Source organism: Chiloscyllium punctatum, chromosome 6, assembly GCF_047496795.1.
Source record: "Chiloscyllium punctatum isolate Juve2018m chromosome 6, sChiPun1.3, whole genome shotgun sequence".
Lineage (NCBI taxonomy): Eukaryota > Metazoa > Chordata > Chondrichthyes > Orectolobiformes > Hemiscylliidae > Chiloscyllium > Chiloscyllium punctatum.
In genome coordinates this window covers 98997904-99069992 of record NC_092744.1, presented here as the reverse complement: position 1 = coordinate 99069992, position 72089 = coordinate 98997904, and the positions used below count along the sequence as shown (strand labels likewise).

At 45.5% G+C, this 72089-nt stretch overlaps 1 long non-coding RNA gene across 1 annotated transcript; it reads left to right on the top strand.

Annotated features, from left to right (window-relative positions):
• The first annotated feature begins 23549 nt into the window (after window positions 1-23549).
• Window positions 23550-47663, top strand: LOC140478536 (uncharacterized). Its single transcript, XR_011960788.1, has 3 exons — window positions 23550-23605; window positions 43477-43613; window positions 47570-47663. It is a non-coding gene; the product is annotated as an uncharacterized lncRNA (long non-coding RNA).
• The last annotated feature ends 24426 nt before the right edge of the window (window positions 47664-72089 follow it).

The following is a 72089-nucleotide window of genomic DNA, read 5'->3' as shown; positions in this document are numbered from 1 at the left end:
ACACCCAGTCTTCATCAGACCCATACTCGGGCCAAACTACCGAGGAGGCGCGGATAGGTTCTTTGGTCCATATAAAACAACAATATTTTATCATGGTCTCTTTCTTTAAGTCCTTCGTTCTACTACTGTCCGTCCATAGACTTAACTTCCGACCTAATGGACTATCGGGGGGTATTTCTTTCCCATTTGCAGTCTTCCCTGACTTTTCCTTTGAAGTCTGATTTCCCATGGTTTATCTTCGGTCCTGGTCTTAAACGCCCAAAGCGTTTTCACAGATGACCGTCAAAACACAATTTCCCGTGGTCTATCTTCAGTCCTGGTCTTAAACACCCAAAGCGTTTTCACAGATGACCGTCAAAACCACGCGGCCAACAAGGAAGAACAAAAGAATCTCTTACCTTGATCCGTGCACGGAGTTGTCTGGCCTTTTTAAATGTGTGTACCCCCGTGTATAGTCACTAACCGGTCGTCCCAGCACTCGTCCGTGTGTTCCTTTTCCAGGATTCAAAATTATTTTTAAATGAGCCGGGTCACATCCTCTCTTGGCCGACGGCCGACGGACCAAGCTGATCAGTGAGAAGTATAAATATATACTAGACGCGTCTTTGTTGTAATCAGGCTTGATCCGTGAGCCAAAGAGACTGCCCTCCCCCGGCAATAATTATTTCATCCCGGACGAGCCCCCAATTGTGCGAGATAAGTGGCTATCCAGCCCCATCTACGGCACTTTTTATTCCCCTTCCCAGGAACAAAGACACGGAGGAGTCTGTCCAAAACTTTTTCATTCAACTTTGCAAAGTCGGGTGCTGTTCCCAAAGGTACACACACACAAGCATAGTAATCTCCACGCATTATATACATGTATATGTGGGCTGGGTCTACTACTGCTGCCTTGACCAACGAGTGCTCGGATTCCCCACTGTTTTCCTTATTTGGGTTCTGGTGCCTGCGATTATTTTGTTATTCACTTGACCAATCAGTGTTTGAGCTTCCCGTTCTTTCCTTATATGGATGATGTTGTACAACTGTGGTTAAGGGCGGTCTCTCAACTATCGAGGAAAGCTGTTACAACTGTTTCATTCATATAAACGTGGGGGAGGTCCGGCAACAGTTTCGAGTGTCTGCTTGTGTTTACTATGAGGTAGAAAAGACTAAAAGGCAGCTAACCGTTTAAAAATTACACTACCCCCTACAGTGTGAGCGTGGAATTCACTGTAGACCGAAGCGTTGTAATCCTCTGCAGCTTAGCTACTGAGGGTCTATCACAGTATGCCCTCTCGGCTGCCCTCAGCTGTGCCTCAAACCAGCGTTCCTGCTCCCCCTTCTGCTACATCCTAAGGAATAATTATTCCCTTGGCATAAGCCTGAACAATTTCCCATAGAATGGATGGTTTACTGGTTGAATCTGAATTAATGGCTAAGAAAGATCTGAATTCATTACAGAAATGCTCAATGAACTAACTAGTCTTAACAATAAAGGGATACATTCGCCAGTGTCTCGAATCTATTATATTATGGATAAATCTTTATCAATAAGTATGGTCAGAAATGGTAATATTCCCAATTTTGCAGGATGCCACCGAATCTAAGATTTTTGCAGGGATGGGGAAGAAATCGAACCTGGTGTGGCATTTCTGCGGGTAAAAGAAGATATTAAAAGCCCTACTTGTGAGGTAGAAGTGCCTCCAGACATCCACCAGCTCTAGTCCTGCACACAAATCCACCAATTACTTACATTATAACGAGGGTATTGAGGGACCTTCGGACATTCTGTCCACTGTGGGTTCCATAAGACAGTTGAAATCTCCTTCTACGATAATGTGCCATGATGCAAGAAAATGCATCTACCAGGATTTTAAGAGGGTACGCCGGAGTGGGGGTGGGGAGTCGCAATTACTATTCAAAATATTGGATTATTTACCATAGTTCAAGGCTTGGGGGATTATGATCCTTCCGTGAGTATCAAATACAATCTAGTAATTTAAATGGAACATTCTTCTTATCCAGTATGGCTTCTCCCCTACTCCTAGTATTAAAAGACGAAAATAAAAACCCATTCAAACCCGCCCTGCTGTAACGTCAAATATTTCTTGTCATCGAGGTGCATCTGCTGCAATAGGACAAGGTCAACCCTCTCCTTGTTAAGGCTAGAAAGTACCTTTTTTCCTCTTAACTGCCTCCCCTTAATGCTCAAGATACACCATTGAAGCATGACATTAGCCATAACACACTGGAACAACATTTGAACTCCAGAGAGGAAGAACCTGAATGACAAATCGCTGAGAATCAATGAAAAAAGACTCATCGAGCCTAAAAAACATACTAACTAAAACTACAACAACTAACACGCTTTCAAAATGTTCTACAACTCAATACATATAAAAACAAACAGAAAACAGGCTAAAAAGTGTCAATGATACTGAGGAGGGGCATTTACCCCTCCCCCTCCCACTGGGGGCAGTTGCACTTCACAAATCTTTATCTTCTGCCCCATTATCAATACTGCATCCCGGGCAATTAATCACAAACATCGGGATTGAACTGCCCTAATGTAGGCATTCAGTCTTCATGATCAGCTTCATAACTCCCTTCAGCTTGAGCCGAACTCGACACACAAACTAAGCACGAGAAAAACGAATAGTAATATTAATCAAGTTAAAATTGTGTACTCTACCCTGACTGTAATTTAACATTACTTAATACCAAGAAAGATTCAACAAACGTTCTTTAAAACGATAGAAACATGATTATCGATATCTATTAAAGCATCCAGCCTGCTTTATAGTGTCCACAATGTTTTCGCGTCCTCTGGAGCGTCAATGGATCTATTGAAAGATCCATCAGTGCATAGATCTATTGAAAGCATATGGAGCACCGCTGCGTTCATGAAGGAATACTGAATCTCAAGTTCCCTTAATCTTCTCTTGATATCATCAAAAGATTTTCTTTTCTGAATCTGCCGCTGAAAAGACCTGGAAGAACATCATCGTGGAGCCCTCGTCGGATCTTTTCCCTGTGTTCTGGAAGCTTCCATAAGTCTTTGATTGTCTCTGCAACTACGTAATCGCACAAGAACAGGGTGAGGGCGTTGGTCTGAGTCTGACCTACGCTCCATAACCCGATGAACTGTCTCACTCTTCACTCGTCCCTCTTCAGCTTCGAAGGGAAGGAACACGGCAGCCTGTTCTCGAAAAAAACTCACTGGCTGAACACCTTATGTCTCCAGCAGACCGATGATATGAACATTCTTCATTCTGCCCCTGTTTTCGAGCTTGTCAAATTGTTCATTTAAGGTACGGACCTGTTTTCCAAGGGGGAGGATCCGCTCCTTAGAGGAATCGACCACTGACTCTGCCCCTGTAGTTTGACGCTCGACCTCATCTGTTCTGTTTCCAAGACTTTCAATTTGCTGCTCATATTTTTTGGAGCATGGCTGAGAGTGGTTCTAGCCTCCTGCTGAACTTTTCTTCAATGATAGCTTCAATCATTTCATGTAACTTGGTGAATTTGATGACCAAGACCTGGTGAGTAACTTGGTCCATCGAACGAGCAGAGGGGGTTGCAGGTGCGGCCACAGGCATGCTGAAAGCTTCTGACGGGTGCCCTGTGTGTTGGGACTTAGTCAATCCTTTCCCTTGTTTTGTCATTTCCACTTGACAAATTGGCATTATTCAGTATTCTGTAGCTCTTTTAATGTTGACCTTTAAGTAAATGACTGTGGTGGGGTGGGATAGAGCATTACTTTCAGACCTTTCAGATCGCTGCAATCCTGATCCCCTTTAAAACTTTATCGATCTTATCCATTTTGTCTAATTCCTGGATTTTCTGGAGCCGTGTCATTCGGAACCACTGTCTACAATTTCCCCAACACTGCACATTGCTGCTCGATAATCCTTGACTCCTTTGTGATTCGTGAACATTGCCTCAAATGTATCCAATATCTCTGCCTCCCGTGTTCTGCGGGGAAGAGTGTTTATAAGACTCACTCCACTCTGAGAAAACAAAAATAAACTGATTCATCGGTGTGTGAGATTAGCTTTATTTTTGCATTCGTATCTGAGCAATGATATTGTAACACTGGAAGCAGTTCATAGATGTTTCACTTCATTTATTCCATGCATGAAGGGCTGATATTATGTCGACTTTAACAGGCTACCGTTGGAATGAGAGCTGATTTTATTGAAATATACAAAGCCTTGTGGCGAGTGGATCAGGTATATACCAACTGGGAGTTTGTATAGCCCAATCTTGACGCCGTTGTCATTGAAACCCTACAGGGTGGCAACAGGACATTCGATCCATCGAGTCCACACCAACCCACCGAACATTATCCTATCCAGACCTGTCTCCTTACCCTATCCATGTAACCCTGCATTTCCCATGACTAACCCACTTAACCTACACATTCCTGGTCACTCTGGGTAATTTAGCATGGTCAATCAAATTAAGCTGGATATCTTTGAACTGTGGGAGGAAACTGGAGAACTGGGAAGAAACTCACACAGACATAGGAAGAATGATCAAACTCCACATCGAGGGTCGGACGAGGTTGGAATTGAGTTCAGCTCCTTGTTGATATGAGGCAGCAGTACTGACCACAAATCTAACATTCTGCTCCATTAGCCCTATTTGTTACCTGCGGCTGATGAAAGAAATCTGCCTGACCTGTTCCTATCACTGAACCTGACCCATTCTGAGACCTTTATCATTGGTCATATCACCAACCTGGTTGCATTTAAAATTTGTTGTGAGCAGTGGAGGAGTGGAACTAGGAAAGGAAAAAGTGACACCCCCCAACCTCAGTCAGAACCGGAGTGAGGAAAAAATCACAAAGTGGGATTTCATTCAAGTGGGAATTCTCTTTCCCAGAAGTTTGAATCTTTATATTAATATTATATAATATTATATTATCTTTTTATGGCTTGTCTGATTTTCCGTAGACAGATGAATCAGGGATAACGCTGCATGGAGAGAAAAATGCAGCTGGGAGCACAATGAGAGGAGCCATGACCTTCTTTACTGGTGGAGTCGTGTCAAAGGGCCGATTGGCCCACTCCTGTCCCTCAGCCCTGTATTCTGATGTCCGATTCAGCCCTTCGGATCTGCTACACACAGACAGATCGAGGCCACGCCGATGGTTAGATGTAGTTACGGAAATACACTTGGAAATTCCAGGTTTGGTCAGGAAGTGACCCCCCAGCCGCAATCCCTTTTTCCAGGCTTCCCCACTCTGTAACTTCTGCTCTGGAATTGCTCAGAATACTGCCCGCATATCCCATCCAGTGTTAACTCAGGCATTTTTTCTCCTGTCACGAATGCAACATTGGACAACACGACTTCCAGGAAAATAACTCATTAATTTCCAAAATCATAACGTAAAAACTTAAGAAGTAGGAACATGACTCGGCTATTCGGTCCCTCAGGCCTGAACTCTCATTCAATAAGAACATGGCTGATCTACTTCCGGGTTCAACTCCAATTTCCTACCAAATTCCCTGTATCCCTCCACAACTCTCTAGTTTAGGGAATTCCAGACGTTCACTTCCTTATGAGAGAGTACATCATTTTTCACCTCAGATTGAAATCGATGTTTCTTATTCGTTACCTACCACCTCGAGTTCGAGACTCAGGTGAAACACCTTTTCAGCATCTACCTCGTCAAGCTCCCTCTGTATCTTGTACATTTCAGTAATATCACCCCCCCTTTCATTTCAACCACAATGAATAATCTCCTCACCATTTTAGATATATTCAATAATTCAACCCTTCCATCCCAGGAAGCTGCCTCATGAACCAACCTAGTTACTTGCTGCATCAGCATGCTGACGTTATGATTCATACACAGGAACACTCCAATCCCTTTGTACTGCTCCTTTTTTGGGAGTCCTCTTCATTAAAAACACAGCCAGCATTTTGGTTCTCAGTGTCATCCACAAACTCAGATGTATATTTGCACTCAGCTTTCACCTTCAGGCTATCAGTATAGATTGTAAATAACTGATGCCGTCAGACTTATATTTGTGGTAATCCAGTAGATACGTCTTTATCATAAAGATCAATTAATCCTGACTCTCTGATTTCTATGTGTTAAGCAACTGTCATCCCATGCTAATATATTTTTCATCATACTACGAGTCTCTGTCTTGTGACAGAGCGTTTATTTTGTGATACCTTGTGTAAAATCTCTGGAAAGCCTCATGTTGACCAGTTCCCTTTATCAAATCTGCCTGTCACATTCTCAGGTGTTCCTGATGAGGGGCTCCTGCCCGAAACATTTAATTTCCTGCTCCTTGGATTCTGCCTGCTATGCTTTTCCAGCATGACTCTAATCTTGATATACTCGATTTTACAGGACAAAAATAGTTTCCCCTTCATAAAACCATGCCAACTCTGCATTAAGCTTTTCTAAGTGCCCTGCAATTCCTTCCTTAATAACAGGCTCTAGCAGATTCCCAGCAATAATGGTTAGGCTAAATTGTTCCTGCATTCTGTCTCATTACTTTCTTGAAGACAGGCGCCACATTGGAAGTTCTCCAGTTTCACTGGAACACTCCTGTAATCCAAAGAGTTATGGAATATTTCACACAATGCCGCTAGTCACTCTGTGACCACTTCTTTTAAAATTAACTATGAATTACTGCTGACCTGCCTCCCCTTATTCTTATCTGTTAGTTAAAAACCTTGTTCCTTTTGTTAGAGACAGTTCAAGAACTGCCCTCCTATTACCATACTGTTTATACAATTGACATGCTTACAGTACTTTCCCCACGAACAGTGACTTAAAATACTAGTGTAAATTATCTGCCTGTTCGCTGTGGCCGGTTCTCCAGTCACACCCTCCTAATGGCCTCAATGTACTTTCCTCACTTCACTTCTGCTTCAGCTCACACACACATCTTCAAGCTTTTTTTATGGAGATACGAAAGCTCTTGATGCATGTTCTATATCTCTGTCCGATTTATTACATCATATCTTTTCGTACATTTTCCTCACTTACTAGATTCATACAGTCATATCGTGCACAAACAGACCATTTGATCCAACTTGTCCATGCTGACCAGGTTTTCTTATCTAAACTAATCTCATCTGCTTGCACTTGGCCCATATGCCTTCAAACGTTTCCCATTCATATGTTGGTCTAAATGCCTTTGAAATATTGTAGCTATACAAGCATCTACCACTGTTTCTCTGGCAGCTCATTCCATAGATACATCACCCTCTGTGTAAAAAATGTTGTCACTTTGTCCCTTTCAAGTTTCTCCCTTCCACCTTAAAGCTATGCATTTGTGTTTGAACTCCCCGATCCTACAGAAAAGACCTTCGGTATTCACTCTATCCATGCCTCCCATGATATTATAAACTTATAGAATGCCACCCCTCAAACTCGTACACTCCATCTGATACTAACTTCAAGATCAAACATTTAACGATAAGCTCGACAAATTGGAAAGAATATTAAAAATGACAGGTAAAGAAAACAGCCCAAATGTCATACTGTTAGTTTTGTTCTATGTTACAAAACTAAGGCAGCATGAAACTCTTACTCGTGCTAATAAGAGGTCAAGCACCTGACTTCCATAGTGTGAAGGCAGTGATGATGTATACTGTCAAAACGTATAGATCTAGATCTATTTAATACCACATGGTCAACATTCTCCCTCCTGTTCTTCCTATGACCTTGTGTGGTTGTGTCTTCTTCATCTTACGCTCAGTTCGAGAGAACCCCTTTCCCCCATTTACACCTGAATTGAAACCCATTTTGCATTATCTTCTCGTTTACCACTGCTAATATCCCGCTTATCTTTTGCCATGCCCTCTTTTCCAAGTCACCCATCCCCCATCTACGGCAAGGGATTACAAAGCCCAGTTTCCAACCTTTTTCAGTTCTGAACAAGTCACACTGGGCTTATAACGTCAACTCTGTTTCTGTGTTTCTGCAGATTCTGTCAGGCCTGCCGAGTTTCTCCAAAAACGAATAGGCACAGCAAAAAATTCAATTAAATAAATAACTATGGATACTGGAAATAAATACATAAATTGCTGGAGAAACTGTGAGCTTTGTAGAGGGTCACTGGATCCGAAAGATTAACTCTGCATTCACTACAGAAGATGCCGCCGGACGTGCTTTATTTCTTCAGCAATTTCTGTTTTTGAACAAGTTCCAATGACGTGTGTGAAAGCTGCTCAAACGCCCTGTCCAACACGGAGTGCCCAACACTGGGTACTGAACAATAACGCAAAGTGCTTATTTTCATTCGCTCAGAAACTGCATAAGGCTGGCATCACTGACAACAGAGAGCTCATAATCATGGTCAGGGAAAAAACCAGAGGGAAACACATTCAATTCAAATGCAGAAGATGGCATTACGAGAAAGGAACCGTTTCAGATGAATATGTTAAAGGGTTTGAGTAAGGTAAGAAATTTGAAGCATGACACTAAGGAGAACTCTCAGCAGAATGAGAATATTAAAGTGTTACTGCATCAGAAACCAGGTTCGTTCACTGAGTACAAGGCTGATGGGTGAATGGGTTTCGATGTGAACTGGGGAACAGTCAGTAGAATTGAATTGCAGATATTGCAGCTCAAACTAGGCAATCACGTGATGCTGTAGACAACAGCAGCAACAGAAGCAGGATTGTATTCAAACATAATCTGCCACATTTTCCCCAGGATATTCCATCAGTCTACTATTATCATCAAGCCGAGCGATGGTTCAGTGACGAGTGTGGGTGAACATGCCACGGTCAGAACCATGTTTAGCTAAAGCTGATGACAAACCATCAGCGCTACGGCGCTTGAGTGGTTTCATTCCAAACAGCAGAACTAACATCTGATAGAGAGGACGAAATGATCCCAAGACCAACAGATCAGATCTAAGCTCTGCAGTTCTGCCACATGCAGACATAAGTGTTGGTGTCCTCTTAAACAACTTACTGGAGGAGAGGACACCAGAAATATCCCCATCCTAAATAATGGAACAGCCCTGCACCTCAGTGAAAATGACAAGGATATAGTATCTGCACCATCCTCAGCCAGAGGTGTTGAATGATTCAACTCACCTTCGCCATGATGCCCACAGAATCACAGATGGTAGTGTTCAACAAATTCGATTCGCTGCATGTGACATGAGGAAACAGCTGAACACAGTAGATACGACAAAGGCAATGGGTCCTGACTCCATTCCTGCAATAGGACTGAAGACTTGTGCTGCACAACAAGCCGTGTTCCTGGGGAAGATGTTTCATTACAGCTCCAACTCTGACATCTCCCTGACAATGTGGAAAATTACTCAGCTATGTCCAGTCCCCTAATAGGTGAATAATTACATTCTGACCATTTCACACCCCCTCAGTCACTTCACGATAAACAAATTGGTGGGAGTTCATCTTGACAGAGTTGTGAAGCAGTACAGAAATAACCCGCTCAGTGTGGTTTCTAATAGGTTCCTATGTGGAGATGGTGCTGTTGTGGAAATGTCACTAGATTACTAATCCAACACAGGATAATGCTCTGGCAGCTGATGGAAGTTTAAAAAAATAAAATATCAAGATCTAGAATCTGGTGATGGTCACAGTGACCTTGCATCCAATGTTGATTGTAAACATCGATCTCCTTCCACAATGTATTTTCAGGAAGTGAATCTCCCCTGCTTTCCTGGCCTGGTCTAAAAGTGACTCCAGACACACAGACATGTGATAAAGTCTTCAATGGTCCCTGAAACAGCCAAGCAAGACTCTCAATTGAATCACACTGCTCCAAGGTCTTAAAGGATAAAACCAGTTAGAATAAACGGCACCAGCCACCATATCAGAAAAGGGAACGGGAATCACAGTCCTGTTGACCCTGCAGCAACCTCCTTCCTAACATCTCAGAGCTTGTGACAACATTTACAGTGCTTTCCCACAGACTGCACAGAAACATCGGGAAAGGAATAGGTCATACAACACATTGCGCCTTCACCATTCTAGTTCATGGAGAAAATCTCCACAATGCAGTTTTCCCGAAACAGTGTTCCTATCCATTAGTATGTTTAAACATTGTGAAATATAAAATAAGAACTGTTGTAGTCCCTTCAGTCCATCAATCTTGCTCCTCGATTCAATATACAGGCAGTTTTCTGATAACGCGGGTTTATTAAACGTGATTTGACAGCAATGCGATTCGTGAATTGTGCACCTTTTCTCTATAAAGTGAGCTCCCGCTCACTGTGGCGCGATTCCTTGCCAGGCACCAGCTGAACAACAAAACCCAGCTTCAGGATCCTCTGTCTGCAAAATGCACCCTCTGAGTGTTCAGCTAAAACAGGAATGCAATCCGCTCTGCAAAGCCTTAAACCTGAGCCTGAATCGGGAAAGTGTTCTCTCCAATTAGAAGGAACTTTATTTCAAACTGGGGGAGAATCTTGAGGAGAAATGGAATTCCATGTTGGCATCAGGTGGTCAGTCAGCCCTGCGCGCTTTCAGGTGAAGAATTTGGTGAAAGGTGCAGGGATGTAGCCAGTGACTGTATTGTGAAAGTGTTGTGTTTACAGCACTATTTCATTACAATATATGATTTAAAGGTTTAATTAGACTGTGCTAGGGTGTGTGTGTTAGACGAACTTTAATTTTGGTTTTTTACTGATATTTTGCGGTTTACCCATTATTCTGTTTTCCCCATAGGCCACATTATTAATATTACATGATTTTCTGCAACACATGTAATGTACAGGAACACAGCTACCACGTTATTGAAGAACAACCTGTAATGATATCTGATCCTCTATCTTCATACCATACCCTGCTCTCTCCCTATCCCTTTAGTTTCCAGAAATCCATTTTTATATTCAGTGCCTTGGTTTCCACAGTCTGATCTGGGAGATAATTCTCCAGGTTCACCAGTCTCTGAGTGCAGACACTTATTCTCATCTCAATGCAGAGTGGTCTGTCTGTACCTAATACTGTGGCCCCTTGTTTTGATGTCCCAGCAAGGGAAATTGTCACCCCTGCTTCCAATCTGTCTTGTCCTGACAGAGTTATATATATTTCACTGAGATCTCCACTCATTTTCCTAAAGCCCATGGAATTCAGGCCCAGCCACCCCAGATTCTGCTCCCACAACAGCGATCAGTCTGGTCATCTTCGCTGCTCTCCCTCAATGTCAGGTTTGTCCTTTATTAGGTAAGAAGACCAAAACTGTACATAATACTGCACAGTGTTCGAGATGAGGTCTCACCAACGCCCTGCAGTAAAACACCCTTACTCTTGTATTCAAATCCCCCTGAAATGAAGGTGAATACACGATTTATCTGCCTATCTGCTTTCTGCTCCTGCAATATTGCTTTCAGTGACTGGTGTACAGGGAGATCCAGATCCTTTTCAATGTTACAGCTCCCCACTTGTTGGGTCTGTGTACACTGGTCAGCGTGCCAATGCCATTCCCAGTACTGACTTCATGATTCAGATCTCATTGCCCTACACTGACCTCGGAGGGCTGCACAGAAGAAACAAAAATACAGTTTAAGTTCCTTTATAGATCAACATTTTTCAACCAATCCCTTTTCAAATGATAGGCTCCAGTTCTGTTTTTCCCATCAAAGGTCACAATATCACATATCCCCCGCCTCCCCTCCCCATTGCTCCTGATGTGCCACATATTTGCCCAGACACTCCACTTGTCTCAATCACCTTGGAGCATTTTGACATCCTGCTCACCCGCTCACAATCTGATATTGTTTAGTTCCATCTGCAAACTTGAAAATATTGTACTTGATCCACTCAATCATACATATGATGTGTATTAGGAATAGCTGGGGCCCAAACCCCAACCCTTGCTATATCATCCAAGCCTTCCATTCAAAAAATGCATTGTTTTATTTCTACTCACTGCTTCCTGACAGCTCTCCCATTCTAAAACCATATTAGTCCAAATCCCATAGGATTTGAATTTGCATAATAGGCTTTATCAAAAATCTTTCTGAAAATGCACATATTTCATTGATTGCTTCTCCATAATTATGCTAAAGGCACTTTCTCAAATATGATTCCCATTTGATCAATCTCTGTTGATTTTGTCTGTGCTCATTACTTTCAGTTCCAATACTTCCTCGAAAACTGTTCAGGTGCTAATTTCATTCTATTCCCTTTTTCTAAACAAACTAATGTTCACTAGTTTTGTTGGGAAGTTTTCTTTTTTGTTTCGTTTTCTTATGTGAAGACGTAACTGAAGTATTTGCTCCACAGTTCTGCCTTTTCCTTGTCCTCAATTATCTGGTATCAGACTGTCATAAAGCTGCACCTTTGTTTTCCCGTAATTTTGCCATTGGCATATTTTCAGAAGATATTACAAGTTCAATCTTAAAACCCTTGTTAATATACTCTTCAGAAACCCATCAATTCCTATCTTAAGCTACTCACTGATTGATCTTCCACAGCCATACAAACACAGAAGCACAGACTTAGTCCCATCAACAATACAGCACGGTCGACATAAGCCCCACTTTCCGACACAAGACCGTAGCCGTGAATCTTATGGCATTTCAAGTTCACAACCGTGTATTTTCTGATGGTTGTGAAGTTACCTTGACAATTCTTCTCTCAGGAAGTGCATTCCTGACCCCAGCACCCTCTGAGTGAAAAACAATCCTCAATTCCTCTCCACATCTCAAATCCTTCACTTTATAACGTGCTTCATTGTTCTTGGCCCTTTGACTAAAAGGAACAGCTACCATCTATCCATCCTATCCATGTCCCTCATAATCCTATCCTTCTGAATCTCAGCCCACTCAGCCTTCTCTCCTCCAAACTAAACACCCCGAGCTTATCCAGCCTATCTCCATAGCTCATATGCTCCATCCGAGTGAACATCCTGGTGAATCTCCTCTGAGCCCTCTCCACTACAATCACACTCTTCCTGTAATCTGGCTCCCAGAACTACAATCAGTATTCTATCTTGGCAAAAGCAAACTTCCGCATAGCTCTTATAATCTATGCCTTGATGAATAAAGGTTATATCTACGGTCCCTATGCTTTCTCAAATTGTGCATTAACCAGTTTAGTCACATTCAGGGATTTGTGGAGAAGCACCCTCTGAGCTCCCTCGTGTGCTACCATTCATTGAGTTCTCCCCTGTCCAGTTATTTCTTCCAAAGTGCATCATTTCATATTCATCAGGGTTACATTCCATCTGCCATTGATCCACCCATCTGACCATTCCATCGGTATCTTCCTGTAACATAAGACCTTCCTCCTCACTGCCAACCACCCAGCCAATCTTTGTATCAAACGCAAACTTAGTTGTCACACTACCGCCACCCCCGTCTATATTCACAGCTGCATCACTTATGAATACCACAAATAATCAGGTTAAAGATGACACAACACCAGGTTATAGTCCAACAGGATTATTCGGAGGCACTAGCTTCGAAGAGCTGCTTCTTCATCAGGCGGTTGTGCGCTTTGAAATCTCGTGCCTCTGAATAAACCTGCTGGACTATCACCTGGTGGTATGTGATTTTTAAGTTTGTCCACCCCAGTCCAACACCAACACCTCCGTATCACAAATAATAAGGGACACAGTACTGATCCCTGTGATACACCATTGGACACCGGCCTCAGTCACACTAACAGCCTTCAACCAGTACCCTCTGTCTCCTAACAGTAAGGTGATTTGGATGCAACTTGGCAAATCACGAATGACTCCGACCTGTTCCTTTATTATCCTTTTCCACTTGACACACTTGCAGAATATCTGGGAATTCTCCCTAATCTTGCCCTACCAGCAGTTTTCTACGCCCCTGTTTTAGGCAGTTCTCACCAAGTGAAGAATTTCCTCATTATTGTGGTCTTAAATGGTCTGTCCCTTAAACTGCAATTATTTGCCTTGAATGTGGAACTGACAGCCAGGGAAACGTCCTGTTTATTTCCAACTTGGCATATGTTTTGTGAAGTTTCCAAGTTTCATTGTGACCCTCCTCTCATTCTTTCAAACTCTAAAGAACACAGTCCGTGTTTCCTCATCAGGCAATCTCGCCATCTGAGGGATTAATCTGTACAATGTCCATTGCACTTTTTTGTGGTCAGTATATTCTTTCTCAGATTGGGTCACCACCATTTTACACAATGGATGTAGGTTTGCTCACTACATTTCCAGACGTTTCTTTATCTTACTAGGTAACATCTTCAGTAGACCTCATACGAAACAATGCTTAAAATTCCTGCTTTCCATTTATATGTTTGGATTTCTTTGTATTGGTGATGCTATTTCCTGTGGCGAAGTCACTTCCTGTTCCTTTTCTCAGAGTGTGGTTGAGGGGGCCTAAAAACTATTAGCACATCGAGTTAGACATCTGTTAGAAATACAGACGGGGTTTCTGCATTGTTGCTGTTAATTCCTAAATATCCAATATCACAAGCTGTATAATTGATTCCAACAGTTTCCAAATTGCAGATGTTAAGTTAATTGTTCGGCAGTTCTCCAAACTATGTGTTCTTCCCTTTATAGATGCTTGGATTCCTTCCATTAATCTATAGTGCTTGGACCACGTTTGCTAACTTCCATTTATCCACAATGGCTTCTAGCCTCTGCAGAATGCACAGGAAAATGAAACACAGTCATCGACTGTGCAATTAATATTTCTATTGCTGATTTATGTCTGACATTTTAATATGAAGTACTTTAGGTTTGTCAGACTTAGCAATGCTCAATCCAGTAACATTCTCAAATCCCACCTTGTTACTGATATAAGTTGACTTTATGTCTTCAGTTGCACAAGCCCAACATGATCACTGGGTATTACTGGGTGATTTTGTGGATCTTCCTCCATGAAGACAGATGCAAAGTAACTGGTTATTTTCTTGGCCATTTACCTGTTTTTCACAATAAACTCTCCTCTCCCGATTACCAATTTCCATATTTGACCTTGCTTTTACTTTGTTTCCTTTGAAATACAGATTGTAGATTTATGCAGTGTTTTTGTTCTTGTTTTTTTGCATTCATTTTCTGTTTTTGATTTCCTTATCAATTTCATGGCCCTTGTTTCTAGATCGTGAATTTGTGAGAATTCTCAGGTTTCCACAATGACTGAAATTCTTCCGAAGCCACCTCCTATGATTAATACGTTTTCTAATTTGTTATGTTAAACATAATTGTGTTATTTTCCCTTTCTTTGGTGTTTATACCTGAAATAAATTGACGTATTTTTCAGACTTTGCATTATTTCTATAAACCTCTTGGTCCTGACCAGATATATTCAGGAACACTGCAGGAGGACAGAGAAGGAATTGCGGGAGCCCAAGCTGATATTTGTGCATCATTGGTAGCCAACAGATGAGGTCCCGGAGGACTGGAGGGTTGCGAATGCTGTGCCCTTACTCAAGAAGGGCTAAAAAGAAAAACTTGGGAACTATGGACCACTAAACCTAAAATCTGTAGCAGGTAACGTACTTGAAAAGGTTCTGAGAGATAAGATATTCGTGCATTAGGAAAGACAGGGTGTGATTCGGAGCAAGATTACAGTGTTGCGAGAAAGGCACAGCAGAGCAAGCAGCATCCGAGGAACAGGGAAATCAACGTTTCGGGCAAAAGTCTATCATCAAAGTCAGCACGGCTTTGTGCATCGGACACCATAGCTCACAAATCTGTTCGAATTCTATGACGAAGTGACCAGCAACGTTGCGGAGGTCAGGGTGGTATGCGTAGCCTATATAGATTCAAGTAAGGCCTTCAATAAGCTTCCACATGGTGCGCTGCTCTGGAAGGTTCGATTGCATGAAAATTGAGGAGGACCTGCCAAATTGGATACAAAATTGGATTCTTGGTAGGAAGCAAAGAGTAATAGTGGAAGGATGCTTGTCAGAGTGGAGGCCTGGGACTAATAGAATGCATCAGGACGATGCTGGAACCACTATATATTACATATATCTATAATTTAGATGAGAATGTACGTGCATGATTTGTATGTTTGAAGGTGACAATAAAATAGGCAGTTATGTGGAGAATGACAAAGGCAATCAGAAATGTCAGAACTTACAGCAGTACCTTGATCAGCTGGGGAAGTGGGCCGAGAAATGGTAAATGGATTTTAATGCAGATAAGTGTAAGTTCTTGCATTTTAGAAACTCAAATCAATATCGGAGTTTTATGGTGAATGGCTGGGTCTTAAGGAATGTATTGGAACAGAGGGACCTTGGAATTCAGGCACATTGTTCTCTGAAAGTTGATTCAGAGGTAGACAGGGCAATGAAGAAGACTTTTGGCGCACTGGAATTCATCAGTCAAGGCACTAAGTAGTGAATTTGGGGAGCTATGCTGCAGAATACGCTGCACTGATGTGGCCATACTTGTAGCGTTTTGTTCAGTTTTGTTAACTTTGCTATAAAAATGATGTTATTAAACTGGAATGAGTGCACAAGAAATTTACAAGGATGTTGCCAAGGACTCAAGGGTCTGAGTTATAGGGAGAGATTGGAAAAGCAAGGACTTATTACTTTTGCGTGTATGTGACTGGGGAGAGGATCTTATTGAAGGGTATAAGATCATAACAGGCATGGATAGAGTGAATGCACTCAGCCTTTACTTCCCGGGATTGGACAATCACGGACTAGAGGGCATCAGTTTAAGGTCAGAGGGGTAAGAATAAAAGGGAACCTGAGAAGCAACCTTTTTACACACAGGGTGATACGCATATGGAATGAGCTACCTGCAGAAGTAGTTAAGGTGGGTACATTCACAACATTTAAAATGCATTTTGACAAATACAGGATAGGAAAGGATTAGAAGGATGCGGGGCAATGGCTGGGACATGTGGTTAGTGTGAATTGACATTTTGGTCGGAATGGATCAGTTTGAGCCGAAGGACCTATAGGACTCTATGAATCTAACAACCATTGCTTATCTCCCACTGAATGTTATTTTGTATTTTTCCAATTCACTGGAACAAACCTGACCCTCTCGGCTCCATGCTTCCATCATGTTTGACCAAAATGTACAAACATTCTATATTGTATGCAGACTTCGTGTAAAATATAACATATTAATGTCACTACTTCTCCAAAGCTGCTTCAGAGCAAGGACATTGATTCGTCCTCCTGACCACACAACACCAAATCCGAAAAAACTTGATCTCTAGTTTGTTCAATACATACTCTTCAACACACCTGATATACATTTAGGGAATTTATTTTTCACAGTCACTTAGTTAACGCAGTTGAGATGCAATGTGAGACCATCCAATAAGAATGTAGTATCCATGATATTTGCATGTCTAATTTTGAGAGCATATGACGCTCAGAATTTCTGCAACAGTTTTAGTTTCGATATATAATACACCAATGTTTGTTTCTCCTTGTTATTTGTAAGCTCCCCTTAAACTGAATCTGAGGGACATGGTCTGTGGCGTTATTGGTGATAGACTTGGACAAGACATTCCGGAAGGCTCACCTTGACGCTGTGATACAGGCCAAGCTTCAATAACTTTTTCCGCTCTGTCAGGATAAGGCTCACCATATTCTATCTGCTCCTTCACACTCCCTGTATACCTGTTATAGCACTGACCCCCGAACAAGGCTCACACTCTATTTCCAAATAAGGCTCAGGCATTTACAAACTCATTATTGAATTCAGCAACTTTCTTCCTCACTTTCTCTGTCACCTACACAATACTACCCACACTAATAATGCTAAATTGATTTACAACTGTCGACTGACTCATTCCGGACACCTCACCATTCCCCCCAGCCCCACATCCACCAGGACGAACAGCAGGGTCACTCATTTCCACTCTCCCTCCCTCTCTCCCTTTCTCCTGTTCCAGGAGAAACTGTCTGCAATGGGACAGAAAGGGCCAAGCTGGGTGGTGCTGCGCCTGATGTCTGTTCCCTCACACCCCCTTCGCCCGCCATGTGGGGAGGAACCTGGCATGAGCCGGACAGAAACAAGATGGCTCATGTTGAGCTTCTGAAACATCCACTTCCCATCAACGGATTAAAGAGCAACATTCAGTTCTCACTTTAAACCCACTGTCAGTTCCAACGTCAGTCCATTCACTCCCAAACAAAAACAGATACCTCACTGCACAGAGATGCAGACACTGAAATGCACAGACGTATTGGAAAACACCCCAACACACTAACATGCACAACACATATAAGGAGATGGGCATACACACACATTGCAACACACAGAGACATATAAAATTGCACACAAATAGACACAAACACGGATAGAAACACAGAGGCTGATACATAGGTACACTGATGTAGACACACAAATACACAGAAAACAAGCACATGGACACACACATACGGACACACACACACACACACACACACACATATACATATATATACACACACATACACACAGAGACACAAGCACGAATGTCATTAAGACACACATCGACACGTTTTTGGTTTATAAAAGGATCAAGGATTCTAGGGAGAAGGCAGGAGATTGAGTTTGTGGTACATACAAGAAATTATTGAATGCCATATCAGACTTGATGGGCCGAATGGCCTCATTCTGCTCCTTTTTTTCATGCTCATGTGGTGTTATGCTGTCAAGTATTCACTTTCTGAGATTGTAGCAGAGGCTGGATTTGATGCATATTTGACTGGAAAGAGTCAGTGGGAATGTGGGACAGGTTTGGAGGGCAGAATGGTTTATGGTTATTCATAATTATTATATCTTTAAGTATGAAAAGAGGTGGTGATTTGATGTGAGGTTAGCACAGTTTTAATGTAATGGGTCCGACAACGAAATAAAGATGACCCTTTCCATTCAGTGCTGTGCGGTCTGTGGTATCCTCATCCTCAGGGAATAGCGAATATTGAGGATATTCTAGACTGAGCTCGACTGATCTTTGCTGGACAGGAGAGTCAATGTTTATCGGGAACAGACAGGAGAGGGATGATCAGAGACAATTGGACCAGACATGAGCATTCTGAATGTGTTGTTATCTCAATCCACCCTCGATGCTGTTATAGAGATATACTGCTGCCCCTACTCCATGTGTTGTTCCCTCAATCCACCACTCGAAGCTGTTACAGAGATATACTGCTGTCCCTACCCCATGTGTTATTCCCTCAATCCACCATCGAGGCTGTGACAGATATATACTGCTGCCCCTACCCCACGTGTTGTTCCCTCAATCCGTCTCACAGTGCCGTTACAAACATATACTGCTGCCCCTACCCCACGTGTTGTTCCCTCAATCCGTCTCACAGTGCCGTTACAAACATATACTGCTGCCCCTCCCCCATGTGTTGTTCCCTCAATCCATCATCGATGCTGTTATAGAGATATACTGCTGCCCCTACCCCATGTGTTATTCCCTCAATCCACCATCGAGGCTGTGACAGAGATATACTGCTGCCCCGAACCCATGTGTTATTCCCTCAATCCACCATCGAGGCTGTGACAGAGATATACTGCTGCCCCCCGAACCCATGTGTTCTTCCCTCAATCCACCATCGAGGCTGTGACAGAGATATACTGCTGCCCCTACCCAATGTGTTATTCCCTCAATCCACCATCGAAGCTGTGACAGAGATATACTGCTGCCCCGAACCCATGTGTTGTTCCTTCAATCCACTCATCGATGCTGTTACAGGGTAGGGGACCACCCCAATCCGTCAGACATGATCGTTACAATGAGACAGGAGGAGACCATTCTGCCCCTCTAAGAAATTACACAGGAATATAGAATTAGGTAATTCAGATCGTTGAGTACATTACACAGTCCAGGACGAGGCCATTCCACCCGCCTGAGCGGCTACACAGGAACAGGGAATATGTCGCTAGCAGGAAATAGAGAGTAGAGAGAAATGTTTACTTTCAGGCTGCAAAGCTCGAACTGATGGATTGCCTCAGAGATCACTGTGGGGTCATCAATGACCAATAATCTGTATCAATGATCTGGAGGAAGGGGAGGGAATGGCTTGGAGCTCAATTAGCACGTACACCAGGATGGTCATTCATTGTGTCGTCAAATTGAGATACTGAGTCTGCAATATGATTATAGACAGGGATGGTTAGTGTGCAAACCTTCAGTAGAAATAACATAAGGTAAATTGTCTGTTTTGGCATGAAGGATAAAATAATGGTAATCAATTTAAATGGAGAGAGATTGCAGAACTCTGTGATACAGGAGGTTTCCATGTTCCTGGCTCATGAATCATGTGAAGTCAGTCTGCAGATGCAGCAAGTGATTTGGAAGGTAAGTGGAATGATGCTGTTTTTGACAAAAGGTTAAGGTTTAATTGCAGGAATGTTTTACGGCATCTCCACAGGGCATTGCTGAGACCACATCTGATGCACTGTGTACAGTTTTGATCCCTAACACTAAAATAACAGGATATAATTATTTTTGAAATTTTCAAAGAGGTTTCCCTTTTCTCATTCCTGGAATGCCGGCCTTTGGTTATGGGGGATAATCAGTTCCGATCTTAGCCTAGAAATAGCATTGAACCACCATGAATTTCAGAAAAGTGCATCAGCTGGATGCATATTATCTCTTGTCAGGGAGACTAAAGCTAGAGAAAATATTTGAAGAAAAAGATGTATTGATATTAACACACAATACTATGAAGACACCTACCAATATTTACAAATTACACAGACACGTGTAAGTATGTCATCAAATTATAAAATGGGGACATTTCTTGAGTTCTGGAGCCGCAATATCATGCTGCAACTATACAAAACACTGGTGTGGCCATATTTGGAATATTGTGTGCAGTTCTGGTGCCTATGTTTCTGGAAGGATGTGGAAGCATGGGAAAAGGCACAGAGGATACCAGGATGTTGTGTGGTCTGGAGGGAAGGTCTTATGAGGAAAGGTTGAGAGACTTGAACGTGTTCTCATTGGCAAGAAGGCTAAGAGAGGATTTGATAGAGACATACAAGATGATCAGTGGCTTAGTTAGGGTAGACAGTGAAAGTCTTTTTCCTCGGATTATGACATTAGTGTGTATGAGGGGGCATATCTACAAATTGAGAGGTGATAGATTTATGACAGATGTCAGAGGCAGGTTCTTTACTCAGAGTGGTTAGGGCATGGAATCCACTACCTACTAATGTAGTTAACTCAACCACATTAATGAGATTTAAACAATCCTTTAGATAAGCACATGGGTGATTTCAAGATAGTGTAGGGGGACGAGCTGAGAATAGTTCACAGGTTGGCACAACATCAAGGATCGAAGGGCCTGTTCTGCGCTGTATTGTTCTCTGACTATTGTGCTACAAGAGATTTTTACTGTCTTAAACAGAGTGATGGATCTTGTATTGTGGGCTTACGAAGTGTCACTGATCTCTACCAAACATGTACGAGGTAGAGAATGCTGCCTGACCTGCTGCGCTTTTCCAGCAACACATTTTTCAGCTCTGATCTCCAGCATCTGCAGTCCTCACTTTCTCCATGTACGAGGTAGAGTCAGAGCAATAATAAGAGGCTGCAACAGGAGGGGGACAGGTAGCTCCATACAAAACCCGACTCCTTCTCAACTGTTTTCACCACAAAAACCGAGCGCCTTCCAGACAAGCACCTCTATATCCTACAACTTTGCCTTACAATCGTGGTATCTGGCTGTGCACGAAGAGCAGTGCAACAGTCTGGACTGGACCCTGAAACGCTTGGTAAAGAGTCAAATCATCTGAGCATTGAGAGCCCCACCACATTGCATGCATTTTCTCTTGTTTTCACTCTGTTCCTGACTTCCCTTGGTTTTCCTAATGAACCTGCTAAAAGTTGTTATTACACACATCTGCACAAGCTGTAAATTGAACCCAGGCCCTTCGGTCCAAGATTCGGGATATTTTCACCGCGTCACAAAACATCGACTCGAACTTCCTTTGTCCCTTGCCTGCTAAGTCACGCCTGAATCAACTCTGCAATTGGGACGAAGGGGCGGAACAGGAGGACCGAGTTGCGGCCGGTCCTTTAACCAGAGTGAATGAGGAGAGGGGCCAAAGCATTCTCGGGAGTGAACGCTTCAACATTGGTCAGAGAGCAAACTATTTTGCAGGATTGATCATTCTCACGACATAGTGGAGCATTAAACGTCTCTCATAAATCAATGTGAGATTTTAAAAAATACTGTAGTTTAAATGTAAATCTGATAACGTACATATTTCCAATCGATTTACACTATTCGAGTAAGAAACTTATTTTCAAACTCTCAATACGATTGGTAATTTACATACCTGGCCGGTATGGTTGAGTTGGACCAGACAACTTGCATATTAGACATCTCTAATACGATAACTCAACAAAGCAATTCTTAATGACTAATATTTTACCCATCAGTCTGTGCAGATATGAATATTCTCTACAAACTCACTGATCACCTCAGACGCACGCGCAATTTGGTTTCTATGCAGAGCATGCGCAGTGTCACATTGATAAGGGCACAGAGAGACATGGAGCTACTTTCTTCGGCAGCGGCTGCGATCGGCTTCAAAGAGCGGCGCTCAGAGCCCGTGTGTTGCAGCCAAGCTGGGAGAAAGGAGCGGAGAGAATTCACAAGTCCCGGATAGAGGTTAAAAATAACTCGAAGGCCAGGGTAAGAAGGTGGCGGTCTCTGATCAGGTAAGCGACCCAGGGTCACGGCCGCCATTTGTTTGAGGGAAGAGGAAGCTCAGGGCCGCCATCTTGAGAAGGTCAAGGTGCTGGAGGGCGGGGCTATCGGGGTCTGTAGAATAATCAGAGGAAAGGGAAGCCCCATTGTTTTTGATTAATTCCCCGAACACAGCTTCACTGGGCGATCCTGCAGGAATATCCTCTCTCAGTCCTGCTGGGATGTTTCACCCAATCAGAACCAGCAGCTCTCCTCCTCTCTCAGCTCCCCTTCTGTCCTTCCTGCAGCATCTGTCCCCTGGAACATTGAGCTGCCTGTCCTGTCCCTCCCTCAGCTGTTGTTTCTGTAATACCTGTGATACCCCAGTCCCACCTTAGATTACTTCACTAAAGACAGGAATGTACCCGATGGATTTTTCTGAACATCAGCAATTGTTTAATACTCACTTACAGGTTTTTAATTACATCATTTTTGAAGCATTTACTTCACACTCAATCATTTGCAATGGTGGGATTTGAGCCTGTGTCCAGAGAACACTTGCTGAGTTTCTGTATAAATTGTCACACATAATGCCACTAGGCCATCACTCCACCTGCTCACAGTTTGTATATCGCAGTGCAACATGAATCAAAACCCTTTCTTCCTGCACAATTGTTTGACCCGGCACTCTGGTGATGTGACTCAGTACCTCTCTATATGGTATCCCTCACTGTGTGGGTCTAATTGCTGCCTCTGTCAGCGTCTCTCACTTTTGAAGCTACTCCAGACCATGAGCCAACAGAATTCTTCACTCCAGAGAGATGAGGCAGCACAGGTCAGGAATGGAGACTGGGATTTTCCAGATCTCTGTGGGGCTCAGTGCCATTCTATATGTGTAACCCTCAAAGCATTCGTCTAATTTCCCATTCTGCCAATTTCGGTGTCTTCTACAGGTACTCATGGAGTTCCTGACTCAATAGACTTGCCAACTGCTGTTTGGGACGATGGTTGGTCAGCCAGAAAGACAAAGTTAGGGAGGTCGGGAGTCTTCAATAAATCCTGCTGCCAGGTAAGATCATTCCAGTGCACAGAGCAGAAAGTAATAAGGGGAATCCAAACATCAGCTAACAAGACATGACATAGAGAAAGTGTTGGAGGGGGAGCACAGTACAGACACACCCCAGGCTCAGTCACCATGCCTACTGCAAGTTTTGTTGTAATGAGACAGCACCGCGAGTTCCCAGTTATCAGTCCAGGCCTGTGCTTTCTTAGGGAGCATCAGAACAACTGAGGGGGAAGCAGGCCTCCCCCGAGAGGGTGGTAATGCTGCCTGGGATCTTTCTGTTCCCTATTCCCTCTCCAACACTGTATCAATGGCTTGTATTTAGGACCAGTGTCTTCAATCATTCTAACTCCTATAACAGTTCCTATCTCTGTCATCTCCTTCCCTCTCACCAATTATTTCACATATTTGAAACCTCCAGTCCAGATGACCATCCATATCACTGTAACTTGCTTCAGTCTCTACAACATGCCTTGTCTCGATAGTCTCCTCCTCCAATACCTGGAGACATCGGGTCTGTTTCTGTGCGGCATGACTCTTCGGCCAAGGTTCCCTAAATGGAATGAGTCGCGTTTGCCTGTGTTTGGCTCATCTCCCTTCAAACCTTCTCCTCTCCATGTACCTGCCCGAGTATCTTTTCCATGTTGTAATTGTACTTGTTTTTACCATTTCCTCTGGCAGTCCATTCTGTCTATGCACCATCCTCTGTGGATAATGTTGCCCCTCAGCTCCCTCTTTAAATCCTTGCTCTCTCACCCCACATTTATGCCTCTAGCTTTGGACTCACCTACCCTTGTCAATTCACCTTACTTAGACCCTACATGATTTCATAAAACTTTATAACGTCGCCCTGTGGCCTCCTCTGCCCAGGAGAAATATTGACGACAGTGTTACCAATATCTCCAACTCATGTCTTCATTAGTCAGAGCATTGAGTACAAGTGTGCCAGTTGCCGCTTTCAACACCCTGTCGCCCTGTGATGCCAGTCCGAGGAACAATGTAACTGCACCCCTTGGTCTCTCTCTGTTCGACAGCACTGCCCAGGGCCCAACTGTTACCCGTATGCGTCCTCCCTAGTTTGTCTTAACTAAATCCAACACCTGAATTAAACTCCATCTTTCATTCCTTGGCCCACTGGCCCAATTGATTACCATCCCCTTCAATAACTATGTTCCCTGCCCACTCTTCCACTAATCTTGGTATTCACAAACATACTAACAGGGACTCCTGTATTTTCACTCAATTGTTTATGTAAATGGTGCACATCAATGGTCCCAGCACCAATCCTGACAGCACACTGCTGGTCAGAGGCCTCCAGTCTGAACAACAACCCTCTCCCACCACCCTCTGTCTCCCACTGTCATCCCATTTTGTATCCAGTTGGCAAGCTCTTCCAGATCCCTTGTGATCTACCCTTACTAACCAATGTATCATGTTACACCCTGAACAAGGGTTTGCAGAAGCCAGAAACAACGTCTGTTGCTCTTTTTTTAGTCTATCTTTTATCTTTTTGGTCACATCGTGAGCAAACTCCAGTCAAGATTGTGGGACATGTTTTCCCATGCACAAAGCCATGCTGGCTGTCCGTAATCAGGCCTTATCTTTCCAAATGCATGTAAGACCTACCTCTCAGAATGACCCCCAACAACTGACCCACCCTGATGTCTCGCTCATCAGTCTGTAGTTCCCTGGCTTTCTCTTGTAGCCTTTCTTAATTGATGACACAACATTATAATCATAGTCGGAGTCATACCGTACTATTTGGTTAACGCTAACCATACTCTAAAACTGATCTCATCGCACCTGCCTGTTCCTGGATCACATCCCTTCAAACCTTTCCTATTCCTGTACTAATCCAAATGTCTTTTAAACATTGTTATTGTCCCCATGTTCACCCCTTCCTTGGGAAGTTCATTCCACACACAACCCACCCTCTGTGTAACAATGTGCCTTTCGTGTCTTTTTTAAAAATGTTTCTCCTCTAAACTTAAAAATGTAGTGCCTTGTCTTGAAACTCCCCTATCCACGGGAAAAGACAACTCCCATTAACTCTATCTATCTCCCTCATGATTTTATAAACTTCTATGAGGTCATCTGTCAACATTCAGGTTTCAGTGAAAAATATCAACCTATTCAGCCTTTCTTCATACTGAAGCCTTTCGTACCCAGCCACATCCCAGTAAATCTCCTCCCAACCCTTTCCAGCTTAATAATATCCTTCCTATAACTGGGCGACCAGAACTGGACACAGTATTCCAGAAGAGGACTCACCAATGGCCTGTATAATCTCAACGTGACTTCCCAACTCCTATATCCAAAGGACTGAGCAATGAAAGCAAGTGAGGCAAACCCCTTATTTTAAACCCTCCTGTCTCTCCATGTTGCAACCTTCAAAGAATTATCTAGCTGAGCCCTGAGGTCCCTCTGTTCTACAACACTACTGAAGGTCTTGCCATTAATTGTATGAGCCCTGCCAGTGTTTGTTGTACAAAATGCATTACCTCACATTTATTCAGATTAAACTCCATCTACGGTTTTTCAGCCATTCACACATTTCATCAGGATCCCTTTGTAATCTCAGAAAACCTTCTTCACTGTCCACAATGCCACCCCCCAGTCTAACAGCCTATCACACATAGCACTCTATGTTACAAATATCTCTGCTAGGGGCCCTACAATTTCTTCACCAGCTTCCCACAATGTCCTGAGATACATTTGATCAGGTACTGGGGATTTATCTACCTTTGTGTTTTAAAACCTCCAGCTCCTCCTTTTCTATAATGTGGACTCATTTCAAGACATTGAGTCATTGAAATGTACAGCACGGAAACAGGCCCTTCGGACCAACTCCTGCATGACGTTTCTAGTCACATTTGCCACAGTTTTGCCAATATCCCTCTAAACCTTTGCTATTCATACACCCATCCACATGCCTTTTAAATGTATATCTATCAGCCTCCACTATTTGCTCTGGCAGCTTATTCCATCCACTCTGCGGGAGCCAGTTGTCCTTTAGACCCCTTTGAAAAGTTTCCCTCGCCTGGGGAAATGACCTTGTCTATTGATCCTATCGATGACCATCATGATTTTAAACACCTTTTATCGGTTAACTCCTCAGCCTCCCATGTTCAACTGAAAACAGCCCCAGCCTATTCAGGCTTTTCCCTGAAGCACAAACCCTCCAACCCTGGCAACATCTTTGGTCATTTCTTCTGAACCCTTTCATGTTCCACGACATCCTTCCTGTGGCATTGAGACCAGAATTACACACAATATTCCAATAGTGGTCAGGCCAAACACTGTTTAGTTCCCTGAGCGCCCCAGTCTTTATCCACAGTAAGTTCCAAAGTGAAATATTTGTTTTGGATCTTGTAGTTTCGCACATCGTTGGCTTCATTGATCATTAAGGAGACCGGGTTTGTCCCGAGCTCTTCTTTTGCTCTTCATACCCTTGTAGAGTCTCTTTGGATTCTCCTTAACTTTCTCTGCCAAAGCTATCTCATGTCCCCTTTTCACATTCCTGATTTCTATCCTAAGTGTATTCCTACAGCCCAGATGCTCCTGAAGGGATTCCCTTGAGTCAGCCAGTTATATCTGACATGCGACCCATTTTTTTCTTGACCACAGCCTCGAAACTCAGCCAGTGTTTCCTAATTCAGTCAGCATTGAGCTGCACACTAACAGGAACACACTGGCGCTGAACGCTCCTTTTATCTCGGGTTTAAAATATTCCTACTTGCCAGACTTCCCTTTATCTGCAAATAGCCTCCCCAGATCTACTTTAAAAATTCCTGTCTAATACAACTTTGCTCCTTTGAGTAACTTGAACTTGTGGACCAGGCCTGTCCTTTTCCATCGCTATTTTCAAACTAATACAATTGTGGTATCTTTCCAAAGTGCTTCCCCCACTAACACCTCATTCCCGTTCCCGACCTTGTTTCCCAAGGGGAGGTCAGGTATAGCCCCATTCTCCAGTTGGGCCACTTATATAATTTTCGGAACACACTTAACAAATTCCTTCCATCCAAATGCTTAACTTAGTAGCAATCCCAGTCCAGGTTTGGAACGGTTAAGATCCCCTGTCATTACAACCCTATTATTCTAAGAGATATCTGAAATCTCCTGACATATTTGCTCCTCCATCTCCCATTGCCTATCGCTGTAGTACGACCGTAGAAACCTAATGACCAGTTTTTATTTCTCAGTTCCACTAATATCGTTTAACTGGGCGATCCTACATGAATCCTCCCTCAATCAAACCCACCAGCTCTCCACCTGTTTTGCCTCCTGTTCTATCCTTCCTGTAGTATCTGTCTCCAGAACATTGAGCTGCTGCTTCTGTTGCTCCCTCAGCTGTGTTTGTGTAATATCTATGGGATCCCAATCCCATGTTCCCATCCATGCTCTGGGTTCATCTGCCTTATCTGTCTGGCCCTTTGCATTGAAATAACTGCAGTTTAATCCACCAGTTTTCCCTCATTGTCTGCTATATTCTTGCCAGCCTTGTCTACTTATATTGCTCTCTTGAACATTTGTACCAGCCTCAACTTTCTTTCTGGCCTTACGACTCTTTGGGGTCACACAGCCCTGCCAGACGAGTTTAAATCCTCTCGAGCAGCTCCAGCAACGTTCCCCACCAGGATGTGGGTCCCCCTCCTGCTCCCAGTTCAGGTGTATTCCCCACCCTGTCTACTTGTGCTGACACCTTCAGACATCCAGGGACTTGCCCACCAAGGTCCCTGTATTCCTCAGTACTCCAGGAGGACCTACCATTCATGATGTATATCATTCATTTATTAGACTTCCCACAGTGCATTACCTCACAGTGATCAGAAGTAAACTCCATCTGCCATTACTCTGCTCAGTTTATCATCTGATCGATATCAGACTGCAGCCTGAGTCCACCCCCCTCATTGTGGACAACGCCCTCACCTTTCATGTTATCTGCAAACCTACTAATGTTACCTTCTGCTTTCACATCCGAGTGATTAATGTCCACAATGAACAGCAATGGCTCCTGCACAGATCCCTGTGGTACACCCACTGGACAAAGGCTTTCAATCACAAAACCAACCCTCCACCAATTGTGGAGCCAATTTACCAACTTACCTTGGATCCCATGGGATCTTCCCTTTTGGACCAGCCTTCCGTGTGGGACCTTGTCAAAGACCTTAATGAACTCCATATAAACCACGTCATCTGCACTGCCCTCATCAATATCAGAGGACAGTCATCTCGCTAATCCATACAGACAATCCCTAATGAAATTGCGGGGGTATCCATTTTTGGCGAATACATTGTATAGGTGTTCTTCTTCCTCTTTTTGTAGTTCTGGTGTGTTGTGGCCCTTTTGAACAGTGTCTTGATGCAACTTCTTTTGTGTGTGTTGGGGTGGTTGCTTTCGTGGTTCAGGACTTGGTCTGTGTGTGTGGCTTTCCTGTATACCTTTGTGGTGAATTCTCCGTTCGGTGTTCTCTGTACCATCACGTCTAGGAATGGGAGTTGGTTGTTCTTTTCTTCCCCTCTCGTGAATCGGATTCCTGTGAGTGTGGCGTTGATGATACGGTGTGTGTTCTCTATTTCTGTGTTTTTAATGATTACAAAGGTGTCATCCACATATCTGACCCAGAGTTTGGGTTGAATTTGCGGTAAGACTGTTCTAATCTTTGCATTACCGCTTCTGCTATGAGTCCAGAGATGGGTGAGCCCATGGGTGTGCCGTTGATTTGTTCATATATCTGGTTGTTGAATGTGAAGTGTGTTGTGAGGCACAGGTCCAGTAGTTTGAGTATGCCGTCTTTGTTGATAGGTTCCCCGTCCTGTTGTCTGTTCTGTACGTCCAGCAGGTTGGCTATTGTTTCTCTGGCTAGGGTTTTGTCGATAGAGGTGAACAGTGCCGTTACATCGAATGAGACCATGGTTTCTTCGTTGTCTATGTGTATATTTCTGATGATGTCCAAGAATTCCTGTGTTGACTGTACAGAGTGTCTGGATCCACTGATCAGGTGTTTCAGTTTCTGCTGTAATTCTTTAGCCAGTTTGTGTGATGGTGTCCCTGGTAGTGATACTATGGGTCTGAGTGGGATGGCTGGTTTGTGCACTTTAGGTAGTCCATAGAATCTGGGGGTGTTGTTGCTTTCAGGTTTCATTCTCTGTCGGTCAAACCTGGTTATAAGTCCCTTTTGTTTTTGTACGTTTCTCTGTGTTTTGTTTATCCTTTTGGTGAGCTGCGGGGTGGGATCAAACTCCACGCAATTTCATCCACAGATGCCTCATGGAAAGACAATGGAATGAAGACATGCCACGACCCAAAGAACGAGCCATACTACCATACATCAAGAACATTTCTGAACTGACAGCCAGATGACTGCGACCACTCGGACTCATAACAGCACACAAACCAACAGCCACTCTCAGACAACAACTCCAGGATGAAGTACCGATAGCCAGCATGTGCAAAACCAATGTAGTGTACAAAATCCCATGCAAGGACTGCACAAAACACTACATAGGACAAACAGGAAGACAGCTAACGATCCGCATCCATGAACACCAACTAGCCACGAAACGACATGACCAGCTATTCTTTCGTAGCTACACACGCAGATGACAAGCAACGTGAGTTCGACTGGGACAACACTACTCTTGTAGGACAAACCAAACAGAGAACAGCCAGGGAATTCCTAGAGGCATGGCACTCATCACAGATTCAATCAATAAGCACATCGACCTGGACCCAATATACCGGCAGCGGACAGTTGGAACTGACAGTTGGAAGCGGCAGAGACAGGCCACTATAAATGCCGGAGGAAACATCACAGAAGCGCTTCACAGGAGGCTCCCTGAGGATGTCACCTAGACAGGGGATGAAACGTCTGCAACACAAATTCCCAGCTCGGCGAACAGAACCACAACAATGAGCACCTGAGCTACAAATCTTCTCCCAAACTTTGAAGCCCTTTAGACTCTACAAAGCTCCGTCATGAACAAGCCGCCATCTCTCTATTTCCTTTGCCTTCTTCAGTGTCTGCAACTCTCGCTGTATCTTTCAGTAATGTTCTTTAGTTACTGCAGGTCTGCCTATCTCCCCAGATAACCTGTTTCTTCCCCTACAGGTCCCTCAATCACTGTAACACCCTCTGCTCTGTCTAATCCTCCTCTTTCCCACTATCTTCCAGGCACAACGGTGATCCTGTAAGAGAGCAGTGCGGAATGGGATGTTATAAATCTCAGCTGAGGCTTGAGGCCTACCATTACCTGGGAGTCACAAGGGGAGAGAACCTGAGAGAGAGCAGCACAGAGCGGGAGAATATAAATCAGCAGCAAGGGTCAAGGCCGACTGGGACTTGGATTTGGATAAAAAGCAGAGCAGGAGGCTCGAAATCAGCACCGAGTCACAGAGGGAGGGACCCCGTGTGAGGGAGCAACTTGGAGCAGGAACTTGAGGCTGACTCACAGCTGGGAGAATATAAATCAGCACTGAGGATCGAGGCCTAGTTGTACCTGGGAGTAACAGAGACGGTGACCCTGTGAGGGAGCAGGCTGGAGTGAGAGCTGAACGATTACACGTCCGAGGAGACACATCACTGTGTGTGCACGTGTCCCTCCATTGTTCTGTGTGTGTATGCGTGTGTGTCCCCTTCCCTCGCTGTGTGTGCGTGTAACTCTCCTCACTGTGTGTGCTTGTCCCTCCCTCACTGTGTGTGTGTGCATGTCCCTCCCTCACTGGTGTGTGTGTTTGTGTGTGCGTATATCTGTGTGTCTCCCTCCCTCACTGTGTGTGTGTGTCCCCTCGCTGTGTGTGTGTGTGTGTGTGTCCCGTCTCGCTTTCTGAGCACATGTCCCACCCTCGCTGCTACTGCGTGTCCCACCCTCGCTGTGTGTGTGTGTGTGTGTCCCTCTTGCAGTGTGTGAGTGTGTCCTCCCCTCGCTCTGTATGTGTGTGTATGCGTATCACTCACTCACTGTGTGTCTGTGTGTCCCTCCCTCGCTGTGAGTATGTGTGTGAATACGTGTCCCCCTCTTACTGTGTGCGCGTCGCTCTTGCTGTGTGTGTGTCCATCATGCTGTGTGTGTGTGACCCTCCCTCGCTGTGTATGCATGTCCCTCCCTGGCAGTGTGTGCGCATGTCCCTCTCTTGCTGTGTGTGTGTATCTCTCTCTCGCTGTGTGTGTTTCTGTTTGCGTGCTTGCGCATGCGCGTGTCCCTCCCTTACTCTGTGTGCATCTGTCCCTCTTGCTGTGAGTATGTGTATCCCTCTTGCAGCGTATGTGCATATCCCACCCTCGTTGTGTGTGTGTGTGTGTGTCCCTCTGGCTGTGTGTGCATGTGTCACTCCCTTGTTTTTTGTGTGTGTGTGTGTCCCCCTCCATTGCACTTTGTGTATATCCCCCTCACTGTGTGCGCTTCTCCCCTCGTTTTGCGAATGCATGTCCCCCCTCGCTGTGTGTGTGTCCCTCCCTCGCTGTGTCTGTCCATGTCCCCTCTCGCTGTGTGCGTGTCCCCTCACAATTCCTGTACACATGCCCTCTCTCTCGCCGTGTGTGTGCTTGTGCCTCCTTCCCTGTGTGTGCGTGTGTGTCCCTCCCTTGCTGTGTATGTGCGTGTCCCTCCCTCACTGTGTGTGTTTGTGTATGTTCCTCCCTTGCTGTGTGTGTCTCTCACACGCTGTGTGTGCATGTCCCTCCCTCGCTGTGTCTGTGCGTCCGTTCCTCGCATTGTACGTGCGTGTCCCTCCCTCGCTTTGCGTGTGTGTGTCCGTCCCTTGTGTGTGTGTGTGTGTGTGCGTGTGTGCATGTCCCTCCCTTGCTCTGTGTTTCTGAGTGTATGTATGTGTGCGTGACCCTCCCTCGCTTTGTCTGTCCGTCCCTTGTGTGTGTGAGTGCGTGTCCCCCCTTGCTGTGTGCGCATGTCCAACCTTGCCGTGTGTGTGTGTGTGCTCCCCCTCAATTTCTGTGCTTATGCCCTCCCCCTCGACGTGTGTGTGTGTGTGTGTGTCCCTCCCTTGCTCTGTGTGTTTGTGTGTGTATCCCTCCCTCACTGTGTGTCTGCGGGTAACTACCTCACTGTGTGTGTCTGTATGTCGCTCCCTCGCTGTGTGTGCACGCGTCCGTCCCTTGCTCTGTGTTTATGTGTGTGTCTATGTGTGTGTGTGTATCTTTGTGTGTCCCTCCCTCACTTTGCGTGTGTGTGTCCGTCCCTTGTGTGCGTGTGTGCATGTCCCTCCCTCACTTTGCGTGTGTGTGTCCGTCCCTTGTGTGCGTGTGTGAATGTCCCTCCCTTGCTTTGCATGTGTGTGTCCGTCCCTTGTGTGCATGTGTGCATGTCCCTCCCTTGCTTTGCGTGTGTGTGCCCCCTCTCAATTTCTGCGCACATGCCCTCCCCCTTGACATGTGTGTGCTTGTCCCTCCTTCACGGTGTGTGTGTGTCTCTCCCTTGCTCTGATTTGTGTGTGTGTGTGTGTGTGTGTGTGTGCGCGTGCATGTCCCTCCTGGTGTGCGTGCGTGTGTTGGCCCTCCCTCGTTGTGTGAGCATGTGTCTCCCCCCTCGCTGTGTGTGCGCGTGTCCCTCTCTTGCTTGTGTGTGTTGCTCCCTCGCTGTCTGTGTGTGTGTGTCCCTGCCTCGCTCTGTGTGTGTGTGTGTGTGTGTGTGTCCCTTTTGCTGTGCGTATGTGTGTGTGTGGCCCTCCCTCGCTGCGCGTGCATGTGTCTCCTCCTCTCTGTGTGTGTGCGCGTGTCCCTCTCTTGCTGTGAGTATGTGTGACCCTTTTACAGTGTGTGTGTGTCCTTCTCTCGCTGCGTGTGTGTGTGTATGTATGCGTTTTACTCCCACACTGTGTGCGTGTCCCTCCCTCACTCTGAGTGTGTGTCTGTCCCTTGTGTGTGTGTGTGTGTGTGTGTGTCCCTCCCTTGCTGTTTGTGCATATCCCCACCATTTTGTGTCCACATCGCCCCTCGCTGTGTGAGTGCCTGTCCCCCCTTGCTGTGTGTGCGTGTGTCCCTCCCTTGCCATGTCTGTGCATGCCCCCTCTCAATTTCTGTGCACATGCCCTCCCCCCGCCGTGTGTCTGCTTGTTCATCCTTCCCTGTGTGTGTGCGTGTCCCTCTCTTGCTGTGTGTGTGTTTGTGTGTGCGTGTCCCTCCCTCGCTGTGTGTGCGTGTCCCTCCCTCGCTGTGTGTGCGTGTCCCTCCCTCGCTGTGTGTGCGTGTCCCTCCCTCGCTTTGTGTTTGCGTGTCCCTCTTGCTGTGTGTGCGCATGTCACTCCCTCGCTCTTTGTCTCTGTGTGTGTGTGTGTCCCTCCATTGCTCTTTGTGTATATCCTCCTCACTGTGTGTGCACTTCTCCCCTTGGTGTGTGAGTGCATGTCCCCCCTCACTATATGTGCGTGTGTCCCTCCCTTGCTGTGTCTGTGCGTGTCTTCTCTCGCTGTGTGTGCGTGTCCCCTCTCAATTTCTGTAAACATGCCCTCCCCCTCGCCATGTGTGTGCTTGTCCCTCCTTCCCTGTGTGTGTGTGTGTGTCTCTCGCTGTGTGTGTTTGTGTATGTCCCTCCCTCGCTGTGTGTGCATGTCCTTCCCTCCCTCGGTGTGTGTGTGTGTCCCTCCATTGCACTTTGTGTATATCCCCCTCACTGTGTGCGATTCTCCCCTCGTTGTGTGAATGCATGTCCCCCCTCGCTGTGTGTGTGTCCCTCCCTCGCTGTGTCTGTCCATGTCCCCTCTCGCTGTGTGCATGTCCCCTCTCAATTCCTGTACACATGCCCTCTCTCTCGCCGTGTGTGTGCTTGTGCCTCCTTCCCTGTGTGTGCGTGTGTGTCCCTCCCTCTCTGTGTGTGTTTATGTAGGTCCTCCCTTGCTGTGTGTGTATATCCTACCCTCACTGTGTTTGCGTGTCTCTCACTCACTCTGAATGTTTGTACGTGTGTGCGTGTGTGCGCATGTCCCTCCCTTGCTCTGTGTGTGTCCCTCCCTTGCTGTGTGTACGTGCTCTTCCGTGTGTGTGTGTGTGTGTGTGTGTGTGTGTGTGTGTGTGTGTGCGCGTGCATCCCTCCCTTGCTGTGTGTGTGTCCCTTTCTCGCTGTGTGTACGTGCTCTTCCGTGTGTGTGTACGCGCGCGTGTCCCTCCCTCGCTGTTTGTGCGTGTATCCCTCCCTCACTGTGTGTGCGTGTCCCTCCCTCGCTGTGTATGTGCGTGTCACCCCTCGCTGTGTGTGCCTGCCCCTCCCTCGCTTTGCGTGTGTGTGTCCGTCCCTTGTGTGTGTGAGTGCGTGTCCCCCCTTGCTGTGTGCGCGTGTCCAACCTTGCCATGTGTGTTTGTGCCCCCTCTCAATTTCTGTGCAGATGCCTCCCCCTCGACGTGTGTATGTGTGTGTGTGTCCCTCCCTCGCTCTGTGTGTTTGTGTGTGTATCCCTTCCTCACTGTGCGTCTGCGGGTAACTACCTCACTGTGTGTGTTTGTATGTCCCTCCCTCGCTGTGTGTGCACACGTCCGTCCCTTGCTCTGTGTTTATGTGTGTGTCTATGTGTGTGTGTGTGTATCTTTGCGTGTCCCTCCCTCGCTTTGCGTGTGTGTGTCCGTCCCTTGTGTGTGTGTGTGTGTGTGTGTGTGTGCATGTCCCTCCCTCGCTCTGTGTGTATTTGTGAATGTCCCTCCCTTGCTTTGCGTGTGTGTGCCGCCTCTCAATTTCTGTGCACATGCCCTCCCCCTCAACATGTGTGTGTGCTTGTCCCTCCTTCGCGGTGTGTGCTTGTCCCTCCCTTGCAGTGTATGTGCGTGTCCCTCCCTCACTGTGTGTCTGCGTGTATTCCCCTCACCATAGGTGTGTGTGCTTGCCCCTCCCTCGCTGTGTGTGCATCTCTCTCCCTTGCTCTATATTTGTGTGTATGTGTATGTGCGCGTGTCCCTCCTTCACTTTGCGTGTGTGTGTCCCTTCCTCGCTGTGTCTCTGCATGTATCCCCCTCACTGTGTGCATGTGCGTGTCCCTCCCTTGCTGTGTGTGTGTGTGTGTGTGTGTGTGTGTGTGTATTTGTGCATGTCCTTCCCTCGCTTTGCATGTGTGTGCCCCTTCTCAATTTCTGTGCACATGCTCTCCCCCTCGACATGTGTGTGCTTGTCCCTCCTTCACGGTGTGTTTGCGTGTATTCCCCTCACCGTAAGTGAATGTGTTTGTCCCTTCCTCACTGTGTGTGCGCGTCTCTCCCTTGCTGTGTGTTTGTGTGTGTTTATGTGTTCCTCCTTTGCTTTGCGTGTTTGTGTCCCCGTCCCTCGCAGTGTGTGTGTGTCCCTTCGCTGTGTATACCTTCCTCGCTGTGTGTGTCCCTTCCGTGCTGTGTGTGCGCGCGTGTACCTCCCTTGCTGTGTGTGTGTGCGCGCGTGTACCTCCCTTGCTGTGTGTGTGCGCGTGTACCTCCCTTGGTGTGTGTGTGTGTTTCCTTCCCTCCTCACTGTGTGTGTGTGTGTGTGTGTGTCCCTCCTGGTGTGCGTGTGTGAGCATGTGTCTCCCCCCTCGCTGTGTGTGCATGTGTCCCTCTCTTGCTCTCTGTGTGTGTTTGTGTGTGTCCCTCCCTGGCTGTGTGTGTGCGCGTGTCCCTCTCTCGCTGTGTGTGTTCGTGTGTGTTCGTGTGTGTTCGTATGTGTTCGTGTGTGTTCGTGTGTGTGTGTGTGTGTGTGCGCGCGCGTGCGTGTCCCTCCCTCGCTGTGTGTGTCTGTGCGTTCCCCCTTGCTGTGTGTGTGTGTGTGTGCGTGTCCCTTCCTTGCTGTGTGAGTGTCCCTTCCTCGCTGTGTGTGTGCATATCCCCCTCGCTCTGTGTGTGCTCGTCTCCCTCCCTCGCTCTGTGTGTGCGTGTCCCTCCCTCGCTGTGTCTATGTGTGTGTGCGTATTCATGTTCCCCCCCCTCGCTGTGTGTGTGTGTGTCCCTCCCTCTGTGTGTGTGTGTGTGTGCGTGTCCCTCCCTCGCTTCGTGTGTGCGTGTCCCTCCCTCGCTTCGTGTGTGCGTGTCCCTCCTCGCTTCGTGTGTGCGTGTCCCTCCCTCGCTTCGTGTGTGCGTGTCCCTCCCTCGCTTCGTGTGTGCATGTCCCTCCCTCGCTGTCTGTGTCCCTCCCTCGATTTGTGTGTGTGTGCATCCCTCCTTCGCTGTGTGTCTGCGTGTATCCCCCTCACTGTGTGTGTGTGTGTTTGCATGTCCTTCCCTCGCTGTGTGTCTGCGTGTATCCCCCTCACTGTGTGTGTGTGTGTTTTCATGTCCTTCCCTCGCTGTGTGTCTGCGTGTATCCCCCTCACTGTGTGTGTTTGCATGTCCTTCCCTTGCTGTGTTTCTTGCATGTATCCCCCTCACTGTGTGTGTGTGTGTTTGCATGTCCTTCCCTCGCTGTGTGTCTGCGTGTATCCCCCTCACTGTGTGTGTTTGCATGTCCTTCCCTTGCTGTGTTTCTTGCATGTATCCCCCTCGCTGTGTGTGTGTGCAGGTCCTTCCCTTGCTGTGTGTCTGCGGGTATCTCCCGCACTGTGTGTGTTTGCATGTCGCTCCCTTGCTGTATCTGTGTGTGTGTGTGTGTGTGTCCAAAATTTGCACCATCAGTGAATCGGCCTTCATAAGTTGACTGTGGTATTCAGGAATGTGTGGTTTAAGTAAGTTCACCACGAGAAATGTAGGGTTTAATGTATAGGTAGAGGGGTGAGTCTGGGTTGGATGCTCTTCAGAGGTTAGGAATGGACTGGTTGGGCCAAATGGCCTGGTTGCACACGATGGCGATTCTATTCAGGTTATTGTCCAGCCCTGTCAACCATCCCCGTCTATTACACCTTGCCTTATCCCCAATATTCTCCTTAACACTGTAATCTCCTCCAGACTCTAAAACACTCCTTGGCAATGTAACCTTCTCCAGTCCTTACAAAGATCGATATGTCTGACACCTCTTCCTGCTTTTAGAACCCTCCCTATAACTATTCCCATTTGGTACAGCACTCCCAATCATTGTTCCCTCTTGAAACTCCCATAAACATTTGTATCTCTGAAAACTCATCTGGACTGTCTAAATTTCCCTTTGACAGTTACGTGCTGAGACCTGCTCTATATCAGTGAAGTAATTAAGTCTTGGCAACACTCACTGTTATAATCTCCCTCCAGCCTTACAGCACTGAGGATCTGGAGAAGCTCTTTTCAACCCGACAGCCATCTCTGTGTCTGTAATCTCCTCCACTCCCCATAATACATTCTCTCTGAGCTCCTCTGTAGTCCACTAAACACTCCCTAACACTGTCTGTATCAGTGTAACCTTCTCCAAAAACACAACCTTCCCTATCTGTGTAAATCCCTAAACCAGTCCCTATCCCTCTCAGCTCCGTCTAACAATACAACCCTCTGTGTCTGTGTATTCACCTTCAGTCCCTACTCACCTCCCTATCTGTGTAACCTTCTCCATACATTTTTGCTTCAGTCTCTTCAACTGTCCCTGTCAGTGTAACCTCTTCCAGACGCGAAAACTCTCCTCTTTTTGACTTACTCAGACCACACAACCCTCACTATCTATAACCTACTCCTGTCTGAGAAACCTACCTCTGCAAATTGCTTCAACTCTTCAACTCTCCACAAGCTCCTGCAGCTCTTACATCCCTCCCTTTCGACCAAATCTCTTCCATTCCCTAAACACCAACAGTCTGTGGAGACCCGACCACCATCCCTATCAGTGTAATCCTCTCAGGTCTCTGCAGTAATCCTGATCTGTCGAACTCACTCCATGCCTGTGCCTCTCCCAATCCAGTCCCTACAGAACCCACTATCTATTTAACACCCTCCTGTCACTATCACCCCCATGTCAATGTAAGCTCCTCCTGTGTCTCCACCATCTACCCATCTCCATAACCTTGTCCAGCTCTTACACCACTATCTGTTTAAACGTCACCTACCTCTACAACTTCCTCCTGTTTGTGCTATGCTCCCTTATCTGTGAAACTGTTTCTGACCAAAATTGTTATCCCAGTCTCTGAAAAGAAATCCAGATTCCACAGTCTCCATAACGCCCAGAACCTAAGCCTTCCTATGTCTATAATCATCTTCAGTCATGACTACCCTGCATATCTCTGTTTGTTCTTCCAGTCGATACAAACACCTTTATCTCTGTAATCTGCTCAGGTCCATAAAACAGTTCCTGTCTGTGATCCAGCCCTGTCCTACAAACATCCTTATCCCTGTAAACTTCTCCATCCCTCCCAACATTCCCATCTCCATGAACCCGTCAGCCCTACAGCTCTCCACATTTCTGTAGCCTCCTGTGGGTCTATGGTCCTCTCTCCCTGTGATACCACCTCCAGTCCCCACATCCCTCCCAATCTGGGTCCTCTGCTCCAGATCAGGCCATTGCTGTCTCTGTAAACACCTCCACTCCTGACAACTCTTCCCATTTGTGTAACCTCGTTCAGACCCCATACGCTCCAGCTTCCTGAATCCTCTTCCTGCATTGCAACTAAAACCACATGTTTATGTAATATCCACCAGTGCTTACACCCTCCCCAACTCAGTAACCACTTGCAGCCCGAACAAAACACCTAAACTGTGAAACCTCTCATTTCCCTACAATCCTCCCTCCCTCCTCAAACGCCTTCATCACCATGAGACCTCACAATTACTGAAGCCTCCTTTTGGCACTGCGAACCTCCGAATGCCTGCAAAATCCTCCTGTCCTGATATTCCTCTCAATCTCTTTAACCCCCACCACCCTCCAGTGTCATTCTGGGGAACATGGCAGAGGAGGGAAGATTTGTAAAGTCCGAGCCATGTTACGGAGGTAGAATTCTGGGAATTACAGATTTGGTCGAATGTTTGTGGTGTGCAGATTATTGGAGAGGACTCAAAAGACAGGATTTATGACTACTTGGAAAACCATCGTTAAATTAGCCACAGTCAGTATGGGTTTGTGAGGGGTCAGGTCATGCCTCACAAACCTTATTGAATTCTTTGAGGATATGGCAGAATATGTTGATGGCTCATTCAGAAAAGAAGGAAAATTGGGATACAGGGAAATTTGTCTGTCTGGATACAAGATTGGATGGCCTAGAGAAGACAGAGGGTGGCAGCAGGGTGGCACTGAGCCTGGAGCTCAGTGACCAGTGGGGTTCTGTAACAATCAGCTCTGGGACTCTGCTCTTTGTGGATTTTGTAAATGACTTGGATGTGGATGTTGGAGAGTGGGTTAGTAAGTTTCCCAATCACATGAAGTTTGGTGGAGTGGTGGGGAATGTAGAGGGCTGTTGTAGGTTGCAATGGGACATTGACAGGACACAGAGCTGGGCTGGAAGTGACAGATGGAGTCCAATCTGGAAAAGTGTGAAGTGATTCATTCTGGCAGGTCGAATTTGAGTACAGAATACAGGGTGAAAGGCAGAATACTTGGCAGTGTGGAGGAACAGAGATCATGGGGTCCGTGTCCATAGATCCCTCAAAATTGCCACGCACGTTGGTGGGGTTGTTAAAAAGGCATATGTTGTGTTGGTTCCCCTTCGAAAGGGATTGACTGTAAGAGCCGTGAGGTTTTACTGCATCTTTATAGCGTCCTGGTAAGACCACACTTGGAATATTGTGTTCCGTTCTGGTCCGCTGTTTACAGGAAGGATGTGCAAGTTTTACAGAGTGTACACAGGAGATTTACCAAGATGCTGCCTGTAATGGAGGGCAGTTCTTACGAAGAAAGGTTGAGGGAGCTAAGGGTATTTTTCATTGGAGAAGGGGACGGGGTAACTTTGTGGAGGTGAACAAGATGATAAGAGGCACAGAGTGAGTGAATAGTCAGAGACCTTTCCTCCTATGGCATAAATGGCTATTACAAGGGAGTGTAATTTTAAGGTGAATGGAGGATGGATAAGAGGATAGAGAATGGTTGGTGGTTGGATGGACTGCCAATGGTGGTAGTAAAATTAGACACATCTGGGACATTTAATAGATTCTTGGACAGACACATGAATCATAGTAAAATGAAGGGTATGTAGGTTAGTTTGATCTTACAGATGGATAAAAGGTTGGCATGAAATCATGGCCGAAGGGTCTTGGGCTGAACTGTTCTGTGTTGTGTGTTCTATCTGGTAAACTGGGTAATAAGCTCAGATCAGTGTAAAAGGATATGGCATTCAGGAGGAGCTAGTGAACTGGATATAAAATTTGCTTAATGGTGGGAGACAGAGGGTGGTGGGAGACATGTTGTTTTTCTGACTGGAGGCATGGGGCCAGCGGTGGAGTGGGTCCACTGGTGTTTGTCATTTGGATAAATGGTTTGGATGGGAGTATTGGTTTCCTGGTAAGTAATTGTTTTCAGTGACACTGAAATTGGTGGGAAAGTGGACAGTGAAGAAGGTTATCTCTGATACAACAGGATGAACAGTACTGCTGGGATAGTGGGCTGAAGAATAGCAGATGGAGTTTAATTAGATAAAGGGGAGGTGTTCCATTTTGGTGAAACAAACCAGGGTGGGACATGTACAGTTAATGTTAGGGCCCTGGGTAGTGTTATCAGTCAGAGACCCAGGGATGCAGGTACGCAGTCTTTAAATGTGGTGTCCCAGGTAGACAGGCTGGTGAAGCAGGCGTTTGGGATGGTTACCTTCATTGGGGAGAGCATTAAGAGTAAGAGTTGGGATGTCATGTTGTGGCTGTAAAAGACATTGATGGGGCCACCATTAAAACATTGTTGATCAGGAGGAAGAACTCATCTAGTTCACTGACCTCCTTTAGGGAAGGACATCAAATATTCTAACCTGGTCTGGCCGACATGAGACTCCAGACCCACAGCAAAATGGCTGACTCTGAGCTACCCTCTGGGTAATTTGCAGAGGGGTCAAAGAACGTTGTTCCAGGCAGTGACACCCACATCCCATGAATGAATAAATAAAAATACCTATGTCCCTCCCTACCTCTGCAAACCCCTCCAGCTGCAGCAATCCGTACTGGCTTTGTAACACCGTTCAGACCCTGACCACTCTCTGTAATACTCTCACCACCTCCAGCACCTTCACCTCTCCCTGTTCCTATTGTGTCAATGAACCCTGACCGTGATTCCCCTTCCCACTGCCCTCCTCCTGCGAGCAGACCCTTTGCAATCCATTAAGATTTACTCCTAAAACACTCTCTCACTTCAGGATTTTAAGTACTTTTTGGTGATCTTCTCAGCCTCATAATCCAATATGATTCCTTTTGTCCTGAGTGAGGGATCAGTGGGAATTTCTTGCTGAGGTTTTTACTGTTTCAATCGAATGTCCTTTTGTTGAATATTTTGCATTGTCCCTTCAAATGTTTTCCACTGTTCATTTACAGGCACATATTTCAGTCTGTTTAGCCTATTTACCTTGGTCAGTTCTCCTCTCAAACTCATGTCATTGGCTATTTTTGTTTTTAGTTGTAGGTTGTCCTTTCTGTGATTCACTTTAAAACTTTATATTTATTTAAACTGCACTTTATCACAATTTCCCGAAGGATCTCTCCCGGTGACATTACTCATTCACTAAGTTTCATTACACGGTTGCTCTGCGATAGTTATGTCCCTTAACAGTTGCACAATGTGTTTTTCAAAGAAACACTGAAAAAAAAACCGTACTCCTCTTCCAATATCGATGTTGACCGTGTGATTGTCCCAGATTAGAGAAATATTGACGTTTTCCAAAATTATCACAATGCCTTTGTTAAAAAATTCCAATGAGTTCCTGTGTAATGCAGTGATGAGCAATGAAATGCTGTGCGGTGGCTAAAACTGTTCTGTTGCTTGTGTCCTTGGCAAGTAGTAGCCAGAATTTACATTCAGACTGACTCTACTTCATGATCTGAGACCAAATGCTTTCTCTGTAATGCCTTTGGTATCCATTATTGTTAGCGTTGCCCATTTTGCCTGAGTTTGCACAAGATTACGAACCACTGAATATTTTTGTTCACCCTGTATCCATGTCTCCCTGGTGTCTAAATCTCTTTTATCTCTGTATCACAAATCCATCGACCTTATTGCAGCAACGTTGTCCATTAAAAAAAACATAATATTCTCTCTTCCACAATTTTCTGTCACAAATCTATTTGCTGATGTACAATTTTAGTTAAACTCTGTCCCATTCTGTTCCTTTCTGCTTGTCTTCAGCCACCTTCCCATGCTGTTCCATTGCTTCGCCTTTTCCCTTTGGATTTGGAAAGTTCCTTTCACCTGCATCCTCTCTGTCAGTTTAAAGCCCTGTCCATAAACCTACCGACATGATTGGCCAGGACACTGGACCCAGCACGGTTCCAGGGGGACCATCCTAATAGATTTTTTTTAAAAATCAGGTATGGGATGTGTGAGTCTCTGGCTGACCAGCCTTTCTTGCCCAGTCCTAGAAGCCCTTGAACTGAGTAACTTGCTCGGCCATTTCAGAGGGTCATTGAGAGGCAAACCCTTTGCTGTGGGGATGTCGTGCAGACCACATGAGGATGGGCAGATGTCCTTCTCGAAAGGACAAGTGTTTGGATTTGTTGTATGTCAGTAATGATTTCATACTTATTTGTGGATTGTTAATTATTATTTTTAAAATTTATTGATTTCAAATGTCTCCTTTTCAGATGGTGAGATTCAATCCTGCCTCCCCTGAACATTAGCTGAGGTTTTGGATACATTCTCTCGCAATAATACCACTAGGCCATTACTTCACCTGCTCACTGGGTGCTCATCCCTGAGCACTGATACCAGGGCATCATGAAGCTAAACCCATTCTTCCGACACAATTGTGTGATCCTGACATCTTCCAGCAAACTGGGAATATTACTTAATATCGCTCCATTTTCCAGATCTCTGTGGGACTCAGTGCCATTCTCCATGTGTAACCCACACTGCATCTGTTTAATTTCCCATTCTGTCTATTTCTCTGTCTCCTGTAGGTACTCAGGAAAGTCCTGACTCAATAGCCTTCCCAGCTGCTGGGTGGATCGTCCATCACCTCATTGAATGCAGTTGGTCTGCCAGAGAGAGACAAAGGGAAAGGAGATCTGGAGCCTTCAATAAATCCTGTAGTGAGGTAAGGTCACCCACAGTGCACAGAGCAAAGAACAATGAGAGGGCTCCAAACATCTGTTAACACAACATGACATAGATACAGTGCTGGAGGGGGAGCACAGTACACACACACACACCCCAGGATCAATCACCACCCCAATGTAAGTTCTGTTATATTAAAACTCACTCCTCTACAACAGTGTATCTATGGCATGTCTTGTTGTCCAGTGTCTTCAATAATTTTTAATTCGTATAACAGATCCTATCGCTGTAACCTCCTCCCTTCCCGATAGTCCCTCCACATATTTGAATTGTGCTGCATTCCAGACTACCTTCCATATCCCTGTAACCTGCTTCAGTGTCTACAACATGCCTTATCTCGGTAGTCTCCTCCTCCAATAAGGTAAAAACAAGGACTGCAGATGTTGGAAACCAGAGTCTAGATTAGAGTGGTGCTGGAAAAGCACGGCAGGTCCGGCAGCATCCGAGGAGCAGGAACATCGAACAGCAAAAGCCCTTCATCAGGAACAGAGGCTGGGAGCCTGCAGAGTGGGGAGATAAATGAGAGGGGGGTGGGGATGGGGAGAAAGTAGCATAGAGTACAATAGGTGAATGGGGTGGGGAAGAAGGTGATAGGTCAGAGTGGAGGATGGGGGAAGGTAGCAAAGAGTACATTGGGTGAATTGGGGTGGGGATGGGGGGTGATAGGTCAGAGAGGAGGGTGGGGGAAGGTAGCAAAGAGTACAATGGGTGAATGGGGGTGGGGATGGGGGTGATAGGTCAGAGAGGAGGGTGGAATGGATAGGTGGGAAGGGAGATAGGCCATTAGGACAGGTCATGAGCTGGAAGGCTGGAGGTGAGGTGAGATGGGGGAAGGGGAAATGAGGAAACTGGTGAAGTCCACATTGATGCCCTGGGGTTGAAGTGTTCCGAGGCGGAAGGTGAGGCGTTCTTCCTCCAGGCGTCGGGTGGTGAGGAAGTGGTGGTGGAGGAAGCCCAGGACCTGCATGTCCTCGGCAGAGTGGAAGGGGGAGTTGAAATGTTGGGTCACAGGGCGGTGGGGTTGATTGGTGCGGGTCTACCAGAGATGTTCCCTAAAGTGCTCTGCTAGGAGGTGTCCAGTCTCCCCAATGTAGAGGAGACCGCATCGGGAGCAACGGATACAATAAATGATATTGGTGGATGTGCAGGTAAAACTTTGGATGTGGAAGGCTCCTTTGTGGCCTTGGATGGTGGTGAGGGGAGAGGTGTGGGCGCAGGTTTTGCAATCCCTGCAGTGGCAGGAGAAGGTGCCAGGAAGGTAGGGTGGGCTTTTGGGGGGCGTCGAACTGACCAGGTAGGCACGGAGGGAATGGTCTTTGTGGAAAGTGGAGAGGGGTGGGGAGGGAAATATACCCCTGATGGTGGGGTCCGTTTGGAGGTGGTGGAAATTTCGGCGGATGATTTGGTGTATGCGAAGGTTGGTAGGGTGGAAGGTGAGCACCAGGGGCGTTCTGTTCTTGTTACGGTTGGAGGGGTGGGGTTTGAAGGCGGAGGTGCGGGATGTGGACGATGTGTTGAAGGGCATCTTTTACCACGTGGGAAGGGAAATTCCGATCTCTAAAGAAGGAGGCTGTCTGGTGTGTTCTGTGGTGGAACTGGCCCTCCTGGGAACAGGTGCGGCAGAGGCGGAGGAATTGAGAATAGGGGTAGGAATTTTGCAGGCAGTAGGGTGGGAAGATATGTAATCCAGGTAGCTGTGGGAGTCGGTAGGTTTGTAAAAAATGTCGGTGTCAAGTTGGTTATCATTAATGGGGATGGAGAGGTACAGGAAGGGTCGGGGGGTATCAGAGATGGTCCAGGTAAATCTATAGTCAGGGTGGAATTTGTTGGTGAAGTTGATGAATTGCTCAAACTCCTCGAGGGAGCACGAGGTGGTGCCAATGCAGTCATCAATGTTGCGGAGGAAGACGGGAGTGGTGCCGGTGTAACTACGGAAGATGGACTGTTCTACGTAGCCAACAAAGAGACAGACATAGCTGGGGCCCATACGGGTACCCATGGCTACCCCTTTGGTCTGGAGGAAGTGGGAGGATTTGAAGGAAAAATTGTTAAGGGTGAGGACAAGTTCAGCCAAATGAACGAGAGTACCGGTGGAAGGATACTGTTATGGACGTCAGGAGAGGAAGAAACGGAGGGCTTGGAGGTCCTGGTCATGGTGGATGGAGGTGTAGAGGGATTGGATATCCATTGTGAAGATGAGGCGTTGGGGGCTGGGGAAACGGAAGTCTTGGAGGAGTGGAGGGTGTGAGTAGGTAGGGTGGGTAGTTCCTGGACTGGGGGACAGGACAATGTTGAGGTAGGCAGACATGAGTTCGGTGGGGTAGGAGCATGCTGAGACAATGGGTCGGCCAGGGTGGTCACGCTTGTGGATCTTGGGAAGGAGATAGAACCGGGCAGTGGGGGATCCCGGACAATGAGGTTGGAAGCTGTGGTTGGGAGATCTCCTCCTGAGGTGATGAGGTTCTGTATGCTCTGGGAGATGATGGTTTGGTGATGGGAGGTGGGTCATGGGAGAGGGGGTGGTAGGAGGAGGTGTCTTTGAGTTGGCGTCATGGCTTCAGCGGTGTAGAGGTCAGTGCACCAGACTACCACTGCACCCCCTTTATCTGCTGGTTTGATGGTGAGGTCGGTATTGGAGCAGAGGGAGTGTAGGGCTGCACGTTGTGAGGGTGAGAGGTTGGAGTGGGGGAGGGGGTAGATAGGTTGAGGCGGTTAATGTCTTGGTGGAAGTTGGAAATGAAGAAATGGAAGGCAGGTAATAGGCCAGCGCGGGGTGTCCATGTGGATGGAGTGTATTGGAGGCCGGCAAAGGGGTCCTCAGAAAATAGGCGGGAGTCTTCATTGTAAAAGTAAGCTCTGAGGTGGAGGGGGTGGAAGAAGTGTTCGATGTCACGGCGTGTATTAAGTTCCTTGATGTGTGGATGGAGGGGGATAAAGGTGACGCCTTTGCTGAGGACTGATCATTCGTCCTCTGTGAAGGGGAGGTCAGGGGGATGGTGAAAACACGGCAGGACTGGGAGCTGGGACCAAGCGTAGGTGTGGAGCTGGGGGAGGTGACGGAGCCTGTAACTGGAGAGGGTGTGGTGTTAGGGGGAATGGGGATGGAGTCATGAGCAGGGGTGGGGTTCCCCTCAGGATTCTGGGGGCAGGGATGGTGATGTGGGACCTGGGGGTGGTGTAAGCAGAATGCAGGTGGGTGGCGTTGGTGGGAGCGGAAGGGGTGGCAAGCACGGCAGTGGGGGGGCGAGGAAGTCAGTGACTGTGTGACATCAGCGATGATGTGAGGGGCGGAAGTGATGTCACTTGTGCTGTGTGAGGGGCGGAAATGGCATTTACTTTATTTTAACCAATAATTTCCTGTCACAAATCTGTTTGATAATGTCGTATTTTAATGAAACTCAGTCCCTTACTGTTTCTTTCTTTTGGTCTTCATTCACATCTCCATGGTGTTCCAATATTTCAACCTTTCTCTTTGGACTTGGGAATTTCCATTCACCTCAGACCTGTCCCCCTCCTCATCTGCGTTCATTTATAGCACACTGCATAATCCTGGTACCAGAGGAGCCTATCCCAATAAAATAGCTCAGTCCTCCCTGAGTACTGGTAGCAGTGCTCACTGGTCAGAACCACTTCTGATGATACCATTGTGTGATCCTGATAGATTCCTGCACTCTGCTGATATCACTCAGTCTCTCTCCATGTGGTATCCCTCACTGTGTGGGTCTAATTGCTGCCTCTGTCAGTGTCTCTCACTCTTGCAGCTGCTCCAGATCCTGAGCCAACAGCATTCTCCACTCCAGAGGGAAGCAACTGCACAGGCCATGGATGGAGACTGGGAATTTCCAGATCTCTGTGGGACTCAGTGCCATTCTCCATGTGTAACCTTCGTTGCAGCAGTGTAATTTACCATTCTGTCTATTTCCCTGTCTCCTGTAGGTATTCCTGATGTCCCTGACTCAGCAGAATTCCCAATTCCTGTCTTGTCCATCACCCACATTGAATACAGTTGGTCAGCCAGAGAGAGATGGAGAGAGAGATCTGGAGCCTTCAGTAAATCCTGCAGCCGGTAAGATCACTCACAGTGAACAGCACAGGGAGGAGTTAGTGGACTTTAATTCAGACCCTGAGGGCATGATGTCTGAACAATGCTGGGCAAGGAACATGAGCAAAGTCTCAGGCTTCATTATCACCATCTTGTCTGTAAATTCATCTGTTCCACAGAACCCTCCCTATGTCTGTCAGTTTCTCCATTGTCTGTTTCATCGATACCACTTCCCCTATCTCGATCAGCCCCTACAATCCTGCTTATCCCTGTAAGCTCTTCCTACCACTACAACTCTCCAAGTATCTGCCTTTGCCTTTAATTCCGGGTTCTGTCACATCCCTCCTTAACTGAAGAAAAACAACTCGTCAGTTCCTTAAGCCATCCTGGTCAGTGTAGTCCTTTCCAGACCTGAGAAACTTCACTGTCTTTGTGACTTTTTTGAACTCCGACTACCTTCATGATCTCTGTGACCTTCCCGTCACGACAACAAAAAAGCTCTGTACCTTAGTAACCTCCTCCAGCTGTTAGACTCCTCCTTGTCTCTGGGCACAAAGCAGAGTGACCCTGCTTTTCTCATAAATTAGTTTCTGCATTTCTAATGCTGACTATGAACTCTTCCTGTCTCGAAAACGCACTCAGTCTCTGTAAACTCTGCTGGTCCCGATTGATGTAATTTCCTTCGGTAATTACAAACCTTTATACCTTTAATCTCCTCCAGACGCGACCACGCAGTTTATTTCTATAACCTTTATGAGTGATCGAGTCATAGAGATGTACAGCATGGAAACTGACCCTTCGGTCCAGCCCGTCCATGCCGACCAGATATCCCAACCCAATCTAGTCCCACCTGCCAGCACCTGGCCCATATCCCTCCAAATCCTTCCTATTCATATACCCATCGAAATGCCTCTTAAATGTTGCATTTGTACCATACTCCACCACATCATCCGGCAGCTCATTCCATACAGGTACCACCCTCTGTGTGACAAAGTTGCCTCTTGGGTCTCTTTTATATCTTTCCCCTCTCACCACAAACCTATGCCCTCTACTTCTGGACTCCCTGACGCCAGGGAAAAGACTTTTGTCTATTTATCCTATCCATACCCCTCATAATTTTGTAAACCTCTGTAAGGTCACCCCTCAGCCTCGGACACTCCAGGGAAAACAGCCCCAGCCTGGTCAGCCTCTCCCTGTAGCTCATATCCTCCAACCCTGGCAACATCCTTGTAAATCTTTTCTGAACCATTTCAAGTTTCCGATAGGAAGTCGACCAGAATTGCACGCAATATTCCAACAGTGGCCATAACGATGTCCTGTACAGCCACAACATGACCTTCCAACTCCTGTACTCAATACTCTGACCAATAAAGGAAAGCATACCAAATGCCTTCTTCACTATCCTGACTACCTGTGACTCCACATTCAAGGAACTATGAACCCACACTCCAAGGTCTCTTTGTTCAGCCACACACCCTAGGACCTTACCATTAAGTGGATAAGTCCTGCTAAGATTTGCTTTCCAAAATGCAGCACCTCTCATTTATCTGACCTTAACTCCATCTGCGAGCTCTCAGCCCATTGGCTCAGCTGGTTCAGATCCTGTTGTAATCTGAGGGAACATTCTTCGCTGTCCACTCCACCTCCTCCAATTTTGGTGTCATCTGCAAACTTACTATCTTCTGCTTAACATCCAAATCATTTATGTAAACGACAAAAAGTAGTGGACCCAGCAACGATCCTTGTGGCACTCCACTGGTCTTAGGCCTCCAGTCTGAAAAACAACCCTCTTCCACCACCCTCTGTCTTTTACCGTTGAGCCAGTTCTGTATCCAAATGGCTTGATCTCCCTGTATTCCATGAGTTCTAAGCTTGCTAATCAGTCTCCCATGGGGAACCTTGTGGAACGCCTTACTGAAGTCCATATAGATCACATCTATCACTCTGCCTTCCTCAATCTTCTTTGTTACTCCTTCGAAAAACTCAATCAAGTTTATGAGACATGATTTCCCACACACAAAGCCATGTTGACTACCCCTAATCAGTCCTTGCCTTTCCAAATACATGTACATCCTGTCCCTCAGGATTCCCTCCAACAACTTGCCCACCGCCGAGGTCAGGCTCACCGGTCTATAGTTCCCTGGCTTCTCTTTACCACCCTTCTTAAACAGTGGCACCACTTTTGCCAACGTCTTTCTTCTGGCACCTCACCTGTGACTATCGATGATACAAATATCTCAGGAAGAGGTCCAGCAATCACTTCTCTACCTTCCCACAGAGTTCTTGGGTACACCTGATCAGTTCCTGGGGATTTGTTCACCTTTAACCATTTCAGGACATCCAGCACTTCCTCCTCTGTAATCTGGACGTTTTGCAAGATGTCACCATCTGTTTCCCTATAGTCTATATCTTCCATATCCTTTTCCACAGTAAATACTGATGCAAAATATTCATTTAGTATCTCCCCCATTTTCTGTGGCTCCACACAATGCCGCCTTGCTGATCTTTGTGGGGCCCTATTCTCTCCCTAGTTCCCCTTTTTTCCTTAATATATTTGTAAAAAACCCTTTGCATTCTCCTTAATTCTATTTGTCAGACCTATCTCATGTCCACGTTTGCCCTCCTGATTTCCCTCTTAAGCATACTCCAACTTCTTTTATACTCTTCTAAGGATTCACTCGATCTATCCTGTCTATACTTGCCATATGCTTCCTTCTTTTTCTGAACCAAACATTCAATTTCTTTCGTCATCCAGGATTCCCTATACTTACCAGCCTTCCCTTTCACCCTGACAGGAATATACTTTCTCTGGACTCTTGTTATCTCATTTCTGAAGGCTTCCCATTTTCCAGCCATCCCTTTACCTTCGAACATCTGCCTCCATTCGGCTTTCAAAAGTTCTTGCTTAATACCGTCAAAATTGGCCTTTCTCCAATTTAGAACATCAACTTTTAGATCTGGTCTATCCTTTTCCGTCACTATTTAAAAGCAAATAGAATTATGGTCGCTGGCCCCAAAGTGCTCCCCCACTGACACCTCAGTTACCTGCCCTGCCTTATTTGCCAAGAGTAGGTCACGTTTTGCACCTTTTCTAGTAGGTACATCCACATACTGTATCAGAAAATTGTCTTGTACACACTTAACAAATTCCTCTCCATCTAAACCTTTAAAATTATGGCAGTCCCAGTCAATGTTTGGAAAGTTAAAATCCCCTACCATACCTACCCTATTATTCTTACAGATAGCTGAGATCTCCTTACAAGTTTGTTTGACAATTTCCCTTTGACTACTGGAGGGTCTGTAATATATTCCTAATACGGTGATCATCCCTTTCTTATTTCTCAGTTCCACTCAAATAACTTCCCTGGAAGTATTTCTGTGAATATCCTCCCTCAGCACAGCTGTAATGCTATCCCTTATCAAAAATGCCACTCCCCCTCCTCTCTTTCCTCCCTTTCTATCCTTCCTGTAGTATTTGTATCCTGGAACATTAAGCTGCCAGTCCTGTCCATCCCTGAGCCATGTTTCTGTAATTGCTATGATATCCCAGTCCCATGTTCCAAACCATGCCCTGAGTTAATCTGCCTTCCCTGTTCGGCCCCTTGCATTGAAATAAATGCAGTTTAATTTATTAGTCCTACCTTGTCCCTGCCTGTCCTGACTGTTTGGCTCACTTCTGTTCTCAGCCGTACCAGTCTCAGATCAAGTTCCCAAAATCTTCCCTGTGATTGTTACCACGTCCCATCCCTACATTCCTCCAAATCCCTGTAAAGTCCTCCCATTCCTAAAACCTGCCCTGTATCTGTCAACTGTTCCATCTTCCACAACCCTCCCTATCTCAGTAAGAGCACCCCTGTCCCAGTTACTACAGCCCGCTGCATCACTAAATGCCAGTAGTCAGTGTGCATCTCTATAAACTTACTATCGATATAACCTCCTTCAGTCCCCACAGCCTTCCCTGTCTCCATAAACTCCTTCAGTCCCCACAACTCTTCCTATCCACGTAACCTGAATCATTCCCCACAAACCTCCCTAACTCCATAACCTCCAAAAGGTCCCACGACCCTCCCTATCTCCATAATCTCATCCTGACCCAACGACCCTCCCATTCAGAGTAATCTCCTTCAATCCCCATGATCCTCCTGATCGATGCAACCTCCTTAAGGCCCAACAGCCCTCCAGATCTCTTTGGCCCCTTTCAGGCCCCACATCACTCCCTATCTCCATAATGTTCTTCAGTCACCACTGCACTCTCTGTGTCCATAATCTAATACAGTCCCCACATCACTCCCTATCTCCATAATGTCCTTCAGTCCCCATGACCCTCCTTAATTCCAAAGCCTCCATTACCTGTTGAACCTGTAAGCTACCTTTTTCAGACTGAGAAACAAGGACTCCCATAACCCTTTCTGCTGTCAGTCTGAAATCAAACAGTGTTAGCCTGACAGTAGGTCGGGAGCTGAAATATGTTTGAAAGGATATGTCAATGAACAATAACTGGACCCTTAGAAACACATTTAATAAAAGGAGAATGTGGTTTTGAGCCTGTTGGATTGCATTTTTATTGGTGAGAATATAAATGGCAGAGTAGATACGGGTGAAGGAGTGGCTGTACCGAGGATACGGTTTATACGAATTATCAGAAGCCTTTACACAAGTTTCAATAAGGGCTAAGGAGTAACTTGGTAGAGGATAGGGTATTTTGGTGACACACACCAGGGTGGGACCTGTATAGTTAATGTTTGGGCCCTGGGTAGTGTTGTCAGTCAGAGACCCAGAGATGCAGGTCGACAGTTCGTTGAAAGTGGTGTCACAGGCAGACAGGTTGGTGAAGCAGGCCTTTGGGATGGTTACCTTCTTTGGTCAGAGCATTGAGAGTAAAAGTTGGGACGTCATGTTGTGGCTGTACAGGACATTGGTGAGGCCACCATAAAAGCATTGTTGACCAGTAGGAAGTACTCATCTGGTTCACCTACGTCCTTTAGAGAAGAACATCTGACATTCTAACCTGGTCTGGCCTGCACGTGACACCAGACCCACAGCTACAAGGCTGACTCTGCTATACTCTGGATAATTAGCAGTGAGGCAAAAGAATGCTGGTCCAATCAGTGACACCCACATCCCATGAATGAATAAATAAAAATAGCTATGTCCCTCCCTACCTCTGCAAACCCCTCCAGCTGCAGCAATCTGTACTGGCTTTGTAACACCGTTCAGGCCCTGACCACTGTCTGTAACACTCTCACCACCTTCAGCACCTTCACCTCTCCCAGTTCCTTTTGTGACATAAAACCTTGACAATTATTCCCTCTTCCATCTGACCTCCTACTGCGAGCAGACCCTTTGAAATCCCTTTAAAACTCACTCCTAAAACATTCTCTTACTTCAGGATTTTAAGTACTTTTTGGTGATCCTCCAAGCCCGATAATCTAATATGATCCTTTTTACTTGAGTGAGGGACCGATGGGGATTTCTTGCCGAGGATTTGTCTGTTTCAATGGAATGTCCTTTTGTTGAGTATTTTACACTGTTCCTTCAAATGTTTTCCACTGTTCATTTACAGGCACATGTTTCAGTCTGTTTAGCCTATTTATCTTGGTCAGTTCTCCTGTCAAACTCATGTCATTGGCTATTTTTGTTTCTAGTTGTAGCTTGTCCTTTCTGTGATTCACTTTAAAACTTTATATTTCTTTAAACTGCACTTTATCACAATTTCCATGAGGATCTCTCCAGGTGACATTACTCATTCACTAAGTTTCATCACACAACGGTCGCTCTGAGATAGTTACGTCCCTAGCCAGTTGCACAATTTGTTATTCAAAGAAACACTGAAAAAAAAATTCTCTGAACTCTTCCAATGTCATTGTTGTCAGTGTGACTGTCCCAGATTATGTGAATATTGAAGTTTCCCAAAATTATCACAATGTGTTTGTTTAAAAAAATTCCAATGAGTTTCTGGTTAATGCAGTGATGAGCAACTGATAGCTGTTCGGTGGCTAAAACTGTTGTGCTGCTTGTGTCCTTGGCAAGTAGTAGCCAGAATTTACATTCAGACTGACTCTACTTCATGATCTGAGACCAAATGCTTTCTCTGTGATGCCTTTTTTACCCATTATTGTTTTTGTTACCAATTTTGCCTGAGTTTCTGCAAGGTTGTGATCCATTGAATAGTTATGTCCAACTTTTGTTCACCCTGTAACCATATCTCTCCGGTGTCTAAATCATTTTTATCTCAGTGTCAGAAATCCATCTACCTCATTGATAAGACTTCGTCCATTCAAACTAAATCATAATTTACTCTTTCCCACAATTTCCTGTCACAAACTTATTCACTGATGTACAGTTTTAGTTAAACTCTGTCCCATCCTGTTCCTTTCTGATTACCTTCAGCCACATCCCCATACTGTTCCGATGCTTCACCTTTTCTCTTTGGATTTGGAAAGCTCCTTTCACCTGGACCCTGTCCCAGCATCCTCTCTGTCAGTTTAAAGCCCTGTCCATAAACCTACTGACATGATTGGCCAGGAAACTGCTCCCAGCACGGTTCCAGTGGGACCATCCTATTGGATTTTTTTATAAATCAGGTAGGGGATGTGGGTGTCTTTGGCTGACCAGCCTTTCTTGTCCAGCCCTCGCTGCCCGTGAGCTGAGTAACTTGCTCGGCCATTTCAGAGGGCAATTGAGAGGCAAACACTTTTCTGTGGGTATGTCGTGCAGACCACGTGAGGATGATCAGATCTCGTTGTCGAAAGGACAAGTGGGCAGCACGGTGGCTCAGTGATTAGCTCTCCTGCCTCACAACACCAGGGTCCCAGGATCGATTCCAGCTATGGGCGACTGTGTGGAGTTTGCACATTCTCCCCGTGTCTACGTGAATTGCCTCCGGATGCTCCGGTTTCCTCCCACAGTCCAAAGACGCGCAGGTCAGGCGAATTGGCCATGCTACATTGCACATAATGTTAGGTGTATTAGGTCGAGGGTGATGGGTCTGAGTGGGTTACTCTTGGGCCGAAAGACCTGTTTCCACACTGTAGGGAATCTAATCTGAGGGATTGTGACTTTTGTACATCAGCAATGGTTTCATATTTGTTTATGGATTGTTAATTGCTATTTTTAAAATTATTGATTTTTAAATTCCACCATATCTTATGGTGGGATTCAAATCTGCCTCCCCTGAACATTAGCTGATGTTTTGGACAAATGCCCTAACAATAATGTTACTATGCCACCACTTCACCTGCTCACTGGTTGCTCATCCCTGAGCACTGACACATGAAGCTAATCCCATTCTTCCAACATGATTGTGTGATGCCGAAGTATTCCAGCACTCCAGTGATATCACTCAGTCTCTCTCCATGTGGTATCCCTCACTGTGAGGGTCTAATTGCTGCCTATGTCCGCGTCTCTCACTCTTGCAGCTGCTCCAGATCCTGAGCTAACAGGATTCTCCACTCCAGAGAGACGCAACAGCACAGGCCAGGGAGGGAGTTTGGGATTTTCCAGATATCTGTGGGGCTCATTTCCATTCTCCTTGTGTAACCCTCACTGCATCAGTCTGATTTCCCATTCTGTCTATCTCTTCCTGTCGGTACTCAGGAAGTTGCTAACTCAATAGGTTTCCCAACTGCTGTGTGTCTCATCCATCACCTCATTGTCTCTCTGGCTGACCAACCATCTTCAAAGGGAAGGGAAATCTGGAGCCTTCAATAAATCCTGCAGTGAGGTAAGATCACTCACAGTGCACAGAGCAGAGAGCAATGAGAGGGCTCCAAACATCGCTAACAATACATGATATAGATACAGTGCTGGATGGGGAGCACAGTATAGACACACCCCATGCTCAATCACCAACTCCACTTTAACTTATGTTGTACTGAGACAGCATCGGGAGTTCAGAGTTATCAATCCAGTCCTGCGCTGTCTTAGTGAGCATCAGTACAACAGAGGGGAGAGTAGGCCTCCAACGAGAGGTTGTGAATGCTGCCTGGGATCTTTCTGTTCTGTGTTCTCCCTCCAACACTGTACTAAGACTCACTACTCTGCAACACTGTATCTGTGGCATGGCTTGTGCACCAGTGTCTTCAGTCATTTTTAACTCCTACAATAGTCCCTGCCCCTGTAACCTCCTCCCTTCCCGATACTCCCTCCGCATATTTGAAATGTACTGCATTCCAGACTACCATCCCCACCGCTGTAACTTGCTTCAGTGTCTACAACATGCCTTATTTTGGTACACTAATCCTCTTTAGCTGGATACAGAGTGATACAGCACGGAAACAGAACCTGTGGTCCAACTCCTCAATGCTGCCCATGTTACCTAAACTGAATGAGTCTCATTTGCCAGCCTTTGGCCCTCTTCAAACCTTCTCCTCTCCATGTACCTCCCCAAATGTCTTTTCCATGCTGTAATTGTTCTTGTTTCTCCAATATGCCTGAGGCAGTCTGTTCCATCTATGCACCATCCTTTGTGGATAATGTTCCCCCTCAGCTCCCTCTCTAAATCCTTGCTCTCTCTCACCTCCTGTTTCTACCCTCTAGTGTTGGACTCACCTACCTTTGGTTATTCACCATTCTTAGGGTCACCCCGTGGCCTCCTCTGCCCAAGGGAAATATTTAGGACAATGTTGCAAATATCTCCAACGTATGTCACAAAGTGCTGGCCAATGTCGGCAAATGTGCCAAATGTCACTTTCCCCACCCTGTCCACCTGGTATGCCACTTCCGAGGAACAATGTAACTTGCACCCCCTGGTCTCTCTCTCTCTGTTCAACAACCCTGGCCAGAGCCCTTCCATTAACTGTGTTAGTCCTCCCTGGTTTGTCTTAACAAAATCCAACAGCTGAATTAAACTCCATCTTTCATTCCTTGGTCCACTGGCCCAGTTGGTCAAGATCCCCTTTGATAACCGTATTTACTGCCCACTACACCATTCATTTGATCATCAACAAACTTTCGCACAATCACTCCTATATTTTCAACCAAATCGTTCATGTCGATGATGCACATCAGTGGACCCAGCCCTGATCCTTTCTTCAATAATGGAATCAAACCATATTCTTGTCATAGAGCCATACAGCATGGAAACTGACCCTTCAGCTGATACTCACCATAATCTAAAACTAAACTCTTCCCAGCTGCCTGTTGCTGGCCCATATCACTCCAACCCTTCCCTATTCACCTGTTTATCCAAATATCTTTTAAACATTGTAATTGTTCCCACATCAACCCCTTTCTCAGGAAGTTCATTCCACATTCAAACCACCCTCTGTGTAGCAAATTGCCCCATATCTTTTTTCTTGAACATCTCTCTCCTCCAACCTTAAAAATGTGGCCCCTCCTCTTGAGACTCCCCCATCCTGAGGAAAAGGCAACTACCATTCAATTGATATATATATATCTCTTTTTTTTCATAAACCTTTATAGCATCATGTCTCAACCTCCAGGCTCCAGTGAAAAAAGACTCAGCCTATCCAGCCATTTATCAGAACTCAAGCTTCAAGAATTATGTACTGAACCTTGAGGTCCCTCTGCTCTCAAACACGAACTGAGGCCCAAACCTTAATTGTATAAGCTCTACCCTTGTTTGTTTTACCAAATACATTACCTCATATTTATTCAGATTGAATTCCAACTCTAGTTTTTCAGCCCATTCACTCCCTTCATCAAGATGCCTTTGTAATCTCAGAAAACCTCCTTCACTGTCCATGATGCCACCCTCCAGCCTGCCAGCCCATCACACATGGCTGTCAGTAGTACACATACCTTTGCTCGGGGCTCCACAATTTCTTCCCTAGCATCCCACGTGTCCTGTGATACACTTAATCAGGTTCTGGGACTTGCCATAGCTTTGTGTTTTAAAACCTCCAGCACCACCTCTTTTATAACATGCACTCTTTTCAAGTCATAGAGATACACAGCGTAGAAACAGACCCTTCGGTCCCCAACTCGTCCAGTCTTACCAGAAGATCTAAATAAATCCATTCACTTTTCCAGCATTTGGCCCATATACGCCTACACCCTTACTATTCAGATGCCCATCCAGACACCTTTTAAATGTTGTAATTGTATCAGTCTCCATTACTTTCTCTCTCAGCTCATTCCATACACCCATCACCATATGTGTGAAGAAGCTGTCCCTTCAGTCCCTCTGTAAACCATTCACCTCTAACCTTAAACTTATGCCCTCTAGTTTTGGACTCCCCAACTTCTGGGAAAAGGCCTTGAATGCTTACCCTATCCATGCCCCTCATGTTTATATAAACCTCTGTAAGGTCATCCCTCAGTCTCCGATTCTCCAGTGACAGTAACCCCAGCTTATTCAGCAACAACCCGGGCAATATCTTGTTAATCTTTTCTGATCCCTTTCAAGTTTCACAACATCCTTCCTGCAGCAGAGAGACTGGAATCGCAGAGAACTCCAATTGTCGTCTAATGAACTATTCTTGTTCCCTGAGTTCCCCAGTCTTTCTCCACAGTAAGTTCTGGAGTGAAAAAATAGTTTACGATCTGAGCAAATATCCTGCAGTTCCAAACATCGATGGCCTCATTGATCTTTAATGGACACTATTTTGTCCCGAGTTATTTCTACACTCTTCATATATTGATTCAATTACTTTTGGATTCTCCTTTCCTTCTCTGCTGAGGCTATTTCATTTAGCCTTTCTTCATTCCTGTTTTCTATTCAAAGTGTATTCCGACAGCCCCTGTATATCCTCAGGGATTCCCTTAATCCAGCTGGCTAAACCTGACATGTGCCCCCTTTTCCTTGACCAGACCCTCAATAGACAGCCAGTGTTTCCGAATGCTGTCAGCATTGACCTGCACACAAACAGGAACATGCTGGCTCTGATCGATCCGTTTATCTCACTTTTAAAATATTCTCACTTGCCAAACTTCCCTTTCCTTGTAAATAATTCCCTTCCCCAATCACATTTTGAAAGTTCCTGTCTAATACGATCAAGATTGGTCAGGCTTCATTTTATAACTTGCACTTGTGGACCAGGCCTGTCCTTTTCCAAAGCTGTTTTCAAACTACAAGAACTGTGGTCCCTTTGGCAAAACGCTTTCCCACTCACATCGCAGTCCCCTTCCCTACCTTGATTCCCAAAGGGAGGTCACGTTTTGCCCCTTTCTCTTTTCAGGCCATTTACATATTGATTGGGAGTTTTCTGGACCACTATTACTAAATTCCTCCCTTGCAAACACTGAACACTGGCAGTCCCAGTCTAGGTTTGGAAAGTTCAGAAACCCCTACCATAACAGCCCTATTATTATGGTTGATATTTAAGATGCCCCGACATAGTTGTTCCTCAGTCTTCCACAGATTATTCAGGGTCAGCAGTCCGATCGTATCAAAGTGATGACCCATTCTTATTTCTCTGTTCCACTAACATAGCTTTACTGGGCGATCCCACAGGAATATCCTCTCCAAGTACTGCTGTGATGATTAATGCAATCAAAACCCACCACCACACGTCCTCTCTTGCCTCCCCTTTCTGTAGCATCTCTACCTTGAAACAATGAAATGCCAGTCCTGCCCCTCCCTCAGCTGTGTTTCTGTAATAACTATAATATCCCAGTCCCATGTTCCAATCCATGCCTTGAGTTCATCTTCCTTAGCTGTCTGGCCCCTTGCATTGAAATAAATGCAGTTTAATCATCAGTTTTCCCCCATTCCCTGCTATGTTCTTGCCTGCCTTGTCTGCTGAAATTGCTGTCTTTAACTAGTGTACCAGCCTCAATCTTCTTACTGGCCTTACGACTGTTTAAGGTCCAACACCCTGCCAGACTAGGTTATATCCTCTCGAGCAGCTCTAGCAATTCACCCCACCAGGATATGGGTCCCTCTCCCACTCCCGGTTGAGGTGCCTTTCCCACCCTGTCTCCCTGTGCTGACACCTTCAGGGATCTATGGACTTGTCCACCAAGGTCCCTGTATTCCTCAGTACTCCGCAAGGACCTACCATTTATTATGTCTGTTCTTCGCTTATCGTACCTCCCACAGTGTATTACCTCACTTCAATCAGAACTAAACTCTGCTTAGATTATCATCCGATTGATATCGGACTGCAGACAGAGACCATCCTCCTCACTGTGAACAACACCCTCACCTTTCATGTCATCTGCAAACTGACTAATGATACCTTCTGCTTTCACATCCGAGTTATTAATGTTCAATGGTTCCTGCACAGATCCCTGTGGTACACCCGGTGGTGAAAGTATTCTATCCATCAATTTTGCATCCAGTTTGCCAACTTGCCTTGGAACCCAGTCCTTTTGGACCAGCCTTCCATGTTGGATCTTGTTTTAAGGACTTATTCAAGTCCATGTAAACCACATCATCTGCACAGCCTTCGTCAATATAATTAAGCATCATTTCAAAAACACTGAACTGAATCCCTCAGACAGTATCTTCCTCTGCCAAATCGAGATGACTAAACCGAGTTGATCCTTACCTTTGCAAGTGTTGATTCATCCTCACAATTGTTTCCAATAATTTCCCTCCCCCTGCTGTCAGACTATCTACTCTGTAATTACCTGGCCTACCCCTGCTGCCCTTCTTGAACAAAGGAACCACATTAGCGATCCTCCAGTCATTCAGCACTTCACCTGTGTCCAGCAAAGTATTATATTTAGCCACCAGGGCCCAACAATCTCTGGGTAATTAGCATGGGGTCAAATAATGCTGGTACAGGCAGTGACACCCACATCCCATGAATGAATAAATGAAAATCCATATGTCCCTCCCTATCTCTGCAAACCCCTCCAGCTGCAGCAATCCGTACTGGCTTTGTAACACCGTTCAGGCCCTGACCACTCTCTGTAATACTCTCACCATCTCCAGCACCTTCACCTCTCCATGTTCGTATCGTGTCAATAAACCTTGACAATGATTCCCCTTCCCATTGCCCTCCTGCTGCTAGCAGACCCATTGCAATCCCTTTAAAACTTACTCTAAAACTCTCTCTCACTTCAGGATTTTAAGTACTTTGTGGTGATTTTCTCAGCCTCATAATCTAATATGATCCATTTTGTCCTGAGTGAGGGACTGGTGGGGATTTCTTGCTGAGTTTTTGTCTGTTTCAGTGGAATGTCCTTTTGTTGAGTATTTTACACTGTTCCTTCAAATGTTTTCAACTGTTCATTTCCAGACACACATTTCAGTCTGTTTAGCCTGTTTACCTTGGTCAGTTCTCCTCTCAAACCAATGTAATTGGCTACTTTTCTTTCTAGTTGTCCTTTCTGTGATTCACTTTAAAACTTTATATTTCTTTAATCTGCACTTTATCACAATTTCCCAGAGGATCTCTCCAGGTGACGTTACACATTCACTATGTTTTAGCACACAACAGTCTCTCTGAGACAGTTACGTCCCCAGCCAGTTGCACAATGTGTTATTCTAAGAAACACTGAAAAAAATCCTCTGAACTCCCCTTCCAATATCACTGTTGTCAGTGTGATTGTCCCAGACTTTGCGAATATTGACGTTTCACTAAATGTTCACCATGCCTGTATTAAACATTCCAATGAATTCCTATTTATTGCAGTGACGAGCCGTGAAATGCTGTTCGGTGGGTGGTCTAAAACTGTTCTGCTGCTTGTGTCCTTGGCAAGTAGTAGCCAGAAATTACATTCGGACTGACTCTATTTCATGATCTGATGCCAAATGCTTTCTCTGTAATGCCTTTCTTACCCATTATTGTTAGTGTCGTCCATTTTGCCTGAATTTGCACAAGGTTGTGATCCATTGAATATTTACGTTCCACCTTTTGTTCGCCCTGTAACCACATCTCTCTGGAGTCTAAATCCCTTTTATCTCTGTGTCACAAATCCATCTACCTTGTTGCAGAGACTTTGTCCATTAAGAAAAAAACATAATTTACTAGTTCCCACAATTTCCTGTCACAAATGGATTTGCTGATCTACAGTTTTAGTTAAACTTTGTCCCATCCTGTTCCTTTCTGTTGTCCTCAGTCACATTCCCATGCTGCTCTGATGCTTCACGTTTTCTCTTTGGATTTGGAAAGCTCCTTTCACCTGAAGCCTGTCCCTCCATCCTCTCTGTCAGTTTAAAGCCCTGTCCATAAATCTACCAACGTGATTGGCCAGGACATTGTTCCACTGGAACTGTGCTGGGACCAATCTGAATGGATCTTATTTAAAAATCAGGTCTGGGATGTGGGTGTCTCTGGCTGACCAGCCTTTTATTGCCCATCCCTTGCTGCCCTTGAGCTAAGCAGCTGGCTCGCCCATTTCACAGGGTAATTGAGAGGCAAACACATTGCTGTGGGTATGTCTTGCAGACCACATGAGAGTGAACTGTTGTCTTTCTCTGAAGGTCAAGTGTTTGGATTTTTATCAATACTTATTTATGGATTGTTAATTCCAATTTTTAAAACATATATTCATTTAAAATTCCACATGGTTAGAAGTTAGAAAGAAGAAGGGGGAAGGGGGTCACTTTGTTGGGACTGTATTGTAGACTGTCGTAGACCCAACAGATACCAGAGGAGCAGCTGTGTAGAGAGATTGCAGATAACTATAGGAATAATAGAGGAGTGCAGGCTGGAGATTTTAATATTCCATGTATTGACTGGGCCACCTCGAGTATAAGAAGACCTGGACGGAGGGCAATTTTTCAAATGTGTCCAAGGAAGGTTCCTAAATCAATATGCAGAGGGCCCTACTCTACTCAGGTGCAACACTGGACCTCCCCTCAGAAAACGAGGTCGGGCAAGTGACTGAAGTGTCATTCAGAGAGCACTTTGGGTCCAGTCCCCACAACTGTCTTCGTTTTAACATAGTTATGGAAAAAGATCAGCAGGTCCACAGATTGAAGAGGAAAACTGGAACAGGGCCAGGTTTGGGGCCATTCTGCAGGATCTGACCAGCGTCAATGCCGTGAATTTAAAATTGCACAATGCCCAGTTATAATCCAACTCGCTTTGGAAGCGCTGGTGATCACTGTAACAGATGAAAGGCTTAAACTAAATTTGTTTGATATTATATTCCATGACACTGCCATCCTGTTGCTATAAATTCTGTACCTTAGGATTGTGCTCCACAACCACCTGATGAAGAAGCAGTGCTCTGAAAGCTAGTGCTTTCAAATAAACCGGTTGGACTGGAACCGAGTGTCGGGTGATCTTTAACTTAGTACATCCCCAGTCCGACACAGGCACCTCCACATTATGATTCTAATCGATTGGGTGGGTCTGTTTGAAGGAAAAGGAACAACTGGCAAATGGGAGGCTTTTCAAAGTGTGATCTCAAGAATCCAGGACCAGTCTGCCCCATTGGGGTAAAGGGAAAAGCTGGCAGGGTTAGGGATCCTTGGCTGGTGAGGGATAATAAGGCTCTGGTCTTGAAATGAAGACTGCATACATTGGGTTAAAGATTTCCGTATCTACATATTCTTAAAGACATGATCAATCTGTGGAGACCCTACAATCCTCTCAGTCCCTGTAATACTCCCAATCTGCAGAAGTCATTCCAATGTCTGTGACTCTTTCAGTACAGTTCCTACAAGACCCTCTGTCTATGTGATATCTTTTCATTGCCAGCACTCACCCTGTCAATGTAAGCTCCTCCAGTGTCTCCATCCATCTACTCATTTCCACAATCTTCTCCAGCTCTTCCATGTGTAAACATCACCCTCCCCTACAACCCTTCCCCACTCTGACCAAACTGGAGGAGGTTACTAATGCTCCCAAATCTGTGAAACAGTCTCCAACCAAAATTGCTGTCTTTATCACTTGGAGAATCTGTCTGATTCCACTCCCCCTTTATCTAAATAACCTGCAGAACCTAAGCCTTCCTGTGTCTATAAACATCTTCAGTCACGACTACCCTCCTTACGTCTATTTGTTTTTCCAATCTGTACAACCCACTTTATCTCTGTACTCAGCTCCATTCACCTGAAACATTCCTGTCTGTGTAAAACACCCCATCCTACCAACATCCTTATCCCTGTAAACTGTTCCATTCCTCCCAACCTCTCCATCTCCATGAACTCCTGTCAGCCCGACAGCTCTCCACATTTCTGTAACCTCCTGTGGCTCTATGCTCCTCCCTCCCTGTGAAAGCACCTCCAGTCCCCACAATTCTCGCAGTCTGGGTCATCTGCTCCAGATCAGACCATTGCTGTCTCTGTTACCTCATACAACTTTAGCAACGCCTCCTATTTGTGTCTCTTCATTCAGATCGCATCCTCTCCCGCTTCCCGAAACCTCTTGCTGCCATCATAACCCTGGCTATTTTAAACATGGAATAGCACATTCCAGTACAAGCCCTTCCGCCCTCAATATTGTGCTTGCCTTTTATCTTACACTGAAGATGAAACGAACCTACATACCTTACATATTACTATCATTGATGTGCCTATCCAAGAGTTGCTTAGATGTCTGTAATGTGTCTGAATCTACTACCATGGCTGGCAGTCCATTCCATGCACCCACCACACTCTGTGTAAATAACGTACCAGTCCCTTCCATGCCGACAGGATATCCCAACCCAATCTAGTCCTACCTGCCAGCACCTGGCCCATATCCCTCTGATATCTAAACTAAACCTTCCGCCAGTTACCTTAAACTTATGTCCCCTTGTGATAGCCATTTTGCCATGGGAAGTAGTCTCTGGTTATCCACTCTATCTATGCCTCTCATTCCCTTGTACACCTCTAACAAGTCACCATTCTTCCTCCTTCGCTGTGATCAGAAAAGCCCTAGCTTCCACAACCTACCTTCTATGGGCATGCCCTCCAGTCCAGGCAGCATCCTGCTAAATCTCCTCTGCACTGTCTTTAAAGCTTCCACGTCCTCCCTATATGAAGTGAACAGAACTGTTCACAATATTTGAAGAGTGGTCTAACTGGGGTTCTGTAGCGCTGCAGCAAAATCTCACATCTCTTAAATTCAATCCCCCTGGTAATGAAAGCCAACACACCATTCGCCTTCTTAACAGCCTGTCAACTTGGGTGGTAACCTGAGGGAAACAGGGTCCCTTTGTTCCTGCACGCTGCTAAGAATCCTGCCTTTAACTACGTAAAGGTTTTCTGCAGAATCCTCCAATCTAAAACTATCCCTATCTTTGTAAGTTCCTCCAGCCCCTACAACACTCATAAACTGTGAAACCTCCTCAAGTCCATATATTCCTCATGTCTGCAAAATCCTCCCGTCCTGATGTCCCTCCATATCTCTGTAACCCCCACCATCCTCCAGTGCTCTTCTGGCGAACATTGCAGAGGAAGGAGGAGTTGGAGAGTCTGGGCCATGTTACGAGGTAGGAAGGGCTGCAGAACCTGGAGGATGGTACAAATGTTGGAAGGGACGTGAGACTTGCAGAAGGTTAGAGGTTCCGGGATTCATTGAACCTGCAGGATAGGACAGGGGATGGCTTGTGGAACCTGGAGGATATTATGATTTGAACCACAGGTAATTTTTGATTGGACCATTCAGCCGATCTTACAGTCATAGAGATGTACAGCATGGAAACAGATCCTTCACTCTAACCCAGCCATGCCGGCAGGATGTTCCAACCCAATCTAGTCCCACCTGCCAGTACCTGGCCTATCTCTCTCCAAACCCTTTCTATTCATATATCCATCCAAATGCTTCTTAAATGTTGCAATTGTACCATCTGTAAGATTGGCTGAAAGATCCAAACATTACCTGTGGTTCAAATCATGACATCCTCCAGGTTCCACAACCCATTCATGGTCCCATTCTGCAGATCAGATATCCCAACCCAATGTAGTCCCACCTGCTAGCACCCGGCCCATCTCCCTCTAAACCCTTCCTATTCATATACCCATCCAGATGCCTTTTAACTGTTGCAGTTGTACAAGCATCGACCACTTCCTCTGGCAGCTCATTCCATATATGTACTATCCTCTGCGTGAAAAAGTTGCCCCTTTTTATCTTTTATATCTTTCTACTCTCACCCTAAACCTCGCCCTATAATTCTGGACTCGCACACCCCAGGAGAAAGCCTTTGTCTCTTTACCCTATCCATGCCCCTCTTGATTTTATAAACCTCTATAAGGTCACCCTCAGCCTCCGACTCTCCAGGAAAAACAACCATCACCTGTTCAAACTCTCCCTATAGCTCATCCCTGGCAACGTTGTTGGAAATCTTTTCTGGACCTTTTCAAGTTTCACAAAATCCTTCCGATCGGAAGTAGAACAGAGTTGCATGCAGTATTCCAAAAGTGGCCTAACCACTGTCTTGTACAGCCGTAACATGACCTCCCAACTCCTGTACTCAATACTCTGACCAATAAAGGAATGTATACCAAGCGCCACCTTCGCTATCCTAACTACCTGTGACTCTACTGTCAAGGAACTCTGTATTTCATTTGAATAATTGCATAGACAGGTAGAGTGGCCCGAGGTCTTCTGGGTAATGCTAGTTCAGTCTAAGCTGGTAGGCAGAGCCAGTGAAATATTTGCAGCGCTGTCTGATGAATGGTCAAGAGATAATGCACATGTCAAACAGGCTGTTTTAAGTGCTTATGGATTGCTTATGAAAGGGAAGCCACTACAATTCCCTTTACTGTACCATCTCTATCTGTCAAAGCTCCTTCAGGTCTGTATCCTCCAAATTGTTGAAACCTGCTCTCTCCATTGCAACTCCCATTATTTCCTAACATTGTTGACTCTCTAAAAGCTTCCCTATCAGGTTAATCTCCTCCACTGCATACAACACTCCTAGCCTGTGTAATCTCTTCAATTCCTATATACCGATGTATAGGTGTGACTGCTTTGTGGCCATTGTATCCTCATTTATATCTGCAAAAGGCTCTGCTCATTGTAGCACATCCTATGCTCATAAGTGAACCTGGTCTCTCACAAGATCTCTATCACTCTCTCTTCCAGTCTCTACAAGCTTCCCTATCCCTGTCGTATCTTGCAATATGCACACCACTGACTCTCTCTGACATACCTTCCAGTGCATAAATTCATCTCTCCTTATAACTGTATCCAGTCTACAACTTCATCCCTGTCCGTGCAACATCCTCCAGTCCATATACTCATCTCTAATGCTGCAACATTCTCCAGCTTATATCATCTTCCATGTGCTTGCAACATTCTCCATTCCATACTACCCACCCTTTCCCTGTAATATTCTCTAGTCCATACCATCCTCCCTATCACTGTGATATTCTCCAGATCCCACAACTGTTGTTAAATGTACGACATCCTGGAATCCTGTGAATGTTTCGACACCCTGATCAACATAGTCCATATAATGATCCACAACCCGACACACATCCCTATCTCTGGAATCTAATCAAAGACGCTTTATCTGTCTAACTTCCTCCAAACAATAAAATATTTTCTTCTGCGAACATTCTGCAGCAACTGTAACTATGTTTAACCCTGCAACATTGTCGTGCCCCCAAACATCTCTCCCACTCTGTGACCTCTATCCATCCCTCAAAGGCCCTCTCTCGGTGACACGCACCATGCATTTGCAACAAGGCAGATGGAATGACAGCATTAACTGAAGAGAACAGATATAATCGAACTGTTATTGTGGAGGGGTGGCTGCAGAATGATCATGACAGCAATGTGATTATTGAGGGGTTGTTGGGATTTAGGCAGGATCAGCAAAAAAACAAACAAGGTCCCGTTTTGTTGTGAAGAAAGGATGCAGTCAGTGCATTGGTGAGACAGCGAATTTATTCTGGGAATCAAAATATAGAGTCGTTTTGAATGGACAGCTTCCAAATAGCAAGGGAGATCTGGAAGATCAAATCACGATCCATGCTCGTTGGTAAGTTGGATGCAATATTTTCTTGGTGATAGTTGACAGAGGCATTTGGAGTGGTGAATTTCTGATTGGACGTCTGTGGCCAATGATGTTTCACAAGGATCAGTGCTGCGATGTCTGTGTGTAATTTATATCTGTGATTCAGATGAAAAAGTCAGCAGTTTGAGTGGTAATTTTACAGACGACATTCGGAAAGGCATGTAATGATTAGGGATAGTTAGGGGAATTGTGGATAGTGAGGAAGAGTGTTAAAGGTTGCAGCAGTATGTAGATCAGCTGGAACGCTGGTCAGGGATGTGGCAAATTGAATTTCATCGGGACAGGTGTGAAGTGATACATTTATGAAGCCAAATGGAAGAGAGAAGTACACTAATTGACTAGTTGGAAACATTGATAAACAGAGAGACATTGGAAGCAAATCCATAGCTCCCTCAAAATAACAACACAGTCGAATGTGGTGGTCGAGGGGGGAGTATGGTATGCTTACCTTTATTGGGCACAGTATTGAGTACAGACATTTGCATGTCATGTTGTGACTGAATGAAACTTCAGTCAGACATGTTTGAAAGATTGCGTGTCATTCTCGTTGCCACACTACAGAAAGGATGTGGAGGGTGTAACAGAGGGTTGGCAGAATGTTGCCTGGATGAGAATGTGTTTACTGTAAGGAGGTTGGACACAGTTGGATTGTTTTGCGTGAGTATCGGAGACTGAGGGGTGACCTGGTACAGATATATAGCATTAGGAGAGGCGTGAATAGTGTGAATCGTTGGAATCTTCCTTCCAATGTAGAAATATCAAATACTAGGGCGCATCGGTTTAAGGTGAGAGTGAGAAGTTTAAAGTGAGATGAATGAGGCCAGTTGTCTTTACCGAGAGGGTAGAAGCTGCTCAGGAGGTGGGAGAGGTGGCAATGAGAGCAAAGTTTTGAAGTGGCATTTAGACAGAAACATGAACAGCCCGAGAATAGAGGGATATCGCCCATGTGCAGGCAGATGGGATTAGTTTAGAATAGCATCATGGTCAGCACAGCCATGGTGGGCTGAAGGGCCTGTTACTCTGCTGTACTGTTCGAGTTTCCTACTTAACGACATCTAACCTGTCAAAGCCCCTCCGAATCCTGGATGTTTCATTCAATTTCTCTCCCATTCTTCAAAACCCCAATAGGTTCAAGGTCAATCTACTCCACCTCTTCTCATTGGAAAATCCCCCATCTCTAGGATCAGCCGAGTGAACCTTCCCTGGCCTGCCTCCAATACAAGAATGTCTTTCCTTAGGGCACTCATACTGTTCAATATAATCTAGGTGTGGTCTGACATTGTTTTAGCAAGCCCTCCCTATTTTTAGACTCCATTCCCTTTGTAATAAATGGCAACATTTGATTTGCCTTCTCTATGACCTGCTGATCCTGTAAGCCACCTGTTTCAGATTGATACACAAGGATTCCCAAAACCCTTTGTGCAGTCAGTCTGAACCAAACGGTGTTAGCCTGACAGTAAGTCGGGAACGTGCTAGAATGTGTTTTAAAGGATATGACAATAAATGATAACTAGATACTTAGAAACAATGGGAGATGTATGATTTTATAAAAGGGGAATATTTTTAAATCTGTTGGATTCTATATTTTGGTGTGACCATAAATGCAGAATAGATAAGGGTGGGGGAGACTAGTTGCGGTGGAGAGATATTTGAAATTTCAGAAGCATTTAGACAAGTTTCAACAAGGGGCTAAAACTTAGCTCGTGAGAGAATAGGGCCCCTGAAAGGACAATGAAGCTGTCTGTGTGGAATCACTGCTGATGGGTGAGATACTGAAAAAATATTTTGTGTTCGGATTTACTGTGGTGAAAGACATGGAAGCTCGGGAACTTGGGAAAATACATAGGGATATCTTGAAATGAGTGCACATTGGAGAACAGGAGGTGGTGGATGTCTTAAAATACGAAAAGTTAGATAAAATCTTGGGACATGGTCAGATGTATCCCAGCGCCTTGTGAGAAGCGAGGGAGGAAATTACAGGACCCTTCCAGAGATATTTGTATCATCGACAGCTACTACGGACCAGTGAGACTGATGGCAGGGTGGTAAGTTGTTGGAGGAGATTCTGAGAGAAACGATCATCGTGCATTTGGAAAGGTAAGGACAGATTAATGATCATCAGCATGGCTTTGTGCATGGGAAATCATGCCTCAAACCTGAGTGTGGAGGTAGACAAGTGAGAGGTCAAAGCAGAGCAGTTCATGATGTCCACATGAACTTTAGCAAGGCCTTTGACAAGGTTCTGCATAACAGACTGGATAGTAAGTTTAGATCAGACATAACCAGGGAGCACTCACTAACTGGATACAAAACAGGATTGACGGTAGGAGACAGAGCATGTTCATAGAGGGTTTCTGCTCAAACTGCAGGCCTGTGACCAACGGTGTGCCATGGGGTTCGGTGCTGGGTCACTGTTGTGCATCATTTATATCAACAGTTTGGATGATAATACAGTCGCCATGGTTAGCAAGTTTGTGAGTGAGACTGAAATTGGTGATAAAGTGGACAGTGAAAAGGGTTATCGGAGAGTACAATGGAATCAACAGTACTGCTGGACCAGTGAGGTTAGGAATAACAGGTGGAGAAATGCAAGATGTTGTATTGTGGTAAAGCAAACCAGGCTGGACTTGTTCAATTGATGTTCGGGCCCTGGGTACTGCTGTCAATCAGTGACCCAGGAACTCAGGTACAGAGTTTTTTGAAAGTAGCGTCACAGGTAGACAGGCTGGTGAAGCAGGTGTTTGGGATGGTCACCCTTCATTGGGCAGAGCATTGAGAGTAGGAGTTGGAATGTCATGGTGTATCTGTATAGGACATTAGTGAGGCCACTGTATAAGCATTGTTGATTATCTGATAAAAATCAACTTGTTCACATATGTCCATTAGAGAGGGACATCTGGCATTCTTCCCTGGTCTGGCTCACATGTGACTCCAGTCCCACAGCAATATGGCTGACTCTGAACTGCCTCTGGGCAATTAGCAGGAGGGCAATGTATGCTGGTCCATCCGGTGACATCCTTAGTCCGTGAATGAATCAATGAAAAATACATATGTCCATCCCTACCTTTGCAAACAGCTCTAGCTGCAGCAATCCATACTGGCTTTGTAACGTTGTTCAGGCCTTTGCCCCTCTCTGTAACACTCTCACCACCTCCGGCACCTTCAATTCTCCCTGTTCCTCTACTCTGATTAAACACTGACAATGTTTCCTCTTCCTACTGCACTCCTCCACATTTCTAAATGTTGGTTACTTCAGAATTGGTCGGTTCTTTTTCATCTCTTAATCAAATCGGCCAAGACCGTCTGAAGTGGGGAAGGAGCATTGGGGAGGTGTCGAGCACCTCGAGACTTTCTGTGGGGAAAACGGGAATCCAGGAGAAAACAGCACAAGGAGCGCGCTGTCATATCAACGCCCCACCCGCCCCCTTTCCATGTCCACCTTCTGCCTCAAGTGTAACAGAGTCTGTGGAAGGCCATATCAGTCTCTACAGCCAACCTCAGACTCCCCCACCCCCACTGAGAGTGGGAGAGAGTCAGCCTCATCTGTGAGCCACTGCCAAAGAGATGATGAGATAGGAAGGTTGAATCCCCTCACAATTATCCCGGTGTCTTTGTTACAAATTCAAACAATTCCCTGTTAATACAGTGTCTAATAATGTGCTATCACTCAGTTTCTCTCCATCTGGTATCCCTCGCTGTGTCAGTCTATTTACTGCCTTTGTGAGCATTTCTCCCTCTTACAGATGGTCTGAGATCCTGAGTCAACAGAATTGTCCACAACAGAGTGATGCAGCAGCACAGGCAAGGGATGGAGACTGGGGTTATCGAGATCCCTGCTGGACTCAGTGCCAGCTCCTACAACCCTTCCTTAGCTGTGAAAAATTTGTAATCTCCTTATCCTTCTCCAATTCTTCGATCTTTATCTTGTTAAATTTCATCCTCATTCCCGATACCATACCCCTCCCAACCATAGGAACCTCTTTCAGTTTGTGCAACGCTCCCCATCTGTGTAACTGTCTCCAACCCAGTAACCTGGCATTCTCCATTGCCTTCCTATCTCTGTAGCCTCCAGAGCCTACAAGCCTTCTTATATCTGTAAATGTCTTCAGTCACGACAACCTTCCATATCTCTGTTAGTATACACAATAATCTCCGAGATGAAACAGCTCCCTGTCTGTGCCTCTGAGACTGCCTGCCTCTTCCTTTCTCCATCCCTATCCCTATTTCCAGAATCTAATCCAGCTCCATCTGTCTCTGTAAATTTCTCCAATCCCCAAACACCTTTGTCCCTCTGACATTCTTGACCAGATATAACTCTGTTTAATTCTAAGCCTCCCTATTTCTGTAACCTCTACCCATCTGTTCAACGCCCCACTACTGAGGAATGACTCCCTGTATTCGCCATAAGGCAGATGGAATGACAGTGATCAGATATGATGGAACTGTCATTACAGAGATGTAGCTGCAGAATGACCATCACTGGGAGGTGAATGAGAAGTGTTGTTGGGATCGAGTTATAGAGTCAGAGAGATGTACAACATTGAAACTGACCCTTCGGTCCAACCCATCCATGCTGAGCAGATATTCCAACCCAATCTCGTC